This window comes from Polypterus senegalus, unplaced genomic scaffold (assembly GCF_016835505.1).
Source record: "Polypterus senegalus isolate Bchr_013 unplaced genomic scaffold, ASM1683550v1 scaffold_4805, whole genome shotgun sequence".
NCBI classification, from domain to species: domain Eukaryota; kingdom Metazoa; phylum Chordata; class Cladistia; order Polypteriformes; family Polypteridae; genus Polypterus; species Polypterus senegalus.
Genome location: NW_024382284.1, coordinates 1 through 53351, shown reverse-complemented (window position 1 = coordinate 53351; position 53351 = coordinate 1). Strand labels below are relative to the sequence as shown.

The 53351-nt window shown below is 40.0% G+C and overlaps 1 long non-coding RNA gene across 1 annotated transcript; it reads left to right on the top strand.

The window, feature by feature from the left end:
- The first annotated feature begins 24112 nt into the window (after positions 1-24112).
- LOC120521034 lies at positions 24113-52351 on the top strand. Its single transcript, XR_005631967.1, has 3 exons — positions 24113-24320; positions 51534-51605; positions 52010-52351. It is a non-coding gene; the product is annotated as an uncharacterized LOC120521034 (long non-coding RNA).
- Positions 52352-53351: the final 1000 nt, after the last annotated feature.

Below are 53351 nucleotides of genomic sequence, written 5' to 3'. Positions count from 1 at the left end.
TGCACTTCATCTTTTGACTAAGTCATTGACTTCTTTTGACTTCTTTTCACTTCATTTTACTTTCTATTTTATTTAAGCCTCAACCTTCTGAATTGTTTCATTTTTGCATAAATGGCACACAAACAATGAGATGTGAAGTGAACAAACAACAGCTACCTCAAGGCCTCAGACTCCAGTTTCTTAATTAGAAGTCAATTCATGTTGTTAATTAAACCTGTTATTTAATTCCATGGCTTGCTTCTGCTCTCATTCTACCACCACAGACATTTCTAAAATGGTTGGCTTTCCATTTCCTAAAAACCCAAATGTTGTTTTGACCTGAGTGGATCAACATCCTGAGACCTTCACCTTTCTTTACTTTCAGACATCATATGATGGATACAGGTTGCTGGCCATGTGTTGAATCATTTAGGATCACTTTATTGTTTGACTGCTATTTAAGGAAAAATGAAACAATTAAGGGGTCTGAGTCTTATTTAAAAAGACATTTAAAATGAAGGCAACAAAAGTTATTTAACAGCAAAAACTGGTCACTAATTAAGAAAAGAGTGAGAATAAAAGCCTGCAGCCACATTAGCCCTCTAAGACTGGAGCTGGACACCCTCAGCATAGTTAATTACACACCTGCTGGACTTGGTGGGCTTTATCACATTGTTGAAGGTCAGAGTTCATGTCACAATCATACCATTAGGAGAATAATCAGTCAGGGTATTGACATTCAAAAGAATATCCTTACTGCTCCACTAAATTTAATGATCTCTAATCACTAATTAGAGTGCATGGTTAGTTTATTTTAATTAAAATGAGAATTTCTATACAGCAATACTACTATGAAACTTTAAGCTCAATTTATTGTAAACACTATGAACTTAGACAATCAAACAAAAAACTGCTTAGATCACAATGAAACTCAACGTGATTTAATGAGCTCACGTGACTGTCCATGGGTAATACCTGGCATCATATCCTGGACTGTCTCATGCCTTGCACACCAGGACAGACTCCAGCTCACTACTATCCTTGAAAAGTCAGATTTATAAAATGGATGAATAGATTCCTCTGCTGCACAGGGTTTAAAAATCCCTTGCAATTTAACTCCTGCAAGTTAGTTCATTTCTGTTTAACAGTAAACCACACTCACCTGGTTTTCTTGTCTTTCCATCTCCAGCTCAACCATTTCATGACCATGATGTTCAGTCAGTCCACATCATGCATGCAGATGCAGGTGTCATCAGTTTTGCAAAACATCTCCAGACTTTTCTGATGTTTTGCACAGAGTTTCTCCTGCGGATTTCTAACTGGATCAGTCAGCTTGTGGTACTTCAGGGCTGCTACTTCATTGTGAGGCTGCAGATGAGTCTGACAGAAGGAGGCCAAGCAGGTCAGACAGGACTTCACCGCTCTGAACTTTTTCCCAATGCAGAAGTCACACTCCATGTCTCCAGGGCCAGCATAATTTATAGATGGAGGAGGACTGAGTCTCGGTTTCTTTAATTTTTTGATAACTGCATTCAGCCCAGTGTTTATGTTCAGCATAGGCCTCGTGTTGAAGGTCTCTCTGCACTGAGGACAGCGGCACACTTGGCTCTGATCCCAGAAATCAGTGAGGCACTTCAGACAGAAATTGTGCCCACAGGCAATGGAGACAGGGTCAGTCAGGGTGTCCAGACTGGCAGCGAGCAGGTGAACTCGTCCTGTAATCCACACAGCTGGGTTTCAGCCATTGTTAGTGTGAGGAGAAGCAGGTAGAGAGAATCAGTCAGATAAACAAGGAGTGACTGTGAAGAAACAAAAGTGAAAGTTTGTTTGTGCTCATTGAGGAGGAGGAGGAGGAGGTAGATTTGCTTTTCTTTTTATTCAGTTTTATTGAGTGTTCCTGCCAGTCCCCGCATGTTGCTGTATGCTGTTTCTTTTGTACTCCAGGACATGCAGAGGAAAGAATGGTAAAGACCAGTAACTTCGGCGCTATATGCAATCATCAGACACTCCCCATCTGCCCGTCGCAAACACAGGAACATATATTGGTGTAAAAGTATAACAAAAGTGCACTTTTTCCATCGCCTTTTCCTGTAAGAAGCAATGTACACACTTCTCTATGCTGTGGTTTCTATTACACACCTGAAAGAAAGAGACAATACATGTGAAAATATCCAGCATACAGCAACATGCGGGACTGGCAGGAACACTCAATAAAACTGAATAAAAAGAAAATCAAGTGACGGTGAGATACTGAAGAAGGCAGCTTCGCCAGCGCCTGTGTGTCAGAACCGGTGGGGGCGTTAGTATGCATCATGGTACAAATGCAGAGCTATAGCGTGTGTATTCTGTTTCTTTTGTACCCAGGGCATGCAGAGGAGAGAATAGTAAAGAGCAGTAAGTTCGGCGCTATATGCAATCATCAGACACTCCCCATCTGCCCGTTGTTTTGTTATACTTTTCAATACTTTTATACTGCTCAAATGGGCATGCTCAAAAATACATGTAATGCCACTAAAAGTGCACGCAGACACTTCATTTCGCAAACAAAACAAGTGCACTTTTATTCTACCTGTATAACCAAGAAAAAAGAAAGCAAGTTACAGTAGGATTGATACGACAGCTTGCATGGTGCAATGCTAAGAAGTGCTGATTTTCATTCCGTACTATATAAAATCATCACATTCAAATATTAACAGTTCCCACACACCCAAGGACCGTCCTTCCTACATTTACTACACGTGTACTTGTTGCAGTACACACCTCTCTGTGCTATGGTTCCTATTACACTGAATGAGCACCTGACACTGTACTTTCTTCCCTGGGGGAAGGTCCCGCATCAGAGAATTTCCAGTTCCTGCATTCACACCCGATCTGACGCTGTTCGCTTTCAAATAATATTGCATTAGTGCATTATATTTTCACATATATTGTCTCTTTCTTTCAGGTGTGTAATAGAAACCACAGCATAGAGAGAAGTGTGTACATTGCTTCTTACAGGAAAAGGCGATGGAAAAAGTGCACTTGAATAAAAGTGCACTTTTGTTATACTTTTACACCAATATATGTTCCTGTGTTTGAACGACACAGGCAGATGGGAAGTGCCTGATTATTGCATATAGCTGAAGTACTGGGCATTGCTTTACCATTCTTTCATCTGCATGTCCTGGAGTAAAAAAAGAAACAGCATACAGCAACATGCGGGGACTGGCAGGAACACTCAATAAAACTGAATAAAAAGAAAATCAAGTGACGGTGAGATACGAAGAAGGCAGCTTCGCCAGTGTGTGTCAGAACCCGGTGGTGGGGGCGTTAGTATGCATCGTGGTACACTGCAGAGCTATAGCGCTGCTTTAGTGAAAACAGCCGTGTCAGATGGGGTTGTATGGATTGATTCTGAACGCCGACTGAGAGAATGAAAAGTGAATAAAAAAAGCTAACCTTTACAAGGATCATAAATTGCACCGGCTGTTACAGACTGAAATCAAATGTATGCTTTTATTCTAAAATAGTAAGACTAAGAGCAGTTTACTTCTCCAAACAGAGGGGCAGGATCGAATTTGACCTCTTGATTCCCCAAGCGGGGCTGATTCTATTGAACCACGGAGGCAGTTACAACAAAGTGCTGTTAATGCATGTTAAGGCTTTTGTTTCTGCAGTTATATTTTGAATAAACGCAATTGTGTTATTCTTGTGAAAATGTTTCTTTGCTATTTGGACTTCAGGCTTCATACATTATATAGTTTATGCCAACATTTTGTCATCTACTACTAGAATATAAAAAATGTTTCTGTTTTAACAATGTGTTGACACAGATTACTGTAGAAACGGAACAGACATGAAATGCGTGTGTTCCAAACAACGATCTATTATTTCCACTCTAAAACTCCACTTCACTCCCAGATACTCAATCAAGGCATGAGCTGAGAGAAGTTCGTGCACGTTCTAAATTGGTGGGGGGATGGAATAGCCGGCTGCTCCTAGCTTCTCTTTATCAGCACATTTAGAAGACAAAGGGCGAGGTGTGAAGGGATTTAAGAAGCAGTTTAAGGTGGAACGGAATTACAAGTTTTTTCGTAGGCTCTGGTAATTCTAGTGTTAAAGATCAGCATTTTGTGAAAAGGCAATGGCAAAAGCATGGGGGAAAATAGAAGAATTTCAGTGAATACCAAGTAGAGGCAAGGAATAATGCTCTATTTGTTGGTTTAAAAAGTGGTATAAACAACAAAAGGAAGTTGATCGAGTGACATAGAGTGTCGGAGAAACTCGGAAGCTCAAGTTCACAAAGTCGCACAGTGCCCGAAATAAAAAAGAAATTGTCACATATCAAAGTCGCCGTGAAAAGGCAAGTCGTAGCCCACCGCCTTAGTGTCATATGAAAGCTTATTAGGGTTCAGTGAAAAGAAAAAAAAAATAGGCACACAGTGGGAAAAAACACAAAATGTCAACTTTAATCTCAAAATTTCCACTTTAATCACGTAGTTTATTTTGTCATTAAAGGAGAAAATCATAAACTTCATCTTAAAATCATTTAATTTACTAGTTTCTCAAATCCCGTCGTAACTAAAGTAGCACGTTAAATGCTTTGTTTTGTATGTGTTCTTCTATGTGCTCTATGTGTGTGAATCACTACGTGCTTCTGGGCTTCCTCTTCCTCCGACAGGACACAGAATCCATTACATTCGTAATATTACAGCTCCCTGAATAATTAAAATACTAAGATGTATACTTGATATCATTTTCATGATGATAGGAGTTAAAGCATGTTATTAAACATGGGAACACGGTGTATGCAGTGATTGTTCATGTCTTACGCAAGATGCTTGCTTTGCCATGTGCGACCTTTGATGAAATAATTTACTACAGCAGTACTGGTTCTTTCAAATGTATCAATGCCCAATTCCTGTCCTTCCTTTTCTTTCTCCAAATACCCAATCACCACACAATCAGCTCTGTAACAGAGATTAAGCCATCTGTAAGCTGAGAACGCAAATTCTTCAAAACTTTTAAGGAACATTGAAATATCTTTGTAGTACATGTTTAGAAGAATGCAGCGCAAATCATGAACAATCTGTGAACGGAGTGCCAGATCCTTGCTAGCGCTGCGACACCGTGTCCTCACATATTTACTTTGTATTTATTAACAATACAGATTATTTAAATTAAGTTAAAGTTTTATCTGTATAATATAATATACATATTTTGCTGCATTTCATCTTAAAAATGATATTGTCATCATATATAAATGCGCTTTATAAAGTGGCTCAGGCTGTGCGATATTACAACTGTATCACAAGTTTACAGTGAGGTGATCGTAGAAATAAGTACAAACAGTTCTACAACGAGCACTTGATGGACTGATTGAGTGCATTTATAGTATTTGGGATGAAACTGTCTTTGAACTGTGAGGTCCATACAGGAAAGGCTCTGAAGTGTTTGTCGTATGAGAGCAGTTCAATAGACAGCATGGCTGAGGCAGTGTGTGCTTGATGCTGTATACTGATAATTCTTTTTCCGATCAGCTGCTGCTGTGATTCACACTCAGATACAGTGATATAACTACTCGAAAGTGGTACAGTGAGAGTAATATGGAAAAAGATGATCCGCTGTGGCAAACCCTAATGGGAGAAGCTGAAAGAAGAAGAAGGTGCAGTGAGAGTAACAATGCTAAAGCAGTTATGGTATTTGGAATAGTTTGTCCATTCTGTGGACCATTATATTGTTACAGGTTAATTACAATCAAATGCATTAATCTAATAAACAATATGTGGTTAATTTCAGTGTTTTTATAAAACCGCATTAGGGATGTCGATCAAAAAAAGAAAGGGAAACCACACAGGAACAGTAGCACTGCTCTGATGCTGGGTGCTGCCAGTTGGCATCTGATTTTTGTAAGTAGCACATTTCCACTTTTGTGCTTACGCCATGTTATAGTGTGAATTCTTTGTATGGCTTATGCATGAGGCCTCTGCAGATTAGGTGGATTGGCAATACTACATTGGCTCTAGTGTTTGTGTGTGTTCACCATGTGATAAAATGGTACCCTGTCCAGGGACTGTTCCTGCCTGGGCCCTGTGCTAGCTGGGATAGGCACCAGCAACCCCGTGACTCTGTTCAGGACTAAGCGGTTTAGAAAGTGACTGACTGATGACAATTTCAGTACTTAGCTGTTAGTAATGATTTCATTTATTAATTTCTTTTTCTTTTGGTGAATTCTGTCTAATCTTGGTGGACATTTTAGAAGCTGTTAATTAAATGTGCTTGTAGATGTGTTTTATCTGCAGTAGTTGGCTTTATTTCATTACCTCTTTCATTATTGCTGATATAGTGTCTTTTTTGTCAGTCAGTCATTTTCTAATCTGCTTATTAAAACAGACCAGGGTTGCTATTCCAGTCAGCATGGGGCGAAAGGCAGGAACAAACCCAGGGCAGTGCACAAGGACTATGTATGTTTTAATGTCTACAGTAAAGACAGCAGTATCTCAGGTTTGTATTTTCCTATATAAATTAAAATGTGTAATTCTTTTAAGTTTTATCAAATTTATAGTAAACAATGTCTTTTGACATTTAAAACAATTATATTTTTTAGCATGTTATTCAGTGGGTTTTGTTTAATTAAAAAAATACTCTTGCTGGTTTAGATTTGAATTAAATAATGTAAATCTGTTTTTTAGCTAGCTCCAACATTTTTATTCACGTATTGTACATTCACCTACCAGGAAACAGTGTGTGCACAAAGTTTCACACACAATATATTGCAATACACGTTAGGCCATACTTACATATACTGTATATATATATATATATATATATATATATATATATATATATATATATATATATATATATAATTTTTATTTTTATTTTTTTTGAAGAAAACACAGACACAATGTTTAAGGTAGTTTATGAGATACACAAATGACAACAAATGATGGAAACACAGACATACTGCATTTATGAGGTGGGAATGGAAGTAGGAATGCTGGGAATGACACAAATAATCTTGGAATGGTGGTGACGTCATCTGCAAGGGACCAGAGGTGACTAAAGAACCCAGAAGCGGCCCCGACGTCTGGATATTGCTTTGGAGATAAACTCAAGGTGCTGTGTTCTTTTCGTCTTTCCTGTTGAAATAAAGAGAGAGATGTTAGCACACTGTCCCAGTCCCCTGTCTTGCGGTTTTGCGCAACTCGTTCTTTAGCTGCCCCCTAGTTGCTCGTGTCTGACAATATATACATTTCTGCTTCCTTTCTGTGTACCAATTTGACCTGCAGTTGATGTATCAAGATAATCAGCAGTGATAAAAGTCCATTTCTGTGGTGTCAGGTTCAACTCTCAGATAAAGAGCATGCCGAGATGTTGATAGGAGACTTCAGTAAATGAGGTAGAACTACAAATTTAACTTTGCATTCAGAATTAGGAATTGTGAAAGTATGGAGGAAGGAGATCTTGAAAATGAGGAGAGAGTGGAGCAAAATGACATTGAGAATGGAGATGAAGTGCAGAATGAAGATGTTGGGGTGAGGACATTTATATAAACAACGGAACTTTTCTGTGTGCCCTCATTGTTTAGTCCATCTTCCTCTGGATGTGCAGCAGCATTGGTTCTTTTGACTGCTTTTCATCTTTCCTTTATGAAAATCACCTTCAAAGACTTAAAGAACTTGTCAAAATTCCTGAACATCCACTTGCTCTGATTGCCTGAAGACTGAGCAAAACAGCTTGCACACCCAGTGGTCTGCTATCAAAGTCTTTGTAGAAACCCCATTATGTTGGACAAATTCCAGATGGACTTTCTATACTTAGACAGTACTGGCAGATGCATTGTGAACAATGGCTTATTAAAGTTTCAACAGTGGATAATGTGTTCATTATAGACCATGATGTGTGCATGATTTACACCATTGTTGAATCCAGTGAACAGGTCTGTGTTGTGTACAAGGTGCTCTTGAAGACGTTTGTCTTTTTTACCTATCCATTTACATCAGATTTCTTAAATATTTATTGCATCTCTCAGACATCAAAAACAACCAAGCATGCAAATGTGTTAGCCATCAGTCAAAAGTGCTCTACAGTGGCGGTTCTGTGGCGAAACCTTTATTTTATTCTGAAAAATATTAAACCAGACAGTTCATTTATTTTTTTTGATTGTTCTGCATGTTTGTCACTCAGCACAGATGGAATCACGATTATATTTTGTAAGTACATTCAGCCCTTTTTTCTGTTGATGTATTTAAACACTTCACACTGTACTTTGTTATATATCATTTTCATTTGTATATAAACCAATTTTTCAGTGGGTAATGGGTAAACTTGCTGCATATTGCAAACTACAAAACAAAGCTTACCTTTTATCAATAGTCAATTTATTAAAAACAGGAGTGGGGATGTGCTGGGTGGTAGTACATTATTGCTGTGAGGTAGCCGGCCCTGACACAGACAGGCGGACAACGATGGTTCACCCAACACACGTTTAATAATTTAATATACATTATTTACAAATAAAGTGGCACACAAACCCAAAACATCTCCCCCAAAAGTCCAGGCCTCACTCTACGATGCCTTCTTCAGGCCGCCTCCTTGTCTCTCCTCCCGAAGTTCCATCCTTCTCCACTCCCCCACTTAAACCAACGAACGGAGTAAGACGGCCCCTTTTATAATCACCTTTATGTGCTTCAGGTGTCTCCCCACAATCTTCCTCCGGCACTCCCAAGTGTGGCGGAAATGCCGGCTGTGCACCTGGAAGCACTGGTGTCCCGATCATTCCCCCAGCACTTCTGGGTGTGGCGGAAGTGCTGAGGTCCAGGGTTCTGTAGGCATCGGGCCCCCTTGGTGGTGTCCACGGCCCCTACAGGGCTGAGCTTCAAAGCTCTGTACCCGTGGTCCCCAAAGGCACCAAGGCAGTTGCCCCCTCGAGGTCTGGAGGAGGCGCAAGCCCTCCTCCAGTCCTCCTGGGTGTCCCGGCTGGGTACCACCCCCAGCCGTGTGCCACATCTGGTTGGGGAATACATTTTGTGTACATGTAAATATTATGTTTATTTTGAACATTGTCTTTTTTCCTATTACAAGATTTTTTTAAACATTTTATTGAATTTTTAAAAGCAAGTAACATTTCATACGACAAAGTCAAACTTGACAAAACTAAATTCAAAGCAAGTCAACCCATGAGAAAGAAAGGAAGGCCAGCAGCCAGAATAAAACTTAATGAGTAGGAAAAAATAAAAAAGGGAAGAAAATCCTTTTTCCCAATTTAAATGCTTATCCTAAAATGTTATTAATTAGGTCTTGCCAGGTTTTTTGTATTTATTTTTTTTCAGTTTCAAATAGTATATAACATCAGTTACCCACTGACTTAGAATGGAAGAGTTAGGATTCTTCCAGTTGCTTGCTAGATAAGTCTACGTGCCAATAGTATAGTAAAGTGATCACAGTTTGTTTGTCTCTCTCCACTTTAAGCCCCTCTGTGAGCCCACCAAACACAGATGTTAATAGGTTAGGAAGGATTGTGACACCAAGGCAGTCTGAAAGGTACTGAAAGATTTTGGTCCAAAATGATGTTAATTTGGTGTAGGTCCAGAACATGTGGCATGTGAAAAGAGGGAGATAAATATTTTAAAACATAATTCTGCCACTAATTATTTTCATATCAGGTATCTAGAATTGTGAAAGTAAAACTAAAAAAGTTATTAATAACTACATTATTAGGTTTAGTTTTTCACCATTTAGCAGACTCTCTTCACCTACCTGTATCTGTACCTGACATTGACAACTCAGGAATTTACAAAGTTTGTATCTCTTCGTTGTTAAACGGCCTTTATAATTGAAAAGTGATTGGTCAGTAACAATATGCTGATCTTGTATGATGGCCATCAGTCTCTTGATCAGTGCCGTTATATTTTCAAAAAGGATTTCTCCTGTGCGAAGTGGCAGATGAATTATTATCAACAAAATGCACACACCTGAGAAGTAAACTGAAACGTTATTCACTTAATTAGGTTGTTAGAATATTGGCAATGACTTGTATTTACTGGGATACAAAGCAAGGAATATAAAGAAGTACTGCAGGATTTTATTTCCATTGTGGTAAACGTTTTGTTGACCAGCATATTCTGACTTCAGGCTCTTGGATTGCATCTTGATATACAAGAAGTGCAAAGAAATGAGGTGTCTCATCATAACAAACATCAGACTCATGCAGCCTGGAATTTGTCTTAGTGTGTGCTGCTGTATTAATTGCTGTGTCCATAATGTATCTTGGGCTCAGTCTGAATTACAGTTAACATGCCATCATTTATGAGCAGAATTAAATTCTATTTGAGATTATTTGTGTCTAATACTTCACTCTTGTGAGAGAAGTGAAAAGGAGTTTTGAAAGTTGCCAAGCACATTCAAAGCAAAATCATCAACTTGGTATACATACTTGGGATCAACAGTACAGAGTAACTGAGACTGTGGAAGTGAGGTCAGGAAGAGAGTGCAGGCAGGGTGGAGTGGGTGGAGAAGAGTGTCAGGAGTGATTTGTGACAGATGGATATCAGAAAGAGTGAAAGGGAAGGCCTACAGGGTGGTAGTGAGACCAGCTATGTTATATGGGTTGAGATGGTAACACTGACCAGAAAGCAGGAGACAGAGCTGGAGGTGGTAGAGTTAAAGATGTTAAGATCTGCATTGGGGTGACAAGGATGGACAGGATTAGAAATGAGGACATTGGAGTCTCAGCTCAAGTGGGACGGTTGGGAGACAAAGTCAGAGAGGCGTTGGTTTGGACATGTGCAGAGGAGAGATGCTGGGTATATTGGGAGAAGGATGCTAAGGATAGAGCTGCCAGGGAAGAGGAAAAGAGGAAGGCCTAAGTGAAGGTTTATGGATGTGGTGAGAGAGGACATGCAGGTGATGGGTGTCACAGAACAAGATGTAGAGGACAGGAAGATATGGAAGAAGATGATCTGCTATGGCAACCCCTAATGGGAGCAGCCGAAAGAAGAAGAAGAAGGTATGCTTCACTAACACTTGGTCCAGAATTTAGCATGCTGTCACTATCCACTCCTGAAGAACTGTCATTATTATTACACATTAAAATTGCTTTCTTCATCACGTGCTTTAAGTGCTGTGGAGCCGACCCCAGACACACGGACATGTTGTTTGTCACCACCACACGTATTTTATTTACAATAAATACAATAATTATAAATGGTCACTCAGACCCAGTTCGTGCACAATACCCCAAACACTCAGTCCTGGCCACAAATGCTCTTCTTCGGCCGCCTCCACACCTCTCTCATGCCTCGTCCTGCTTACCCCCGACTCCAGCCTTGAATGAAGGGAGACAGCCCCTTTTATCCTCTCCCAGACGAGCTCCAGGTGGCTCCCGGCATTTCCTTGTTGGCCACGCCCAGCGTGGCGGAAGTGCTGGCTGTTCTCCCGGCAGCTCTCCAGGTGCCCTTCTAAATCTTCCCCCCAGCACTTCCTGGTGTGGCGGAAGTGCTGAGGGAACAGGTCCCCAAGGCATTGGGGCACCTCCTGGCGGTGACCACGTGCCCCTGCAGGGTGGAGCTTCCATGCCCTTAACCCGTGGACCCCAAAGCAACCAGGAAGGCGGCCCCCACGTGATCCAGGGTGGGCGCAGACCCACATCCGGTCCCTCATGGCGTCCTGGCCGGGTCGTTGCCCCTGGCATCTCTGACAGTGCCCATACACAGCTTTCTCTGTCACTGCAAATGCTGCGTCAACACCTGCCGTTCATCATCAGCCACCGTTCACTGGATGAATACAGTATATACTGGTGGCTCATAGTGGATTACTCTCAGTTTTAGAGTTAAAAGTTACAAGGGTTAAAGACTAATGACAGGAATATTTAATCAAAAACCAAATATGAAATTCATTATTATGTTTTGATTAATTTCGGGACCCCTGCAGCTCAGTTTAGCCTTTGTATAAGTTCAACTGTTACAAAAACTAAAAATATTTCTGGTAAATTATTATTTTATTTCAGCTAGTCTTTCAAAGTACTTTAATAGTTTTGTTTAGTTTTAGTTTTTCATTTTGGTTTTCTTAATTATTTTATTTCAGTTTACAAAAATGCTGTTTTATTAAATGTTTCAGTTTTGATTTTAGTTTTCATTAACTATAATATCCTTGTTTTATATTTTACAGAAATACTGTCTGAGTGCTTAAGACTGATCAATATTTCTAGAGGTATGTGGGAGGTGAGGAAAATCGGGCAGGTTCTGTTTAACAAAGTTTCTAATTTGGAGATAGTGAAAGAATTGTGTTGCCAGAAAGTTACATTTGGAGTATAATTGTTTGTAGGGTGGAAAGATGTTGTCTATGTGCATTTAAGTGATTTAATCCCAAATGTTTTCCAAAAAATTAAAAATTGCATACATTTGAGAGGGTGGCAAAAGGTGGTTCTCATGCAGAGATGCCACAGATAAAAGCTTCTTTATCTGAAAATACTTCCTACATTGGTTCCATAATCTGAGTGAGTGAAGCACTCTTGGGTTGTTAGTATATTGGCGATGACTTGTAGTTACTGGGGTACAAAGCAAGGAATATAAAGAAGTACTGCAGGATTTTATTTCTATTGTGGACCAAGCCTGTGTCTGTTCATCTATTTCTGTCCATGTCCAGGTTTTTATAGTTTGTGTTTTCACTGCCCAGTAATAAAATTGAAAGTTAGGTAGAGCCATGCCACCTTCTGCCGTAGGTATTTGTAGGGTAGTTCTTTGGATATGTGATTGTTTTGAATTCCAAATAAATGAGGTTATTGTTGAATCTAATTTCTTTAAAAAAAATTTATTGATGTACTGTATATTGGAATGCTTTGAAATAAAAAAAATTAGCTTAGGAAGGATATTCATCTTAACAATGTTAATTTTTCCAGCTAAAGTAAGATGAAGGGTAGAGCATTTATACATGTCTTGCTTATGTTTTTCCATACAGACATCAATATTTAGTTAATAAAGAGCTTTATGTTTACTTGTGATGTTGACCCCTCGGTATTTAAACTGATCGGCAATGATTAAAGAGAAGGTGTCCAATCTAAAATTGTATGCTTGAAAATTCACTGGAAAGAGTACACTTTTATTCAAATTTACTCTGAGACCAGAGATCTTTTGAAATTCTGTTAGTGGTGTTAGGACTGCAGGCACAGTATTTTGTGGGTCTGATATATACAGTACCATATCATCTGCATGTAGAGAAACTTTCTGTTCCAGTCCTTCTCTGATAATCCCCTTTTTCTCATAAACATTTCTACAGTGAACTGCTAGGGGTTCAATGGTTATTACAAACAGAAGTGGTGAAAAGGAGCATCCTTGTCTAGTACCACATTCTAGTTTAAAGTAGTCTGAATTAATGTTGTTAATACAAACTGAACATTCTGGATTGGTATACAGTAGTTTGATCCATGCACAAATGTTCGGGCCAAACCCAAATTTCTCCAATGCAGTGAAAAGGTAGTCCCATTCAACCATATCAAATGCTTTTTTTGCATCTAACGATAATAATATCTCTGAGGTGTTTGACTTTGTGGGTAAATGTATTATATTAAACAGTTGTCGAAGATTAGAAGCTTAGTGTATGCCTTTAATAAATCCAGTTTGATCTTGTGATATTATCAAAGGCAGCACTTTCTCAGTCCTTCTAGCTAGAACTTTGTATCTTAACATCATTATTCAGAAGTGAGATTGGTCTGTACAATACACATTGTAATAAGTCCTTATTTTGCTTAGGAAAGATGGTAATTAAAGCTAGTTGTAAAGTTTTATGTAGGATTATTTGTCTCTAGCTTCTGTAAATGTTGCTAATAAAAGAGAAGTAACTTAATTGAGAATTTTTATAAAATTGCACAGGTTAGCCATCAGGGCCTGCTGCATTCCCACTCGGAAGTGAGTTTATAGCATCCAATTCCTCTGCACTGAGTGTAGCTAGTTGTTGTATCTGTAATGCACCTAAAAATACATTGCAGTTTGTCTTGTCTTCTTTAAACTGAGTAGAATATAAGGACTTATAGTAGTCTTTAAATGTGTGCATTATACTTTTATGGTCAATGATTTTGTCTCCATTTGTATTGGTAATTGCCGCTATTGTGTTGCGAACGTCCTGCTTGTGTATTTATTAAGCTATTTAGAGTAATAAATCACAAAAAAAAACTTATAAAGTGTTTGCGTCACCTGAAGACAAACCCTGTATATTATAGAGAGCACAAAATGCACTAAAGATAACGCGTGTTAATGCAAAGTTGAGACAAGTCCTGTTGTGTTGGTTAAGTCTTCCCCAAGATAGTGGTTTCTGGGAGGAAGAGACGGATACAGATGGGCTGACCCTGCAGAGTGGAAAGAAAAGAGATACCATTATTGCTTTTAGTCCACCCAATGCAGACAGTAATTTCAAAGCACATCTTTTTAGTACTATTAAAAACAGAAGTTTACAGGGGGAGCCACTGCTCCTCCACATCGAGAGGAGTCAGATGAGGTGACTTGGGCATCTGATCAGGATGCCACCTGGACGCCTCCATGGTGAGATGTTCCAGGCACTTCTAACTGGGAGGAGGCCCCTGGGAAGATCCAGGACACGCTGGAGAGACTATGTCTCTTGGCTGGCCTGGGAATGCCTTGGGATTCCCCTGGAAGAGCTAGAAGAAGTAGCAGGAGAGAGCAAAGTCTGGGCATCTCTGCTCAAGCTGCTGTGCCCACGACCCGATCTTGTATAGCAGAAGAGAATGGATGAGTTTACAGGGGGATATTATAGTCATGGGGGACTTTAACTATCCAAATATTAACTCTGATAACCTTGACAACAGCAGAGCACAAGGAGTTTTTAGATGTAATCAGTAACTGTTTTTTAACACAGCATGTTAAAGCACCAACACGGATTTAGTATTTTGTAATAATCAATGTAGAATTGAGGGTGTTAAGGTGATTGGACCACTAGGGTCACGTGACCATAATATAATACAATTGTTGCACTGCCATATAAGGAGTGTATTGCAATAATATTTTAATTGTGTGTGTTGTCTTGTATCTTGTCTGTCTTTTGTGCTTTTTGTCACTGCCGGGGGCTTCCACTCAGATTCAGGTGGAGGAGCGTTTCTTAGTTCTTAGTTCAGGATCTGGAGCTGTGAGGCAGTAATTGATGGCATTGCCTTCATTAGCAGGATCTGGAACGCCCGACAAAAACATTGAACTGGTTGGACAGCCAATGAAGAGTCGTAGCACCAAAAATAAAACTGGTGAGAAAAAAGTGATCCAGAGAAGAAATAGTCACTTTGTGTTACAAGGGAAATGGGACGGACACTATCAACGCTGAGGAAAAAAAGGTAGAAACATCTCACTTCAACGTTGGGACAAGGTTAGTGAGGTGGTCACCTGCACGCCTTTTTTTCCTTTCTTAAGACTGTCCATATGCTTTGGCTTGCCGATTTTGGAGGGTGAAATCTGTGACTTTTTTTTACTTTCGGGATAGCGTTGTTATCCATCTTTCTTCAATCTGTCCCAATCTGATTGCCCTCATGGTTCTCCTTCCTTCATGAACAATGACCCTTTGGATTGGATTCATGTGGATATATATATCTGTGTCAAGTTTTTTGTTTATATTTCTGTTTATATGTGTGCCTCATCTGAACGGGGCATCTTTTGTTTCATTAAGTCACATATACAGTTTTGTGTATATTTATGTGGGAGTTTGTTGGGACTGGCCACCCAGTCTAACTAAATGTAGGAATTTGGTGCATTTTAAAGATTGTCTATGATTTGTATATGGAATGGATTTTCCTCAAGAGACAGTTAAAGGGGACTTTAATTTTGTTGGTGCTGTTATAGTGAGTAAAAGTGAGTAATTGTTTAGTTAAAATATATTTACGTATGTAAATTTTTCTCTTGTGTTGTTCCATAACAGGATCCTTTTGTTTTCTGTCTTTGCTGGATAACAAGCTTTGAGAGGAGAAGTGGCAGAACAGCCAGGTCCAATGTGCTAATAAGAGCTCAACAAGTGTATCATTAATGTAGCATTGCCCTCATTGAGTTTACATTAACTGTTACACAGTTTTCAGTGTTTTGTAAAAGACGAAAATTGTTAAGTTTAACTTTGGTAGGGCAAATGTTGAGCAGATGTGGCCAAGGAGGATAGACTGAGATAAGCTTTTGAGCGTGAAGACAGTCGAGGAGTAGTGGAACAGGTTTAAAAATGTTTTACATGTAATGCAGGACAGATACAGACCTACATTTAGAATTAATAGGAAATTTAAATAAATCTCTGCAGTGAGTTAATAAAGAGTTAAAAAAAGAGGCTGCAAAGGAAAAACAGATGAATAAGACTAATAACTCCAAAGTGAATCTTAGGGTCTATGAGAACATGAGGGCAACCATTAAGTAGGATATCAGGGAGACTAAAAGACAGTGAAGCAGGGGGTTTTCCCCAGTGGGTGCAAGATGCCATTTCATGGGGTACAGCAAAGAGGAAGGCTGTGTCATGATTTGTCAAAATTAAGTGAGATGTGTTGCCCAGCTTTATCACGGTGCAGTGGGTGTCTTGCAGTGTGCTGTCTTTTGTTGGTTATTTATTAGTTGTTGCTCCTGTTTGATGATATGAAAGGAATCAAGAATTATATGCCCAATTGTCACCTGTGAATAAGCCACAGAATTGCACGTTCTCACAGGTTCTTTGCTTTATGCCGAGTGAATAACTTTTTTAAAAAGAATGGAATTTGGACATCGCAATAATCTGTAGAGAAGCACAATGTCTAGTATTGATTTCTGTACCAGCCTCTGATCATGAAATGTCATTGATTTTTGTTGAATGGGGGGCAAGCGGGACCGATCTGGTTCCAACACCATTTGCTTACGCTCCATCACTTCTGCTGGTAGTCCTGGTAGTAGCACAGCAATTTTAATTGTACGGTATATCTGTTTTTGAACTGCAGTGCAGGTGTTATCAGGAGACAAAACTCATCAACTGGGTTTCATTGCTTAGCTGCGCTGGCACCCATTGCTTCCTGGGGGTCTCCAATGCGCAAAACCCCTCGATCGATGATCGTGTGTCATTTCCTTGAGGTTACCCCAACCACCAAATTGTCAATCGAGTGTCTATGCTTAATTGGGGACACATTTACAAGGTTATTGAGGTTAATAAAGATAAAATAATATTTATATTTTATGCACCTTGAAATGTGATATCACTTTTATAGGGGTGCAAACAGAAATCAAACAATTTCAAGGGGTGCAGAGCAGAGAAAAGGTTGATGTATTTAAAATTATGAAGGGAATCAGTGCAGTGGATTGAGACGGTGACTTTAAAATGAGTTCATCAAGAACACAAGGACACAGTTGGAAGGGTAAGTTTTGTACAAAGTGTGGAGTTTTCTTCACACAGAGAACAACAGACACTTAAGTGTCCAATTAGTGTGGTAGACAGGAGGACTTTAGGGACCTTCAAAACTCAACTTGATGTTATTTTGGAGGAATAAAGAGGTCTGGACTGGTGAGCTTATTGGGCTGAATGGCCTGTTCTCATCCCGATTGTTTGAATGTTCTAAAAACATTGTGAGCTCCAGGGTCTGATTAATATCACCAATTAACTATCATTAAAATAGCAGAAATAAAGATTTAGAAAAGTTAAAAGACAAAGGAGAGAAAAACATGCTCAAAGGCATGGGTGAAGCTACAGGTGAGTGTATTGATTGGCAGTGCCCACACAAACAGGTCATCAGCCCACCCAATGAACTTTCAGTAAAAAGTAAGAAAGCTTTTAATTTGAACATTTAGACACCCCACCCTAGTAACCCCACTGGTCACAAGTCAGTGGCACTAATGACACTGTAGAAAAAGAAAAAGTTAAGAAGACGCGAAGTGCAAATCAAAGAACTGAAAAATAAGAGAAGGAGACAGCAAACGTGAAAGAGAAAGGAATTGTAACAAACTGGGCCAGCGAGTTCTACCTGTCAGCTCTGCTTATTGTCACATCGTCACAAAGGAGAATGCAGACATGATTAATACAATATGTCAACAACTGGGATAAGAGTTTAAAGAAGATTAACCTGGAAGACCCTCATCTGTAGTAAAAGGTGTCATTTAAACAAAGTGACATTCTGTAACATGGAGATTTCACACTTAATAGATTTAGAGTAAACTGTCAACTGTGCCCCTTTAATATCTAATATCACTGCAGCACTCATCAATCAGTGGTGGTCTGCTGTGGATGACTGTGAGCAGGGACACCACAGACACACAGAGGACCACCTCAGTGCTGCAGTCTGAGCCATGATGAAGGGCAAAATGTGAACTTTAATTTCCACATTCAAATCTGACAGCAGACAGAATAAGGGGCTTAAGTGACCCCTGCTGACCCCAGAAGACCTCTTTGTGTGTGTGTGGTGCAAAGTGACACTTCATTAGTGTCCCCGCTCCTCCTGTCTAGTCAGGTCCATTAATAGTAACCCCCAAAGCTGCCCAGGCTGGTTTGTGTTAAGCCCCCTGAGGCGACTGTTTGTGATTGTCATGTCTCACTGTCTGTTGTCAGTCATCTGATTTTCTATTTCATTTTATCTGCTCTTTTCATTGCAACCTTCTGTAAGGTAAATTTAAATTTCATCCCCTACCTTCCTTATCTGATATCATTTTCAGTTTTGTCAAGTCAGTCATTTCTTGTTTCTCAGAGCTCTTGAAAGCCATTTGAGTTCTCAGGTTTATAAAAGACAAGCAGCAGCATGAAGGTAAAGCCATCAAACAGCAGGCCCTGAGTTCTCAGCACTCAAATGTTTTTATTTTTGTCTGTCACTTTTATGTGGCAGCTGGCCAGGAGGAACACACCTGAGTCTTAAAGAGACAGAAGACACCAAAATATAAAGAAAAGTAAAAACTTAACACACAGGTCAGTTATACTAAAGGTGGTGAAACCTTCACACAAGACAATCCAGCATGTTGTGGACAGCAGGAGAATTCATTTAGTGGAATGTCAGATGGAGTTTGTGTCACCAACAGGGAGGACATCGAGCAGCTGGAGAGTCACCGTGGACATCACATGAACACTGAGCCATCGGAGTCATTAAAATAAAATAAAACACAACCTCTGTGACTGGTGCCCCCTGTCTACTGAGCAATAAAACACAAAGATGGCAGATGTGACAAGGCAATCATAGGACTGTGAAAAATAAATGGGATGTGGAAAACAAATGATAGGAAATGAAATAAATACAGTAAAAGAAATGAATGTGTTAAATGTGATCTTTATGGCCTTAAACATCACCAGATAAAGTGTTTAAGAAGGCGAGATGAGACGAGATGATCTTTATGTTCTACATAATCAAATACAGCATCATATCATAAAGATCTTAAAGCCACAAAACTCAAGTCAGCTTCATGGGGGCCACTGCCTGCTACAACTGCTGTGCCAGCAGCACTGGGCACAAGGCAGGACAGACCCTGGGAAGGATGTCCACTTCACACACACACAGACACACACACACAGCCAATCAGGACTCTTTGAGGACATGTGAGGAAAACCAAAGTGTCATAAGAAAAATCTTTCAAACCAAATCCTTCAAACCAAAGTGCCATGAGAAAAACTCACCACTGTGACCTCCCAAAAAGAAAGAAAGAAATGTGAAAGAAATGGATACTCCTGAGGAAATGCATCCTGCCTAACAAAGACTCCGATAAAATAAGCTTCTCCAGAGTGACTTACTGAGAGGATTTCTCAGTTCATCTTGGTGATTTGGTGACAGACCTCATCTACTCCCAGGTGGCAAAGCCACTTTCAGGTCTTATTGAGGTGACATCGACCACCTCTTTGAACCTTCAAGGGCATCCTGTATGTGTTCATCCATCCTAATGTCATCTGGTTAAACCACATCCACAGGATAGCCCAGCATCACCAGACCACCCTGTGTTCCCCAGTTCACTGGATGAAGATGTCAAAAAAGGCTCTGATCCTGAACATCTTCACAGTGCTGTGTATTGAACTCAGTGCTGCATCTACAACATCAACAACAACAACATTTATTTCTATAGCACATTTTCATACAAAAAGGAGCTCAAAGTGCTTTACATAAAGAAGAATAGAAAAATAAAAGACAAAATAAGAAATTAAAATAAGTCAACATTAATTAACATAGAAGAAGAATAAGGTCCAATGGCCAGGGTGGACAGAAAAACTCCAGACGGCTGGAGAAAAAAATAAAATCTGTAGGGATTCCAGACCATGAGACCACCTGACCAGTCCCCTCTAGTGTATCCTTTCATATTAGACAGACTTCATGCCACAGTTTGACACAAGTGTCATTACACCATATTTACCTTATCATGCCAGTGGACTCTTATGATTAGTAGCTCTTAATTGATCCTCATGCTGGGTCTGTATGCCTTTCCTTATGCCTCACAATTCGGTATTCCTCTTTATCCTTGTATTTTGCTCAATCCTTACTCCTGGTGATGTTTCACATGTCTTCTCATGTTCATTGTACTGTACTCTATATGTTAGCAAGTATTTTTCTGTTTTCAAATTTTCCTTCAAGTTCTCTGGCTTTTCTAACAGTTGCATTCCCTCCTATCAGACTGAAACCCGATGAGCAGATATCTCCAGATTTTGCTCCATCATCTACACACTTTGACAAACCTGACACATTTGTTTTAGTGGCTCCCCTAAGCCCTGCTTTCCCTCAGGTCAGCTCCACTATTCTGTTTCTCTTTCTAATATTACTTTCAATTTTCTCCAATCAGTTTAATGGAAGACAATTCTAGATTATCAAACACTGATGTCTGAACTGTTTCTCCTTTTGTATGTATTGCCTCGCACACCAGTCTCCATCCTTTGCTACTGTTATTTAGTGCTTTGTGAGATCTCCTTTTATCTGAGTACACATTTAGCTTTTGGTGCTCTCCACGTGTTTGAAGTGTGTCTGGTTTGGCCTAATAAACAGTTAATTACTCTGCTGATCCTCTTGTGTTTATTCCACTGCAGTGTCAATGAAGTCAGATGTTGGTGTGACACCTTCATGTAGGAGCACTTCAGGAGTAGCCATGGCTCAGCCAGGTGAGGACAGTGTCAGGCAGTAGGCTTGTCTCCTTCTTTCTGCTTTATCCCTCTGTCTAATGCTTGTTTTATTAGCCGTCTGGGTTGAAGATTTACCAACGGGATGAGAAGAGCTGTTCTGATCTTCTTCTTCTGGTTGACCATTCCCTTGAGTGTTGTCACGACTTGCTGTAGCATTCCACATAATAAGCTCATCCTTCTTAGTCAACTAGATTGTCCAAAATAACTTCAAGTCAAGATTTGAAGGTCCAACAAAAATTCCTACTCTCCTTCACACTAATTTATTCCAGAAGTCTGTAGTTTTCTGTGTGAAGAAACATGTCCTAACATTTCTATGGAATTTGCTCTTAACAAGTTTCCAACTGTATTCCCAAGTTCTTCCTGAAAACAGAAAACAACCAGGATCTACTAATTCCTTTCATAAAGGATATGTATGAGGTAAGTGTGACAGTGATGAAGTCTGCTGTAGGAGTGATGGATTAAACAGGAATCCCCATGGACTATGATGTTTGGTGATAACATTGTGATCTGTAGTGATAGTAGGGAGCAGGATGAGGAGACCCTGGAGAGGTGGAGATATGAGAGGAGAGGAATGAAGGTCAGTAGGAACAAGATATAATACATGTGTGTAAATGAGATGGAGGTCTGTGGAATGGTTAGGATGAGGGAGTAGAGTTGGTGAAGGTGGATGAGTTTAAATATTTGGGATTAAAAGTACAGAGGAATAGGGATTGTGGAAGAGAAGTGAAATAGAAAGTGCAGGCTGGGTGGAATGGGTGGAGAAGAGTGTCAGGAGTGATTTGTGACAGGTGGGTATCAGCAAGAGTGACAGGGAAGGTCTACAGGATGGTAGTGAGACCAGCTATGTTATATGGGCTGGAGATGGTGGCACAGGAGACAGAGCTGGAGGTGGCAGAGTTAGAGATGCTAAGATTTGCATTGGGCGTGGCGAGTATGGACAGGATTACGAATGAGGACATTAGAGGGTCAGGTCTGGTTGGATGGTTGGGAAACAAAGTCAGAGAGACGAGATTGCGTTGGTTTGGACATGTGCAGAGGGGAGATGCTGAGTATATTGAGAGAAGGATGTTAAAGATAGAGCTGCCAAGTAAGAGGAACAGAGGAAGGCCTAAGAAAAGTTTTATGGATGTGGTGAGAGAGGACATGCAGGTGATGGGTGTAACAGAGCAAGACGACAAAGACAGGAAGACATGGAAGAAGATGATCCGCTGTGGCAACCACTAACGGGAGCAGCTGAAAGAAGAGGAAGAAGAAGAAGTCATGTAACCTCTTAATGGTTCATCTTCTTCACATTGTCATGAGTCAGTCTGGTTGCTCTCCTGTGGACTTTCTCTAGTGCTGCTGTGTCTTTTCTCTAATATGGAGACCAAAACTGAAGACAGTACTGCAGATGAAGTGTCACTAGTGCATTATAAAACTTAAGCATAACCCCAGTTGACTTGCATTCCACACATCACATGATGCCTTAATTACTTTTGTCCACTGTCTGGATGTAGTTAATGATGAGTCCGCCATGACTCCCAGGCCTTTCTCATTAGGTGTACTTTCAATTGTATTCAAATTGCAGTCTTACCAGTTGTCATTCATATCCTCATCTATGATTCCAGGCCGAGCAAAAGTCACTTTTAGCTTTAGAACAACTGAAGTACTTGTGGTTGAGGGTTCAGTACCTCCTCGATGAACTCTAAAGATACTCTGATATGCTGCGTATCCAAGTCATTTTGTTTGTAATGTTCACTGAGGTCCACTGCAGTTTTCTTCCAGGGCCGGTCAGGGAGTGTTGTGGATGTTAACAGCTCTCTTTTCTGTGCCCTTTTTCAGTTTGCCACTTGATTGACATGACGTGACTTTCTTCTGGATTTTTTTAGTGTATTTAATGTCTTACAGATCTCAAGTTTTAATTTCAGACCTTGATGTGAACTCCATGATCAGCTGGTTTACTCTTTGGCACCCCAGCAAATTTAGATGCTGGTGACATTTTTAAACAGACTTCTTGATAAAGTTAATAAACGGGGAACCAAAGCTGACATCCTCATTGTCCACTGGTGACCACATCCTCTGCTGTCTGTCTGTGTGTTTCCCACATTTCCCATCATTCCTGCAGTTATTGCTGAGCAGACAGGGGTGTCAGTCCACAGTGGTTGTGCTTTATGTTATTTTAATGACTCTGATGGCTCAGTATCCACGTGTAGTCCACCCTGACTCTTCATCTGCTCATCTTCCTTTGTCTGATCTTCCACTAAATGAATGTCCATGCTGCTCACCATGTGCTCAATTGACTGTGTGAAGCACTCACAGCTCCATCACTGATTTTCTCATACAATGTAACTGACCTGTGTGTTGAGTTTTTACATTTCTTTTTATTTTCAGGGTCTTCCGTCTCTTTAAGACTCAGGTGAGTTTCTCTTGGTCGGCTGCCACATTAGAATGAAAGACAAAGTAAAATTATCTGAGCACTGAAATCTCAAGGCCTGAACTTTAAGGGCTTTACTTTTTTTTTACAAATAGCGGCCATATAGTAACCTCAGGGAGCTTAACACAAACCAGCTTGGGGAGGAGGTACTGTGCAGACAAGACATCAACAGGGCACTGACTACAAGAGAGGACAGTGGACACTTCTGAGGTGTCACTTTGATGAGCACAAAGCATGGTGTGCACCACATACACACTGAGGGTCCATCTGAAGTCAGTGAAACCGCAGCACTGAGGTGGTCATCTGTGTGTCAGTGGCGTCCATTTCCTCAGTTATCTACAGCTGACCATCACTGCTAGAGCTGAGAAGGTGATGTTAGAAGTTAAACAAATGCATTTGAAAACTTAAATCTACAAAGTGTGACAAGGACACACTGATACCCTCCATGCTACATGATGTCACTTTGTTTAAACATCATCTTTTGCTACAGAGGAGGGTCTCAAGAATTATTTTTGTGACACTTTCCTCACAGTGGTTATCATGTTGATCATGTCTGTGTGACAATCTGATGATTTGCAGAGCTGACAGGAAGAACACGCTGGCCCGGTTTTAGGAATTCCGTTCTCTTTCACTTTTGTTGTCACCGGCTCTTAATTTTCTGCTGTCTGATTTGTGTTTCTGGTCTTCTGGCTCTTTTAAAACAAAGACGGCAGAGCAGCAGAATCTCACAGTCTGAGCACTGAAGATTTGACTTTACTACGGCTGAATGTGTTTTATAAACCTGTTGATGAACCACAGACCGTAACACAAAAATCTGTTCATCGATGAATCCCTGGAAACACAAGCAGTGACAAAGGAAAACTGAAGAAAAGAGTAAAAGCAGGTAAGTGAACATGGGACTTTAGGTTACATCTGACTTGGACTGAGATTAGTGAGCTGATAATGAAAACATTCAGGAGCAAAAGAGAAAGACAATAAAAACCAGATGCCATGTTAGAGGAAACCACACACAAATGAAATACTCGCACTCTGCTTGTGTGTCTGTCAGCTTCAGACAGGCACTGGTTACATGTGAGGGGTCAGGGGTCACTTGACCAGACCATTCATGGCAGGAGCACACAATTACACAGCTAGTGACAGTCACAGGCCATGCCATCCTAGTTCTGTGTGTTTTAAAATGACGGCAGATGAACACGACGGGTAAGAACTGCAGGTTTGACACTTCATTGAGGCTCAGACTACGGCCCAGAGGGGCTCATGTTAGATGAGTGTGAAGTGTCATTGCCTTCCTGTCAATATAAACACCCACCTCTTTGCATCTTACCTGCAGGTGGTGACCCATAACAAGCATGAAATACAAATCACTTTATGGCACTTGATTTCTTAACATACCAACACAACTTTAAATTCTGGGCCATAGAAATGGGCACCACAAAATCCTTATCTGACATTAAGACCAACAATATGATATCTGCAATGGTGACTGAAGGAATAAGCCATTTGAATCAGCGACAAACAACAGAATATAAGCAACAAGGTCACTTCTGCTAATCTATACAGAGACCTTCTGCTGTCTGCCTAGTAAACCCACAGCATCCTCAAGGCGTCAAGTGAATGCACAACACGATATAGTATAGTAGCAAAACACACAGCCTTACCTTCAGAAGTGTTTTATTCTGGTGTTGTTTGCTAGACTGTCACGTCTGCCCAGTTGCATTATAGTCCTCACTCTCTCTGACGCCAAGGCCTGCTTTGATAAAGAGCTCAGCTCACTGGCATTAGTGACAGGTGATCAGGGATGGGCTGGGATTAAAAATTAGCCCTGGGCGTTTGTCCAGACTGGTGCATTACAACTATTTTTGCATCTTTTTTGCTCTTGCAGGTGTTATTCTTTATTGATTTATAAGTTACCTTGTGTAGCACACTGGTTCTTGGGTTCAGTATCCCAGGAGTGAATTTGGAGGACTCGCTGCCATAAAGACACAGGCTGTGCAGGTCCCACCCTGTCCCCTGACTCTGTGATATTCCTGTAGCTGCTTTGTGTGACTTCCTCTAACCAGCTCTGCTCCACTAGCACTTGACTAGATCTTTATAAGAAATGAATGTATTAGGGTCCAAGACATGGATAATATGAGGTTGTAGTCCTAACTAAATGTTAACACCACTGCATAAGTTTGAAAGTTGGTGTTCTTGTTATATCTATATATACAAAAGCCAATGTGTGCATGTATGTATGTATGTTCCGGCATCACCTCCGAATGGCTGGAAACTTGGTACACATGTTTCTCATTGGTCAATTAATAATACTGTAGGGTGAAATCAACCCTAACCCATCTCCTTATGGGTAGGGAGGGGGGTGACCTTTGCGGTCTTTTATGCATGTTATCATCCAGTTGACACTCGGAATGACCACCAGAGGGTGAACTGGAGGTGATTGCCAGCATTCTTTATGTTTGAGCAGCACTGCGCTCCTGTTGCTTTTGAAATTAAAGAGATTTGGCCAGTTCAGAGCGTTAACTGGATGATAACATACATACAAGACCGCAAGACAAGCACATTAGTGGGTCTTCATTGTTTGTTAATTTAATGTTATTTTTAAAGTTGTGTTTTTTTAATTATTGTTTTGTCTTAGTAGAGTTCTCTATGACTCTACTTTATCCTTTTGTATTATTAATATGGATCCTTTGGCAGAATGCCTCAAATTCTCCCACCTTACCTTCTACATTTATAACCTCAGGCAATTAGGTGTAGTAAAAGACAAGTAGAAGTTAAGTTACCATTTAAATAATGTATTATTGATGATATTCATAAATAATAACAATATATAAAGTACATTTGAATACTGGCAACCATACAACTGATAAATGGTGATGTGCAGTTTCAGGCGGCACACAGACTTGTTAATTACTTAAAAATGTCTCTAGTTAAGCCATCATTTATGGTCAGCTTTCTTCAGAACAGGCCATATGCCTGTCTCAATATGGCTGCTGAGCTGTGCTCTTCATTGTGTTGTCTTTTTCAGTTAATGGTATGTAAGATGATCTTTCATCAGTTTGGTAAGAGAGAGAGAGTGTGGTAAAGCAAGCAAATGTATCGATTTTTCTGTCCAACCCCTAGAGCCAATAGGAGTGTCATGGTACTTAAAGGCTTCTGATACAAGCCAGTTCCAAACAGCCCTACTTCAGACCAATGGGGGAAATAGAACATCTTCAAACCTGCCACCTCCAAACCATATGTTAAGGTAAAGCTTGGCAGTTAGGCAGTCTGGCTTTCCTTTGGGGATTGGCTGAGAAACTCCAGCAGAGAAATATTTGCCAAACTTGTTTGAGGCACTTCACCCCCGACCTTGTGATATAATTCACTATCCTGACTTAATCTAGGGGGGTGGGGGGTAAACATGAATGCTTCTCACTAATGTAACACTAATATCAAATTTGCTTTGCCTAAGTTACAAATAAAGACATACAAAATATTTATCAACTTGTAAGCACAATTTCACACCATAACAATTATATTTTTCTCAAACAATTAAAAAAAAAAACTCTTTATCTTCCTCCTGGGCAAAGGTGGGTATTTCAGCTAGTAAAGCATAAAATGGTTTAGATAAAAGAGGGAGCATAAAATCAAAAGAGAAATCTTCTGACTATGATGTTGTCTCATTAACACTGGGTGTCTCTCAACTTATCGTTCACCACTGCAGTTCCTGATTCTTAACTTTTTTATTGTGTATCCTGTATAAAGTACACATATACATAAATGTATATCTATATATATAAAATTCTTTTCACGTTTGAATCGGAAATTACATATGACCATGCGAAATGGAAATTACGCATGACCACAGAACATATTATAATACAGGAACTAATCACTTCGCTTGTGGACTTATTTTATATATCGCCTTTCGTAATGGAATTGTTATTATTTGTGTGAGAGTTACTTTACTGATATTGAAAAGAAGTAAACACAAACACGCCGATCTATCCCATAGAAGTCCGCCCCGCATTGCCCTCTCCCAGCCATCCTCTCTGGACTCCAGCAATGAGCCATCCACCGCCAGGCACGTGACAGAGTTGTTTTATTTATTTGTCCACATGACTGTCGCGGAAACTGCCACATTGTAACTTTTTTTTAATTGCCAGTACTTGATAGTAGAAGAGATGAGGAAAACAGGTTTGCGTCTTTCTACTTTGCCGAGCTGTAAACAATGTGAAGACAACACCGTCTTCAGTGGTGAGGGGTCGTGAGAATAAAATGGACGCTGGGAGGTGCCGAATGTCGGGCTGCTCCACCAGGTCGACTGCTTCACAGTTTCGGGTGGCGTCCTCTCTCCTTGCACTGTTTGTGACACTTTGAGTGCCCCGTCGGCTCCTGGGAGAGTGGAAATCTTTGTGAATAAGTGTAATCGGTGCCATCGAAGCAAAACTCTCTTTGTAAATTGCGCTGCACGACTACTTACTGTCCCTTAAGGTGAGTTCAGGTCACTAATACCCCGCAACATTCAAGGTTGCTTTTGTGATGAATTATTTTAAGAAGATGGATGGTTTATGCCTAAGAAGATGTACCAACCTCTTCATGTTAAGTTTTGGACTTGGGAATTGTTTGCACCTTCTGCCTGTTAAGCATGGAAGGGCAGTGTCCACATTTCTCAGAATAAATTTTCTCTTAAATTACAGGCATGTAGTGCAAGGTTGTCAGGAAGAAATTTGCAGGATCGCATAGAAAATGTTATTTCTATACCACAGTGGTCGTGTAGCGCCTTTCACAAGGGATGTGCTACAGAGAGATGATCCAAATACATTTAAGCTGCTGTTAGTGCTACTTACCTGTTTAAAATGTACTTTACCCGAAAGCACTCCAGTACTGCTAAATATATCTTTACTTCTTACATGTTAATGTTTTACTGTTTAATAATTTATATACTACATTTTATTTTTTTTTTAGCGAAGCCACTGGGTAATCAGCTAGTATATATATATATATATATTCTTATTTTCCTAAGAAGTTATAAAACTGTCATTAAAGAAAATGAATCTAAGGACTCTGTTTCCCTAAGGCAAGGTCTTACAGTCAGTTGTGGCCCCTAAACTGCAGCCTAGGGTAGTCTATTCATTAATCTTTTATTTTTTTTATTATTTTTATTAATTTTAATTAAAAGCAGATAACATTCCATAAATTCAAGTTAAATTTTAAAAAGCAAAGCAAAATTCATCCCCTATCCAAGAGAAAGAGAGGAAAGCCAACATCCAAAGATACTCGATAAAATAATAACAAGAAAGGAAGAGGATATTTTTCCCTGAAATGGAACCTTATTCTGAAATGTTATTGATTAGATCCTGCCATATATTTAAAATGTTTTGAACGGAACCTCTAAGTGAGAATTTGATTTTCCCAATTTCAGCCAGTATAGAAAATCAGTTATCCACTGACTTAAAAGTGGTAGGGTGGAATTCTTCCTGTTGAGCGAGATAAGTCTATGTGCTAATAGTGAAGTAAAGGCAATCACAGTTTGTTTGTCCTTCTCCACCATAAGACCCCATGTGAGCCCACCAAACACAGCTGTTAGAGGATTAGGAGGGATTGAGACACCAAGGCTTTCTGAAAGGCATTCAAAGATTTTGTCCAGAATGATGCTAATTTGGTGCAGGGCCAAAACATGTGACCTAGTAAGACTGGAGCTCGATTGCAACATTCACAGGTTGAATCTTATCCTGAAACTTTTTGGACAAATTTAAACAAGATAAGTGTTCTCAATAGAAGATTTTAAGTTGAACTGAATGCTTTGCACATACGGAGCTCGAGTGTATTTTGTACATGGCTGCCTTCCATTCCTTTTCTGAACTATTAAGTGACAGATCCTTTCCCCAATGTACTCTGGGATCTTTGAAAGAAAGGACATTTAAAATGTCCCCTTTATCTCTGATGCATTTTGAAAGTATACAGCCAGTGGTTCCTTGGCAATTGCAAAGAGCAAAGGTGATAAGGGGCATCCTTGTCGAGTACCACATTCTAGTTTGAAGTAGTTTGAAATAATGTTTTAATACAAACAGAAGGTTCTGGACTAGTATAAAGTATTCTGATCCATGCATATATGCTTGGGCCGAACCCAAATTTGTTCAATGTGGTGAATTGGTAGTCCCATTCAATCATGTCAAATGCGTTTCTACATCTAAGGATAATAAGAAAACTGGGGTGTTAGATTAAACGGGTGAATATATTAATTATATTAAACAGACATCGAAGATTAGAAGTTAAGTGACTGCCTTTAATATATCGTGTTTGGTCTTGTGATATTACAGAAGTAAGCACTTTCTCAATCTTTCTGGCTAGAAATTTGGAAAGTATCCTTTTTTTTATTTTATTAATTTTATTACAATCCATACAAAGCAATCAAGTTTTTAAAAAAAAAAATTAGTTAAGAACAGATCGATCCCCACCCTGAGAGAGAGAGCAAGCCAAACGGTGTAAAATTTAAGGCTTGTAAAATACCTAAATTAATAAATTCTCTGTGCTTTATAAACTTATTTTAAAATATTACTGATTAGATCCTGCCATGTTTTGAAAAAGTCTGTACAGATCCTCTAACTGAGTATTTGATTTTTCCAATTTCAAATAATATAACACATCAGTTTCCCACTGACTTAAAGAGGAGAGTTTGGGTTCTTCCAGTTTATCAGAATAAGTCTGCGTGCCAACAGTGTAGTGAATGCAATCACAATTTGTTTGTCTTTCTCCACTTTAAGCCCTCTGGAAGAACCCCAAACACAGCTGTTAATGGGTTAGGAGGGATTGTGAGTCCAAGGCTGTCTGAGAGGTAATTAAAAATTTTTGTCCAGAATAATGTTAATTTGGTGCAGGCCCAGAACATGTGACCTAGTGAGGCTGGGGCTTGGTTGCAACGTTCGCAGGTTGGATCATGCCCTGGAAACATTTTGAGAGTTTTAGTCGAGACAGATGTGCTCGATATATAATTTTGAGTTGTATAATTGTATGCTTTGCGCATATGGAGCTTGAGTGAATTCTCTGCATTGCTACTTTCCACTCCTTTTCTGATATATTAATTGAGAGATCTTTTCCCAGTGTCCTCTTGGATCTTTGAAAGGAAGGGATTGTAAAAGGATTTTATATATTGTAGAGATGGAGTCTAACTCCTTGAAATTGAGCAATATTTTTCCAGCATAGATGAGGGTGCAAGATGAGGAAAATCTGGAAGGTTCTGTTTAACAAAGTTCCTGATTTGAAGATAGTGAAAGAAATGTGTAGCTGGAATGTTAAATTTGGAATGTAATTGTTCATAGGATGCAAAGACGTTGTCTATATAAAGATCTCTAAGCAAGTTAATTCCAAATTTTTCCAGATATTAAAACTGCATATGTTTGTGAGGTTGAAAGAGGTGGTTCTCTTGCAGGGTGCCACAGATAGAAGCTTCTCCGTCTTAAAATGCTTTCTACATTGGTTCCAGATTCTAAGTGAGTGGAGCACAATTGGGTTATTAGTGTATTGCCGATAACGTGTGTTTATTGGAGCACAGAGCAAGGAATACAAAGAAGTACTGCAGGATTTTACTTCTATTGCGGTCCAAGCCTGTGTATGTTCTTCTATTTGTGTCCAGGTTCTTATCCTGTATATTTGCTGCCCAGTAATAAAACTGGAAGTTAGGTAGAGCCATGCCGCCTTCTGCCTTTTGTCTTTGTAGGGTCGCTCTTTTGATGCGTGGATGTTTTGAATTCCAAATAAATGAGGTTATTGTTGAATCTAATTGCTTAAAGAATGATTTATTAATGTATATTGGATGTTTTGAAATAAAAAGGAGCTTAGGAAGAATATTCATCTTAACAGTGTTAATTCTTCCAGCTAGTGTGAGATGAAGGGTTGACCATCTATGCAAGTCTTGTTTAATTTTTTCCATGCAGACGCGAAATTTTGTTGATAAAGAGCTTTATGTTTACTTGTGATGTTTACCCGAGGTATTTAAACTGTTCTGCAATGATAAAAGGTAGGGTGTCTAATCTAATATTATATGCTTGAGAATTCACTGGAAAGAGTACACTTTTATTCAGATTAATTCTGAGACCAGAGAGCTTTTGAAATTCTGTGAGTGCTGCTAAGACTGCAGGCACAGAATTTTCTGGGTCCGATATATACAGTACCATGTCATCTGCATATAATGAGATTTTCTGTTCCAGTCCTTCTCTGCTAATCCCCTTTATCTGATCAGTATTTCGACAATGTATTGCCAGTGGTTCAATGGCAATGCAAACAGCGGTGACAAGGGCATCCTTGTCTTGTGCCACTCTAGTTTAAAGTAGTCTGAGCAAATGTTATTGATGCAAACTGAAGCTTCTGGGTTAGTATACAGTAATTTAATCCATGCACAAATGTTCGGGCCAAACCCAAACTTCCAATTAGTAAAAAGGTATTTCCATTCAATCATGTCGAATGCTTTTTCTGCATCCAATGATAATAATATTTCTGGGGTGTTTGATTTAGTTGGTGAGTATATTACATTAAACAGGCGTCAAGATTTGAAGATAAGTGTGGCCCCTAATAAATCCAGTTTGGTCTTGTGATATTACGAGGGAGCACTTTCTCCATCCTTCTAGCTATGATTTTAGAGAGTATTTTAACGTCGTTATTCAGAAGTGAAATTGGTCTGTATGATGCACATTGTAATAAGTCCTTATTTTGTTTTGGAAAGACAGTGATTAGTGCTTGGCAAAGGTTTGTGGAAGAGATTGGTTATCTCTGGCTTCTGTAAATGTTGCTAATAGGAGGGAGCTAGCTGAGCGGAGAATTTCTTGTAAAACTTTGCAGGGTAGCCATCAGGGCCTGCTGCTTTTCCACCTTGGAGTGACTTTATAGCATCTAGTAATTCTGATAATGCCAGAGGTTTATCAAGTTCCTCCACACTAAAAGCGTCTATTTGTGGTATCTGTAATGTATCCAGAAATGCATTAGATTGTATATTGTCTTCTTTAAACTCAGTAGTATATAGGGATTTATAGTAGTCTCTGAAAGTGTGCATTATATTTTTGTGTTCGATGATTTTATCTCCATTCGTGTTAGTAATTACGAGATTGCTTGCGCACTTCTTGCTTGTGAATTTGTTGAGCTAAAAGCTTATTAGCTTTCTCCATGTTCATAATAATGATGTCTGGATTTGTAAATTAGTTGTTCAGTTTCTTTAGTTGTCAAGAGGTTTAATTCTGAATGTAGAGCCTGCCTCCTCTATGTAGAGTCTCGCTTGGTAGTCTGGCATGTTCTTCATCTATTTTAGTAATTTCGCTTTTATCTCTGCTACTTTCTTGGCTTGGATTTATTTCTGTGGGGAAAGATATGAGATAATCTGTCCTCTTAAGAAGGCCTTAAGAGTTTCCCAGAGTATTCCTGCAGAGATCTCGGGATGTATTTGTCTCTAGAAAGAATTTGATTTGTTTGGATATAAATTCAGTACAATTCTCGTCAGCTAATAGAAGCGGTTGAGCGCCATCTGCGGGTGAGTGTATGGGGCTTAGTAATTTCAGCTCCAAGATCATAGGAGCATGGTCTGAAATAACAATAGCATCGTATTTACAAGATTTAATCTTAGGCAAGAAGTTATTATCTATAAAGAAGTAATCAATCCTTGAGTAGCAATGATGTACTGGTGAGTAGAAAGAATATGTTCTTGAATTTGGGTTTAAAAACCTCCAGGGATCTGATAAGTTGTGATCAGTTATAAACTTTGTAATTATCTTTGCGGTGTTAGATGCCGTTCCCCCTGTGGAGGAAGTCCTATCTAAAAGTGGATTTAGAACACAATTAAAGTCCCCAGCCATTATAACTTTATGAGTGTTCAGATTGGGAATGGATGCAAATAAATTTTGTATAAATTCCTTATCATCAACATTAGGTGCATAAACATTTATCAAAATCATTTTACAGTTAGATAAGTCTCCCATGACCATTACATATCTCCCTTCAGGATCCAATACTACATCTGATGCTACAAATGGTACTGTTCTATGTATGAGAATTCCCACCCTCTAGTTTTCTTTGTAAAACTAGAATGGAACATTTGGCCAGTCCAGTCTTTTTGCAGCCGGAACTGATCCTTGCTTAGTAAGTGGGTTTCCTGTAAAAATACTATTTTAGCATTTAGACCTGTTAGGTGAGAAAGTACTTTCTTTCTCTTTAATTCGTGATTCAGGCCTTTAACATTCCAGCTTAAGTTCCAGTGTCCCATCATGGAGACACTGATTCTGAGTTTTTGATGTCATTTTATAGTCTTAACTGGAAGTGAGATAGTTTAGGTCTTAATTTCCTATTTCCCCAAGAGTTGTTGCCATGCAGCTTATTATTACGTTGATAGTTATAATTATAAAGATTGAGATGATAGATTAGGTATAGATCAAGCCTGCTCTCTTTCTCTCCCCCCCTTAACCCCCACCCTCCCTTTTTGCCTCCCCAGGTGAGGCTAAAACCCACTTCACGCAGTCCCAGTCCTCTGACATACCCAGAGACAGAGCACGTCCAAAGCAAAACAAGCCCCATGCAGCGCTTTAGGTTAAAAGACAGAGATATCTATTATCAATATAGTCTTTAAAAAAGAAAAAAAAAAAAGAATTTTGCACTTAAAACATATATATATAGTCTTCAGCAATTCTAATGCATTAAGATGATACACCCAGATAATAAACCCGGGTGATGGTGTTAAAGATGTGTCCAGAATAAGCATAACAAGTCTTAATGCAGTAATAGCAATAACAGTAAACTAAGGGTATGATATTGAACAGTCTCGTTTAGGGTAGAGATGAAATAATTAGAAGAAAAAAAAAAAAGTAAATAAGCACAATAAAATATAAACAGATAGCGCCATAGTAATACTAAGTAATAATGAGAATATATGCTGATAAAAACCCGCATTTTAAAACGAATAGATCAGACAGTAGATTATTAATCCTTGCTTTGCTGGATACAAGAGGCTGTATTTGACGCTGAGTTGCCGTAACCGCTGTTTGATGTTGTAGAAGGCTGCGCGTTTAGTAGCTGTTGCTGGAGAGAAGTCAGGGAAGATACGAATGTGGTTATTTTCAAATGTAATATCTTCCTTGTTTCTGAGGAGTGCCATCACCTCTAGCTTAAATGATAAATGTTCAAAATGAACTAGAAAAGACCTTGGTCTGGGTCTAACGGTGTTTGATCCGCGTACGCAATAAGCCCTGGGTTGGTCTCGTCTGATGCAAGAGATGGACGTCTGAAGTGGAATTCCGCTAGCAGCGGTGTTGTTTTCATATTATTTGCTTATTATTCTGAGATATCCTGTATCTATTCAACCCAAGGAGACTGCTACAGTATATATGTAAGCATATATAAACATGGCCAACAAGAAAGGGGGTCCGTAAAAGTCAAAAACTAAAACTGCACCCAAGCTAAGATCAGCAAGCCCTAGCTCAAGATACGGCTTTTCAGAGAGAGACCTGGATCAGCTGGGCGAAAGTACAGACTCTTTGGGACGAAGGTCCGCTATATCGTCGCCGGCTGAGAGTGAAAAGGGGACTGAATGTACGATCGTGAGTGCAGATCCGCGATCTCAATTACTCCACACGAGCTGGGAATAGCGGGTACACTGGCTACAGTAGAGCTTGACACTTCATCAGTGGTACAAGAAAGCACAATTGAAATGTCTACACTGCAGGGGCCTCATGTACAACGCCGCGCGTAGAACTCGCACTATAACATGGCGTAAGCACAAAAGACGAAATGTGTTTATGCACAGAAAAATCCAGATGCAGGAATCTGTGCATACTCCAACTTCCATATTCTTCCGCTCGATAAATCCCGATCAGCGTGAAAACTAACGCTCGTGCATGCGCATTATGTAACGCCCCAAATCCTCCCAGAATTACGCCTATTTGAATATGCAAATCAATATAAATCGCCCTTAAGCGCAGCCTTCTGTGAAAAGACAATGGGAAAAGCACGGGGGAAAATATAAGAATTTCAGCGAATACCAAGTGGAGGCAAATGAAAAACATACTATTTGTTCAAATAAACCGTGGTATAATCAACAAAAGGAAGTTGATCGAGCTGCATAGCGTGTTGGAGAAACATGAAAGCTCACATTCACAAATCGCACAGTGCCGGAAATAAAAAAAAGAAGTCACATATCAAAGTCGCCGTGAAAAGAAGAGTTGTAAGCCCACTGTCTGAGTGTCATATGAAAGTTTATTAGGGTACAGAGAAAAAAGGCACACAGTGAGGAAAAAGCACGAAATGTCAACTTCAATCTCGACATTTCCACTTTAATCACGTAGTTTATTTTGTCATTAAAGTAGAACATCATAAACTTCATCTTAAAATCATTTAATTAACCAGTTTCTCAAATCACATCGTAATTAAAGTAGCACGTTAAATGCTTTGTTTTGTTTTTGATCTTCTATGTGCCTATGTATGTGAATCACTACTTGCTTCTTAAACCGGCTCTCTTCCTCCAACTAGACACAGAATCATTTACATTCGTAATATTACAGTTCTCTGAATAACTAAAATACTGAGATGTATACGTGATATCATTTTCATGATGATAGGAGTTAATGCACGTTATTAAACATGTGTTTCACTTCGATGAAATAATTTATTGCAGCAGTACAATCAGGGGCGGCTCTAGGCTTGTGGTGGCACTGGGCAGAGGAAGAATCGGTGGCTCCTTCGCTTCCGTCAGTAAGGTAGCTTATGCACAACGTCTGTTGCGGACACTGCATAGCCGCCGCGTGCTCATGACTCAAGCATTTAACTTTTGCCGAAATTTGTTGCTGTGTTTTTAGCTGTGTTGCTATTTTCTCTTTCTGTTTTATATTCAATATATATTGGTGTAGCCGTCACTGCAGTCAGTGCTTTTCTTTCCCCAAGTAACCAATCGCCATACAATCAGCTCTGTAATAGACGTTAAGCCATCTGTAAGCTTAGCGCCGATTCTTCAAAACGTTTAAAGAACATTGAAATATTTTCGTAGTACATGTTTAATTATTCTATCCTTAACGACACTCCCAGTGAAGAGTATAGATTATTTAAATGAAGTTAAAGTTTTATCTGTATAATTTAATAAACATATTTTGCTGAATTTCACCTTATAAATGATATCGTTTCTGTTTCTGAACCGCGAGGTCCGTACAGGAAAGACTTTAAAACATTTTGCAGTGGCTGAGACAGCGTGTCCTTAAAGCTGTATACCGATAATTCCCTTTCCGATCAGTTGCTGCTGTGAGTCACACTCAGATACAGTGATATAAATACTCCGAGTGGTGCAGTGAGAGTAATATGGAAAAAGATGATCTGCTGTGACAACTCCTAACAAGAGGAGCTGAAAGAAGAAGAAGAAGAAGAAGCAGTGAGAGTAACAACGCTAAATCAGTTATGGTATTTGGAATACTATGGCTATTCCCTGGACCATTATATTGTTACAAGTTAATTACAATCAGATGCATTACACTAATAAACAATATGCGGTTAGTTTCAGTGTATTTATAAAGCCGCGTCAGGAAAATAAGGTGTAACCACACAGGAACAGTAGCACTGCTTTGACGCTGGGTGCCGCCAGTCTGCAAAACCGAGCGGAGAACTTGCGTACGACAAGGTATGAGGTACCGTGGAAAAGTGCGTGGATTTACGGCAAGTGTAGGTTTTATACATCGCGATTTGAACGTGGAAAAGTTCTTACGCAACGTTTCTGTGCATACACACCGTTTATACATGAGGCCCCAGGTGATGTTCGCTGAGCTCATACAAGATATGAAGGAAACCGAGAAGGCAAATGAGAAAGCAAGGACACATGAGAGACTGAAACAGGAATTGAAACAGGAGATGCTGGTATTGAAACAGGAATGGCAACAAGCAAATGAAACGCTGTGGCTGATGCTCCAACAGACAAATGAAAGGCTGCGACAAGAAATCCAAGTGGAGATGCGACTGATGCTGGGTAAAATTGAAACGCTTACTGATCAATTGGAGGATCTCAAGGAGACATTTACGACTAGGATTGAATTAGCCGAAAAATTAGCTACCAGTGCTGAAGAAAAAGCAGGAAATGTCAGCTCCGAATGCAAAAAACTCGGAGACTGACTGGCTGCTTTGGAAGATGGTAGTAGAAGGTATAATGTCAGAATTGAAGGTCTGCCTGAGAATCGAGAAAGTTCAAACCCAGTGAAATTCGCAGCTGAACTTTTTTCTAAAATAATCGGGGACGACTTTAAAGCAGAATCTGGGAAAGTATCTTAACCCTTAAACCACTACATACTTGGGGGATTAATGCACCCCTGGATGCCAAATACTTTTTTGCTGCACTTTTTTTGGAAAAGTCACAATTCACCAAGAAAAAGTGAAATTTTAATGGAGCAAATATTTTTTTCATGCAAAGACCATCACAATTACTGCAACCCTGATCATTTTACACACTGCCAATGAATTGAAAAAACTATAAAAAAAAAACTACTGCAACAATCTATTATTATATGTACAAGGTGCAACTGATGCTATTAATGAAATTCAGTAAATCACCGAACCAACTGCTCTTGAACTGGCTGCACACAGAGGCCAATGCTGATGCTCGCAGGCTAGTCTATTGCAGCGTCTGAATCCCAGGGACAGTGATGCTGATTCATTAGGGGGGACCAGTGGTCATGAGCTGGCTGATCAACAAATGTACAGCACTGACTGATCAGCTCCGGCATCCTGGAAAATTGCACTGATTATAGCCGGTTGTGGCGGTTTAAGGGTTAACATCATTATTCAGAAGAGAGATTGGTCTGTATGATGCACATTTTAGTAAGTCCTTATTTTTCCTAGGAAAGATTGCAAGTAATGCTTGGTGAAAACCTTGAAGTAGAATTTTGTTGTCCTTAGCTTCTATAAATGTTTATAATAACTGAAGAACTAACATTTGAAAATGTTTTATAAAATTCCACTGGGTAGCCATCAGGGCTGGCAGCTTTCCCACTTTGAAGTGAGTTTATAACATTTAGTAATTCAGAGAGTGTTAGAGGTTTATTCAGTTTCTCACCACTAGAATTACACCTCTTTGAATATGCAAATCAATATAAATATTCCTTAAGTTCAGTGTTCTGTGAAAAGACAATGGGAAAAGCAAGAAGGAAAATGGAAGAATTTCAGTGAATACCAAGTGGAGGCAAGGAAAAACATATTATTTGTTGGGTTAAACAGTGGTATAAACATCAAAAGGAAGTTGATCGACTGACATAGAGTGTCGGAGAAACTCGAAAGCTCAAGTTCACAAAGTCGCACAGTGCCCGAAATAAAAAAGAAGTTGTCATACTGTATATCAAAGTCGCCGTGAAAAGTTGACTTGTAGCCCACCATCTGAATGTCATATGAAAGCTTATTAGGATACAGAGAAAAAAGGCACACAGTAGAAAAAAAGCAGGAAATGTCAAATTCAATCTCGAAATTTCCACTTTAATCACGTAGTTTATGTTGTTATTAAAGTAGAACATCATAAACTTCATCTTAAAATCGTTTAATTAATCAGTTTCTCAAATCTCATTGTAATTAAAGTAGCACGTTAAATGCTTTGTTTTGTATTTGTTCTTCTATGTGCTCTATGTGTGTGAATCACTACGTAGTTCTAAAGCCGTCTTTCTCCATCCCTGACAGGACACAGAATCCATTACATTCGTGATATTACAGCTCTCTGAATAATTAAAATACTGAGATGTATACATGATATAATTTTCATGATGATAGGAGTTAAAGCACGATATTAAACATGGGTTTCACGGTGACGCAGTGATTGTGCGCAACCTTCAATTAAATTATTTATTGCAGCAGTACTCAGGGGCGGCTCTAGGCTTGTGGTGGCCCTGGGTAGAGAAAAAATGGCCCCTTAACCCGCCAATGTCAGTAACGTAGATTATGCACGGTGGATGGCCACGTTCATTGCGGACACTGCAGAGCCGCCTCGTGCTCATGACACAAGCGTTTAACTTTTGACGAAATTTCCTGCTGCGTTTTTAGCTGTGTCAAGTATTTTCTCTTTCTGTTTTATATTCAATATATATTGGCATGGCCCCTGGATTTTGGCCCTGTGCAGGTGCACAGTTTGCACATGCCTAAGGCCACAGCTACAGTACTGTCTCTTTCAAATGTACTAACCTGTACTAACTACTAACTCCAATTCCTGTCCTTCCTTTTCTTTCTCCAAGTAACCGATCACCACACAATCAGCTCTGTAATAGACATTAAGCCATCTGTAAGCTTATAATGTCGATTCTTCAAAACTTTTAAGGAACATTAAAATATCTTCGTAGTACATGTTTAATTATTCTATCCTTCACGCCAGTCCCAGTGAAGCATACAGTGCGGGGCAGGAATAATCGTGATTGGAGCGCCAGATCCTTGCTAGCATAGCAATACCGTGTCCTTTAATTATTAACAATATAGATTATTTAAATGAAGTTAAAGTTTTATCTATACTGATAAAAGCCAAAGCCCTCACTGACTGACTGACTCACTGACTCACTGACTCATCACTAATTCTCCAACTTCCAGTGTAGGTAGAAGGCTGAAATTTGGCAGGCTCATTCCTTACAGCTTCCTTACAAAAGTTGGGCAGGTTTCATTTCGAAATTCTACGCATAATGGTCATAACTGGGAGCTATTTTTCTGCATATACTATAATGGAGTTGAGCTCGAAAGCCGTTGAGGGCGGAGTTTCGTGTGACATCATCACGCCTCCCACGTAATCACGCAGTACGTAGAAAACCAGGAAGAGCTCCAAAAACCGCTGATGAAAACATACATTATATAATTAAGAAGGCAGCGAAACAATTAGAAGCGAGCGAGTGACATATAAAACCATATTCAGCGGCTCACGTGAACTGACGCAGTGCGCAAACAAAAAGCAACAGTTCCAAAGAGTGCTGAACAAAAAACGAATTACACTGCTACGCTCAAATAGACAAACTGCACGCCGTGGCGCAATAGTGGAGGCTTCGCCTCTAGCGCCGGCGTCCGAGGTCCAATTCCCGAGAGGGGATGCACTGAGTATGTACGTGCACGTCCCGATACATTTTAACTTTGTGTAACAGGTGTCAGGTCACACTTACAGGTAATCTAACTTAGACACCATTTAAATATCCGACTACGCCACCCAGTTTTATTAAGAGACTGGGAACTCCTGAAATTTACCAATAATAGCACACAGGTTTCTTTAAATTGGACGGTGAGTAAACACACAATGAAAGACACAACAGTAATTTCAGGAAAAGCAACAGTAACTTCTATTACACAAGACAATAATAAGTACATTAAAAAGATAAATGAACATAAACCAAATCTAACAGTATCATGAAGAAAATTTCTTTTTAGAAAGGAAAGCACACAGTCCACACTCTAAAAGTCCATTAAAAACAAGAATTGGATGATACAACCTGTAGTGGTGCAAAGTCCAGTTTGTTCTCAGTGTTACCCCAACACTTAATTGTTCAACTGTCCATGGATGCACTCTGTTCACCGGACACTCATTTCCCAAGAGAAGTTTTTGTCAAAATTGTGGAATCCCTGTCGACGTCTCTTCGTTGTTCCCTTTTTTTTCCACCCTGGGCTCCTTGTATTGCTGTGAATTAGGCACGCCTTATTTCTTGTCTGCCAGCTTTGCTCGGTCCTTTCATGCGGCTTCCCTCTCTCGCTGGACCCACAACCGGCGTCTCCTTGTAGAGCTGTCTCTTCCTCCCTGGAAGTATTGCTGTCCTTGTGCCTCACGTTGTGCCAGCCACGTACCCCAGTCTGCCAGTGAGCCCCTGTGCTCTCTGCGAGTCTTGGCAGCGTTCTCAGTGGACTGTTCCCCTCCTCTTTTGCCTTCTCCTGGCCAGGGCTTAAATCTCCTTCAGTCCCTGCAATTATCAGTCCTGGACAATCAGATTAAACAAGTGGCACAGCTAAATTTCCTGGGTTTAACAAATAATGAAAACACGAGTTAACAAAATGTATTGTTACCAACCATGAATGAGTACAGATCTGCTGTTTAGAAATCAATATTGTCAAAAATGTTAATTGCCAAGTCAGGTAAATACAGAAAAAAGGCCAGACTTCAAAGCGGCGACTCCTTTGCCAGACAGCTGATACTTACACAAACAATCCTGACACAATCAGTAACTGAATTATCCAGGCTCCTCCAAGGAAGCAGCAGTTCTGTTATCACACGTGGTATTGTTTGTAAATCTCAACCAGCCATAAACTTCAAAATGGCAACTCCTTCGCAAGACAGCAAATACTTACAACCTGCAGACAGCCATGACACAATCAGTAACTGGATTATCCAGGAAATTAACACTAGAATTACCAGAGCCTACGAAAAAACTCGTAATTCCGTCCCACCTTAAACTGCTTCTTAAATCCCTTCACACCTCTCCACCAGCGCCCTTTGTCTTCTAAATGTGCTGATAAAGAGAAGCTTGGAGCAGCCGGCTATTCCATCCCCCCACCAATTTAGAACGTGCACGAACTTCTCTCAGCTCAGACCTTGATTGAGTATCTGGGAGTGAAGTGGAGTTTTAGAGTGGAAATAATAGATCGTTATTTGGAACACACGCATTTCATGTCTGTTCCGTTTCTACAGTAATCTGTGTCAACACATTGTTAAAACAGAAACGTTTTTTATATTCTAGTAGTAGATGACAAAATGTAGGCATAAACTATATAGTGTATGAAGCCTGAAGTCCAAATAGCAAAGAAACATTTTCACAAGAATAACACAATTGCGCTTTTATTCAAAAAATATAACTGCAGAAACAAAAAGCCGCCTTAACATGCGACATTGACAGCAGTTTATTGTAACTGACTCTGTGGTGCAATCAAATCAGTTCCCGCTTGGGAATCAAGAGATCACGAGTTCGATCCTGCGCCCCTCTGTTTTGAGAAGTAAACTGCTCTTAGTCTTACTATTTTAGAATAAAAGCATACATTTGATTTCAGTCTGTAACATCCGGTGCAATTTATGATCCTTGTAAAGGTTAGCTTTTTTTTTTTTTAATTCACTTTTCATTCTCTCAGTCGCATTCAGAATCAATCCATACAACCCCATCTGACACGGCTGTTTTCACTAAAGACGCTATAGCTCTGCAGTGTACCACGATGCATACTAACGCCAAACCCCCGGGTTCTGACACACAAACGCTGGCGAAGCTGCCTTCTTCGTGATCTCACCGCCACTTGCTTTTCTTTTATTCAGTTTTATTGAGTGTTCCTGCCAGTCCCCGCATGTTGCTGTATGCTGTTTCTTTTGTACTCCAGGACATGCAGAGGAAAGAATGGTAAAGAGCAGTAACTTCGGCGCTATATGCAATCATCAGACACTCCCCATCTGCCCGTGTCGTTCAAACACAGGAACATATATTGGTGTAAAAGTATAACAAAGTGCACTTGAATAAAAGTTGTTTCCTGTAAAAAGCAATGTACGCACTTCTCTCTATGCTGTGGTTTCTTATGGTGAGCCTCCTTATGCTGAGCTTTGTTATGTCGTGCTGCCTTATCCATCTTACCCTTAGCAGTTTGACCTGTATTTGATAGATTCTGCTGATGTCCCTTCACCCATTCTTCCCTGGTACCCCCTCTGGCAATCCTAACACTATGGCAGAAGGCTGGTTGTAAATATCTGCTGAATCCATCATTTTCCCGGTGTGCCTCAGCACGTCGACACACAGCAGAGCTGTTAGACCCTGCTTCCTGTGTACTGGGGGCTGCCTGAGACAGTACAACTGGTGAATTTAAAGCCTGAAAAACAGCATGCCAACAAGCAGAGATCACATTCATTCCAATCAGCAATGGGCTCGTTTGGACTTCATCTGGTACAATCACAACCCCTCTGGCAGGTAACTTCACTGTAGCCACCTCAAAATCCATTGTGGCGTAGCCTGTATAGGGGATATCCAACCCATTGGCAGCTTTCAGGTTTAGAAGAAACGGGGCCAACTTCAATCATATCTGTAAAATGCTGCTTGAAAAGACTCTCTTTCATCAGTGTTACCTGGGATCCAGTGTCTAACAGTCCATTTAATGTTTTGCCTTCAATGGTGACCTGTACCACGGGACACTCACCAATAAGAGGGGATATGGCCTTTCGTGTTTCACTGTCCAACCCTGTGTCACAAAACGAGACAAAGACAGAAAAAGGTTTGGGGCAGCCACCCATGTAATTTGGTATCCTGGCTGCAAAAGTCGTTTTCTTTTCAAAATACCAGCACTGAAGTGCTTACAACAGAGTCCAAAACAAGACTGTCAGAGAAGGGGAAAGGGAAGGCTTTTAAAGGGGGAGGCAGGAAGTGAGCTCATAAGGATCGGGCACGTGTTCATCATTCATTGGATTAGGCCCGGATGTGACATCAGTGGGGCCGGAGCTGGCAAGGTCTGTCTCCATTGGCTCCGTCCCAGAAGTGACGTCCAGAGAGACAGGTGGAACCTCCCGGGTTTGGTCTACAGGGAAGTGAGAAAGAGAGTTAGTGCACTCTGCCACATCCCGGCATGCCTCAGAACTGCCTTCACTCGAGCCCTTTAGCTGCCTCCCATGCGCGTGTGTGTGACACCTGCTATCTGGCCCACAGCTGCAGGGTTCACAAGTTCAAAAGTAGGGCGCCCACTAGAGGATGGACAGTTCCGCGCCAAATGACCTGTTTGTTGGCACTGATTACAAATGGGCATACCTTGTGAATCCCAGGCATAACGGCTGTTAGTGCGAGGCCTTCTATCTGGAGTGTACTAGTGGCTGGGCAGCATTAACCTGTGGAACTGCTGGCCTCAGTTCCTTCAGCTGCTCCTGAGTCCATTCCTTCATCTGTGTTTTTAGGTCACACAGAATCTCTGCCTTGAATGCTAGTCTCCAGTCTGCCTGTGAATGAGAGTTAGTTGCAGAGAACTCATCAATAGCTCCGCAAGTTGCTTCCCTGTGTCCCGTATAATTACTCTTCAAGCAGCAGGGACTCTTGATGCACTTCCCCAAAAGTTTTATCTGTATTGTGGCGCACAAATGTCCGTAGTGCTTGTCACAGTCCAGCGTCGTGGAGGTCCAACAACAGCTGATCTCGCAGCTGTATATCGGAGGGGGCTTGTATATATATATGTGTATATGTATATATGTATATATGTATGGATATGTATATATATATGTTTATGTGTGTTTGTGTGTGTGTATATATATATATATATATATATATAGTATATAACAGCAACACTCATAACAGTCACAAAACAATTACATTGACAATCATGTTACGTTATTTTCAAAATATTTCCTTTTCTTTTTCATTGCTTCTTTAAAAACCCCTTAACGCGCCCCCGTACCGGTCCCGGGACATAACAGCGGTTCAAAACGTTACAGTAATGTGTGCATGCCCATCTGCCATGCATCTCGACATACTACCCATCAAATGAAACTTCAAAGTCTCGTCTTACCGATGATATAAACCATTTTGACACACAACAACCACAGCACTGACACTAAAGCCTTTTATACAGAGAAGTACATACTTTAAGAGTTGACTTTCCCTACCTTTGAAGACCCCCTGCAAGTCAAACATCAATATTTCCGAGCAGTATTGATCCCATTGTGTCCGTAAGGCTCCAGCTTAATATAATCCAGTAAAACGATTTAGGTCCAAAACACGATATATCCTCAAAGGGACAAAACTCCAGAAAACGTTTCATAACTTGGAGACCACCTAATGTAATTTTTTTCATTTATATTGATCATATCAGACGTAATTTGTTTCTGTCGGCGATAACCATGCTACCGCATGAAACACGGAAGTGTTAGCTTCAGATCGACACCTAACTGGCCAATTACGACGGGTCTGGGGTTGACTGGCACCTCGTATAGCCAACGAAAGGTCACAGAAGGCTGAATGATGACGAGTAACTCGAAACTCTGGTAGAATCTACCAGTTTGATTGGACACTGTGACTGACACTCAAAACTTACAGCCAATGAGCAGCTGAGCATTTTGATATGTAACTTGCCATGCTAACTTGTAAACAAAGCGATCGGGGCGGCGCGAAGGTGGCATTTGTGCCAATCTGCAGAGTTGGTTCGTGGTTGTTTATTGTGATTTCGCCAAGTTTTTCGTGATTTTAAATATAAATAAAGGTAATAAAAACGTAAATAAACGCCGATTAAATAATAGATGCATGTACGCGGCGTGAAAGTATTCAACCGGCCCAGGTGACGTCTAATGGCAGAGAGCGACATGTGCCACACCCTTGTGCTTTCTGCTTGCTAGTGATTGCTGCCATCAAGTGGCACATGGAAAAACGCGAGCTGTGTTGTAACAGTTTGTAAAAGAAATGTATATAGTTTGTGTGCATTTTATAAAAAAAAAAAGTAAAAAATAAAAAATATAAATATATTTTTGGCCCATAAGACTTGTATTGACTATTTTTACATAGAAATGTGTATTTTTTATTGTTTTTATTATTTTTATAACTAATAGAGTGACACTGTGTGCAGATATAGATTCCTTTAGGTGTAAGCTTTCAGAAGAGCCCTCATTGATATCTGTGGGTTGAAGCATTCAAAAGTTATTACACTTTTAACATACGTTCCAAAATGTGGATAATGGTCCCTCTAAAAAGCCCCTGGGCATGCCCACATAAAAACTGGTGTAAAAATGTCATTTTGACAGGTATTCTTTTCAAATTTGAAATGTGAGTAGTCAACAAGTTATTCTGTTGGTACATAGTGTGTTTCTGTCCCCACCTACCTACTGCAGCTTTATTTTCCTTTATTTTCATAAAAAAACTTAGGCGAGAACAAAAAAATTCGTTTTTTTTGTGAGTTCTAATGTGCATAACTTTTGATCAGTCACACCTACAGTGATTCTGACTACTAAGGGTGAAACTAGAGAATGTTACCTTTACAAAGAGACCAAACATGTGTTTATACTCCAGATAGTTCAATAACAGCAATGATTCTAATTTGGAGAGGTCGAATTACAAGCGATTTAGCAAAAATGACCCCGCTTGAGAAGGGGTTTTAACACACTACTTCTCGGCTGCGAAGCGCGGCTATTTTGCTAGTCTGTATAATATAATAAACATATTTTGCTGCATTTCATCTTACAAATGATATCGTCATCATATGTAAATACGCACTTTATAAAGTGGCTCAGGTTGTGTAATATTATAACTGTAGTGCAAGTTTACAGTGAGGTGATTGTACTTATAAGTACAGACAATTCTACGAGGAGCACTTGATGGACTGATTGAGTGCATTTAGAGCTCTTGGTATGAAACTGTTTCTGAGCCGCGAAGTCTGTACAGGAAAGGTTTGAAGCGTTTGCCATGTGAAAAGCAGTTCAAATAGGAAGCATGGCTGAGGCAGCGTGTGCTTGATGCTGTATACCGACAATTCTCTTTCTGATAAGCTGCTCCGAGTTGTGCAGTGAGAGTAATATGGAAAAAGATGATCCGCTGAGGCAACCCCTAATGGGAGCAGCTGAAAGAAGAAGAAAAAGAAGGTGCAGTGAGAGTAACAATGCTAAAGCAATTATTGTATTTAGTTTAGTTTGACCATTCCGTGGACCATTATATTGTTACAAGTTAATTACAATCAGATGCATTAAACTAATAAACAATATGCAGTTAATTTCAGTGTACTGTATTTATAAAGTCGCGTCAGGGTCATGGATCTGAAAAAGAAAGATAAACCACACAGGAACAGTAGCAATGCTTTGACACTGGGTGCCACCAGTCTGCAAAACCGAGCGGAGAACTTGCGTACGACAAGGTATGAGGTGCTGTGGAAATGTGTGTGGCTTTATGCCAAGTTGAGGTTTTATACATCGCAATTTGAACATGTATGTATGCACTCTTTATTCATGAGGTCACTGGTTATTGTATAAATATGACAGTTCACAGCCACCTGTTAGTTCAGACCCCCAGTCAAATGGTCTGGCTGAAAGAACTATTCAGACCAGCAAAACTTTACCTTAATGGGTCAGCACCTGTGCATGCAGAGACACTGGTGAGGGGCTACTTCTTCTTGCCCACTCAGGTCTGCCAGTGAATAGCGGATGGTGATGTCACCTCCGTGTGGTATCAAGTCTCAATCCAGACTCTTCTCCTGTGTAGTTCCTAGTAGGTTGACTGAGCTGCCCACCTCGATCCATACTGCTGTCTCAGTCAATGTTTTCAAGAAACAATTGAAGACCCATCAGTTCTGAGAATATCTGTTGAATTGATTGAAAAAAATGCTCTGTGAAATTTACATTGTAGGTTAATTTTTTGTTAGATTACATTTAACTGCTTTATCTATTGTAACCTACGTAACTTATTGTAATGTTAGTATTTATTACATCTTTTCAATTGTGTCAATCAACTTTTGTTACCCGTCCTACTACACTTACTGAACAAACAGACTCTGTCTCATGTTACTCAATTATGTTTACCTCTTTTGAAAGTTGCTTTGGATAAAAGTGCCTGCCAAGTAAATAACTCTTATATAGAGATTCTTAAATACTGGAAAAACAACACTTATCTCTATAGCTCACCCTCATACAAAGAATGAAGCTCTAAGTGCTTTACAAGGGAAAGTTACAAGACAAAGAAAAAAAATAAGATTAGGTAAGAATATTAATGAATAATTTAAAAAAATAAAAAGAAATAAATCCACGCAACCTGATAAAATATGGGGCACCTGCCCTGTGACTTGATCTGGTGGTGGTGATTGTTCAAAATGCCACCACAGAAGAAGTATCAATCAATCAATCAACATTTATTTATATAGCACATATTCATACAAAAAAATGTAGCTCAAAGTGCTTTACAAAATGAATAGAGAAATAGAAGACACAATAAAAGATAAACATAAGTCAACATTAATTAACATAGAATAAGAGTAAGGTCCGATGGCCAGGGTGGACAGAAAAAAAAAAAAAAAAACTCCAAAGGCTGGAGAAAAAAAATAAAATCTGTAGGGTTCCAGACCAAGAGACCGCCCAGTCCCCTCTGGGCAATCTACCTAACATAAATCAAACAGTCCTCTTTGTATTTAGGGTTTTCATGGAAGGACCTGATGATGATGGTCACGTAGACTTCTGGCTTTCAGTCCATCAATGTTGGTGCATCGTGATGCTTTGAGTAGGTGGTGGTGGCGCACGCCACCACAAAGAAACCGGAAAAAGAAAGAAAGTAGAGAAAAGCAGAACACACCAAGCTATGCCAATTAACGTCCATCGCTGATTGTAAACTGGTCCTGTGTGAAACAGCTTAGGTTTGTGAGAAAAGGAGGAAAAAACAGCTTTACTGCTTTAAATCAGGTGTAGACAGAAGCTGATAAAGACACCTACTAAAAATAAGAGAAAGGATGATCATCTGAACAATACTGGGTGTACTGGGGAAGAAAAGTCAAAGAGAGCTGGTCAAACTCTGCTTCATCCTTCTTAATCTATCAGTATAGAAGCCTCTTGGTTTTCTACTGTTGTATTGCAAGTGGTGGTTAGGAGAGTCCCTAGGACTCTGTAGACTCAAATGAATGACACCTTACAGTTTATTGGTACAAAATGGAGACTGTTTACTTCTACAAAGTCTCTTCATGATTCTTTATCCCAGTGCTTTGAAAGTTAAGCCCACATGCAAGGCTCTTTCTAGAAAGTAACACTCACACCAACACTCCACTAATGCACATTCAATGAACAGCAAGGGACTGCATAAGCCTTTATAGGATGGGGGGGGGCAGTAAGAAATAATCATATTCAATAATTCATGCTGAAAAATGAACAAAAAAGGCAAAGAAAAAGAACATAAACATAAGCCAAGACGGAACCTGGCCAAAAAAGGACACAACCCCCTTCTCAAGGAGTGGTTTCCAGACACCCTAAACTACATCCAAAAAAGTTTGTATTTTTTTTGGGCCCACCAGATTGAAAAGCTTTGACCTGGCAGGACAGCTGAAGTGAGAAGACTTTAGTCCAATGAGGATGACTTTATAGTTGGCAGACCACCACATGGTGACAAAAAGGGCAATACAAAAACAAGGTAAGAGGTCAGGTTTGGTCCTTTTGGATTCCAGACCCCTTTGATGAAGTGGTGCCCACCTGGAAGCTCTTAGAAGAAGCCCCAGATTCAGGTGAGGTAGGCAGCAGAGCAGGTACCACCTGAGGACACACAGGTAGCACAGCACTCCCTCTTGAGAACATGGCAAAAGACAACCTAGTGTACCATCCTGGGACTGTAGACAACAGCTGACAAGCATTGCATCAATGGGGTGCAAGAGACTTAGGCAATCAAAACTTGGGGTCCAGGCTACAAGGTCAGCAATCAATAAAGCACTTGATGAAACTGAAGGTAAAAGCTTCTTGGTGACAGAAGGTTGTGTTGGAGTGGGCGACACAATGCAGGAAACAGAAAAATGAATTCAAATGAGACAGAAGAACAGACTGGAGATGGAGGATCAAATAATTCAACAGCATAAAAGTTAGTGAAATAATGTAGCAGGCTCAGAAGAAAACAGGAGTGGGTGGTTTAAATGAAGAAGGAAACATCTGGTGGTTCTACGGCAGAAACAGCAAGCCCAGGTGTAGCTCCTGTACAAAATTCAGCTTAAAATGCAAGACTTGGAGGGAAAACAGAGGAGGTGTTTGGGTCAGATGATTAGACATTTAAATTTAGAAACAGCAGCAGCAGATTAACTCAGTTCAGCCCATGTCAAATATCTGTCCAACAAGTACTGGATATTAGTTTGATGTATTTAGTATGAATCAGTTAGTTCATGAAAATAGTCATCACATCCTCCAAATGTAGAATCCTGGCCAAAAAAAATTAAGCCGTCAAGAGTTTCTGTCCAACTTCTTGTAAATGGTGATAATCATGGATACGAGTTGTAGACAATCACATATCTTTCAGAGCCACACTCCTCCCATGTCATCCAGGGACTTCTTCATAAAACATAGTTCTGGCTGTGCAGAGCTTCAGCTAAGAGGACCTTTTTTGCTTTATAGTGGCGGCTAATTCTGTTGTGATTCTGTCACCACAAAAGAACAAAAATGGATGAGGCCTTCAAAAAGACCCTCAAAAAACAGATACATCAGTATCTTTCTATTATAAAAAAAATCTTGGAAGTCTTGGAAGGAGACGATACGTGATCTTCTCGGAAGACAATTTGACGTCCCACGAGACAGGGCAGGGTCACCAAAGGACCATTGCTGTACAGGCTTTTAAATGATCAACGCGCAGCGCGACAAGCAGAACACGCAGCTCGGCAGCAGCAGCAAGCCAGCAGATAAAATAAATAATAATTCTTTGCATTTATATAGCGCTTTTCTCACTACTCAAAGCACTCAGCAATTGCAGGTTAAGGGTCTTGCCCAAGGGTCCAACAGAGCAGAGTCCCTTTTGGCATTTATGGGATTCAAACCTGCAACCTTCCGATTGCCAGTGGAGATCCCTAGCCTGACATCCACCACTCCGCCTAAAAATATAGGATGCAGTCAGGATTGAACCGGGCAATCTTGATTACAAGTCAATCTTACCACTACGCCACGGAAGATTGCAGGCGGCAGAGACGTGAAGTGGCTGGTGGGTAGCGTGCCCATGGGGGTCGGGAGGGTGGTAGAGGGGGTGGGTGAACGAAAGCCCCCTAGTTGTTAAAAACAAAACAATAATACATTAAATATATCATCTCAGTAGTAAATGAACAGAACAATATTAACAGAAATAACCACATTAAATGATTCAAAACAAAAAATGAACATTAAGGACAAAGAAAAGGAACATAAACATAAGACAAAATGGGAACCCCGGCCAAAACAGAACACAAATTACCTGCTGGTCTTTCTTTAAAGCCTGTGAGGAAACACCAGACGAGAACCTGCCTGACGACAGAGTGTGTTTATAACAATGAGACCACATCGAGGTGTCCAGCCTCAGATGTCAGTGATGATGTCCACTTTGTAAGAAACTCAGATCTAATATGCTGTGAAATCCCAACATTCCACTTGTAGACTCACAAATATAAATGGGCATGAAGAGCAGATCCATGGCACCATCCTGTTTGCTTTATAAGAGTGCCTGCCTTATCTATGATGATGTTTTCTTACCAAGATTTCATTGTTTTTCAGCTATGACGGTCCAGAAAGGATGGAGCTGCTCTGTGTTCTTTCTCCTCTACATGATACACGTCACCTGGACACGTATGTGTTTTTATGATTTGTGATTCTGCTTTGGCTCAGAAGATGTGTTGCCTTTAAAAAGAATTGGTGTCCATTTCTATCACAGCAGACTTTTCTTGTACCTCACAAGGTTGTTCATCTTTTGGTGGCTCCACTTCAACTCTTTCTGTATCCTGATCTTCATCTCCTGAACAGAGAATTTGAGTGGCAGGCAATTTAATGTTGAGGATGAAGTTCAAATCTGTCAGTAGGGCAGACAAATTAAAAATATAAACTTTAAAATTTGGGAAACTTGGAAGAGGACAGAAGAGCATTTAGTCTTCATGTAAACCCTAAAGAGCCTTGTCGATTGATTTAAATGGGCTTGTTGTCATTAACTGACTCCATCCTGACACTCATTGTGGATATTTGTGGTTTCTTTTCAGAGAAGTTTGATGTCATTGGACCTTCTACTGACATTTTTGCTCTTCTTGGTGAAGATGTCACCCTACCTGCCACACTGTCACCGCCACTCAGTACTCAGGGGTTTGAGGTGAGGTGGGTTCGAAATGACTTGTACTCTGTGGTACTCTTATACTGGAATCTTCAAATTAGACCTGAGCATCAGATGCAGGTCTATAAGGGGAGGACTTCACTTTTCCCAGAAGAACTCGTGAGTGGAAACGTGTCTCTGAGACTCCAGGATGTCCGTGTCTCTGATGGTGGTCTCTACAGATGTTTAGTGACCTCTGAACAATGGAATGAGGAGACTCACCTCACTCTGAATGTTGAAGGTATTTCTAAATTTCCATTTCCTTTTTGCTGCGTCCCCCATCACTCTAATGACTGTAATGTGTCCCAGTGATGTAGACCTTGTGTGTGGAGGCCATTTCATTGTTCTGTTTTTGGTAACACAGACGCTTGGATGATCTTATCCACTGAAGTTCACGATAAAGTTTTATTTCCAGTACACCATCTGAGTCCTTGTCAAATATTTTAATGACCAAACCCACTGATTTTCTCTTTCTCATCCTAAACCCAACTGTGCTCCTTTTTGTCTGCCTACATGAATGTGACTGTAAAGGTGATTTTTAAAACAGGCTGCAGCCTCATCTTCTCAGTCTTGGGTCAGCTTATAGCGCTTGATGCTGATTTATTTCACTACAGTCTGGCATTGTGTTTTCAGACAATTAACCCATCCTGTACAGTTCTATGGATTGTACTGAGAGTTGGGGGCTACGTGTTGTCTGTGTGTGAAACATCATTTTAGTTATCACTAAGGGGCTGGGTAGAATTCTTCAAAAATGTTTCACTTTATTTATTTATTTATTTTCGTTTGTACAAAGGGCACATTGTGAGTGATGGGTATGGGGTGTGTGTCTCAGCACTGGGTGTCACGCAGCTCAGCAGTAGGACAGAAGATAAGTAACCAGCGAGCTTCATATCGGGGACTAAGATGCTAGTAGTAAAGGAATATGAGTTCAGTCAGGTAAATCACCCTCCAGATGGCACACATTGGAGCTAAGAGTAGGGCAAGGGCAAAGAGCACATTTGAAAAGGAGGACATTTAAGAACTCACAGTGCTGATAGTGACATTGGCTAGGAGGAAAGGAAGTGACAAAGAGACGTTTTAGACAAATGGACATGAAAGTCAGGTAAGAAATAAAAACAGCAGAAGGAAGGAAGCAGTGAGGGTACCTTAAACAGGGGATTAGAGGGGTGCAGTAAGTATTAAACAGGTCATTTGTTACTTTAAACCCGTCAAGTGCATTCAATTTTAAAAGGGAC